The 68,604-nt window shown below is 47.8% G+C and overlaps 4 protein-coding genes, 1 long non-coding RNA gene and 1 pseudogene across 18 annotated transcripts in view; 2 read left to right on the top strand and 4 right to left on the bottom strand.

The window, feature by feature from the left end:
- Window positions 1–12,844: 12,844 nt before the first annotated feature.
- LOC101715113 (protein S100-A10 pseudogene) lies at window positions 12,845–17,604 on the bottom strand (annotated as a pseudogene). The gene has a single exon (XR_015448927.1). The product of XR_015448927.1 is annotated as a protein S100-A10 pseudogene (transcript).
- A 336-nt stretch (window positions 17,605–17,940) lies between these two features.
- On the top strand, window positions 17,941–24,601 carry Kat5 (lysine acetyltransferase 5). Of its 12 annotated transcripts, none has more exons than XM_004852378.4 (14): window positions 17,941–18,212; window positions 18,312–18,378; window positions 18,699–18,767; window positions 18,861–18,997; window positions 19,305–19,460; window positions 19,550–19,624; window positions 19,730–19,804; window positions 20,145–20,393; window positions 20,471–20,560; window positions 21,689–21,829; window positions 21,906–21,999; window positions 23,677–23,836; window positions 23,946–24,027; window positions 24,116–24,601. In XM_004852378.4, exons 1-14 carry the CDS (start codon window positions 18,201–18,203, stop codon window positions 24,248–24,250), a joined length of 1,542 nt encoding a protein of 513 aa, XP_004852435.1. In that variant the 5' UTR covers window positions 17,941–18,200; the 3' UTR covers window positions 24,251–24,601. The 12 variants fall into 12 exon arrangements, with proteins under 12 accessions (XP_004852435.1, XP_004852437.1, XP_012930416.1 ...); XM_013074962.3 differs by having other exon boundaries at window positions 17,979–18,212; window positions 19,278–19,460; XM_087205344.1 differs by having other exon boundaries at window positions 17,979–18,212; window positions 20,310–20,393.
- A 255-nt stretch (window positions 24,602–24,856) lies between these two features.
- Window positions 24,857–25,950, bottom strand: Rnaseh2c (ribonuclease H2 subunit C). Of its 2 annotated transcripts, none has more exons than XM_021264579.2 (4): window positions 25,719–25,950; window positions 25,445–25,620; window positions 25,249–25,368; window positions 24,857–25,037 (listed from the first exon to the last, which is right to left on the bottom strand). In XM_021264579.2, the coding sequence occupies exons 1-4, from the start codon at window positions 25,888–25,890 to the stop codon at window positions 24,942–24,944; spliced, it is 564 nt and encodes a 187-aa protein (XP_021120238.1). In that variant the 5' UTR covers window positions 25,891–25,950; the 3' UTR covers window positions 24,857–24,941. The 2 variants fall into 2 exon arrangements, with proteins under 2 accessions (XP_021120238.1, XP_004852439.1); XM_004852382.3 differs by having other exon boundaries at window positions 24,857–24,990; window positions 25,719–25,944.
- Window positions 25,951–45,906: 19,956 nt separating this feature from the next.
- Window positions 45,907–49,140, bottom strand: Ap5b1 (adaptor related protein complex 5 subunit beta 1). The gene is made up of 2 exons (XM_004852376.3): window positions 48,610–49,140; window positions 45,907–48,508 (listed from the first exon to the last, which is right to left on the bottom strand). Exons 1-2 carry the CDS (start codon window positions 48,757–48,759, stop codon window positions 46,031–46,033), a joined length of 2,628 nt encoding a protein of 875 aa, XP_004852433.1. The 5' UTR covers window positions 48,760–49,140; the 3' UTR covers window positions 45,907–46,030.
- An 8,175-nt stretch (window positions 49,141–57,315) lies between these two features.
- Window positions 57,316–68,604, top strand: part of Ovol1 (ovo like transcriptional repressor 1) — an 11,783-nt gene continuing 494 nt past the window's right edge. The window contains exons 1-4 of the mRNA XM_004852375.3: window positions 57,316–57,728; window positions 64,384–64,601; window positions 66,238–66,427; window positions 66,732–68,604. The exon at window positions 66,732–68,604 is cut by the window's right edge and continues 494 nt beyond it. Coding sequence (XP_004852432.1) covers window positions 57,629–57,728; window positions 64,384–64,601; window positions 66,238–66,427; window positions 66,732–67,027 — 804 coding nt within the window. The 5' untranslated portion in view covers window positions 57,316–57,628 and the 3' untranslated portion in view covers window positions 67,028–68,604. The remainder of the gene's footprint in view (window positions 57,729–64,383; window positions 64,602–66,237; window positions 66,428–66,731) is intronic.
- Window positions 59,052–64,386, bottom strand: LOC110350666 (uncharacterized). The gene is made up of 4 exons (XR_002397389.2): window positions 63,613–64,386; window positions 62,931–62,975; window positions 62,381–62,506; window positions 59,052–59,525 (listed from the first exon to the last, which is right to left on the bottom strand). It is a non-coding gene; the product is annotated as an uncharacterized LOC110350666 (long non-coding RNA).

Genomic DNA, 68,604 nt, shown 5'->3' on the forward strand with positions numbered 1-68,604 from the left:
AATAAAACCTTTTGATTTCCCACAGAAAACTTAACGTTTTGATTATAACCAAGGTAAACATATCACAATAATATGTGTAGCAGTGTTTTGGGGGGTGTATTTCTCATAAGGCTATGGAAATTATTAGGGTTCCCTTTGTGAGCAAAGGCTCAAAGAAATATTTCCAGGCAGCTGCTCCTTTATTTACCAAGAGGAGTCCTGTCCAGTAGTTTTTTAAACTCAAGGGTCTCTAATTAATTATCTTAAAATTTCAGATGACCTATGAGAACTAGATCATAACAACACGTTACTTGTGACCAATGAAAGATTCCTGAGTTATTATATAGACAACAATATGTATTGCATTTGTAAAACCAGTCTTGATATCATTTTGATCAGCTAGCCACCTGGGTGGAAGCATGTCTTTAACTCTAATGACATTTATTTAAATGCCAACTTTCACTTTTTTTTGGTAATGGGGATCGAACTCGGGACCTTATGCTTTTGAGGCAGGTGGTGGAACCACTGAGCTAAATCCCTGGCCCTTAAATGCCAACTTAAATTATAGGCAAAGATCTTTTAAAAATCTGAAAGAGCAAAGAGAAGAAAAATTATCGAGCTCAAACAAAATAGCTGTACATATTGTAACAAATTGAACAGACAGACAAACACACATAAAATGACTTGTTTATAAACCAGAGTACACTCAGATGTATTTGGCCAAGTCAAATTATAATAAATCTTTTATAATTTTTAAGTTTGTAACTATAAATAAGTCTAGTCAGAACTTTTTTTTTGGTACTGGGGACTGAACTCTGGTTCTTGGGCTTTTGAGGTGGGCAGTGGAACCACTGAGCTAAATCCCCGGCCCCTAGTCAGAACTTTTGTAGGTCAATTAACAGAGATCTCTTATAATAAGAATCAGAAAGAAAAAAACCTTTTATACCTGTGAAAGTAAAGGCAGGCATTTTTTTAAAAAAAGATGGGCCCTAGGCTGATGGTTTATCTGATTGGAGTATCTAGTTACATGGGCTTTTTGTTTTGTTTTTGGTACCAGGGATTGAACTCAGGTCCTTGTGCTTGCAAGGCAAGCGACGGAACCACTGAGCTAAATCCCTGGCCCACATAGGCTTTTTATTGTTGCTTTGATAGCCATAGTTGTTGAATAGTCACAGCTGATAGCCGGAACTGCTGGGAACTGCTGGAACTGCTGTTTTGGTAGCCACATGTAACTGTTCTCTCTAAAGGGACAGACTGTTAAAAGATAATTTTGATTACTTCTAGGGGGTGTGTTCAGGTTGAATTTGGGTATAGCCTTTTTTAGAGCCTTAGCATATCTCTGAGAATAGTGGTTGCCCTGGCAAGATGTCCTAGAGAGAAATCATGACAAGAGAACCAGACTTCTGGGGACTGGAGGTGCGTCTATTTTTTAACACTCATTTTTGTTTAAAATTGTTAGTTTTTTTTTGTTTTTGGGGTTTGGGTTTTTTTTTTGGTACCAGGGATTGAACTCAGGACCTTGCACTTTCGAAGCAGGCGCTGGAACCACTGAGCTAAATCCCCGGCCCTAAAATTGTTATTAAACTCATAAGTTTCCTTAGGAATGTTTTGTTTTATCAGTGAATTTATCTGTGTTATAAGAACCAGTCAGGGCCAGGGATGTGGCTCAGTGGCACCACACCTGCCTGGTAAGCCCAAGGTTCTGAGTTCAATTCCTGGTACTGGAAAAATAAATAAATTTAAAAAAAAAAAAAGAACCAGTCAGTATTATCCTTTTGGGGGGGGGGTACAAGGGATTGAACTCGGGACCTTGCACTTGTGAGGCAGGCAGTGGAACCACTGAGCTAAATCCCCAGCCCAGTCAGTATTATTCTTGAGGGAAGTAAGAGGAGTTAACCTCCAATTTTGCCTATGGACTGAAAGTCAGATATATTTGGGCTAAAACTTTTATATTTATTTTTTGAAAGTTTTAAGATTAAACCTAGACCAGTTTTTAAATATGGTCCAGAGATCAATAAAGGTCATGAAGGTCAGCTTTACTCTGGAAGTGTTCCAGGATAGGGAAACTCACCGTTCTGGAAGTTTTGTCTTGAAATTCAGCAGCCACAGAGGAGGGAAGTGCCTTCAACCAAACACTGTTGAAAACTATATTATTTCTCAGGGGCAGGGCAGTGGAGAAGGGACAGAAGAGTGACTCTGAGTATGGCATAAGACCTAAATCTCTTTTTTTGGTACCAGGGATTGAACTCGGGTCCTTGCGCTTTGAAGCAGGCAGCGAAACCACTGAGCTAAATCCCCAGCCCAAACTATTTCTTTTCTTTTCTTTTTTTTTTTTTTTTTTTGATACTAGGGATCGAACTTGGGACCTTTCACTTTTGAGGCAGGCGGCGAAACCACTGAGCTAAATCCCCAGCCCTAAGAACTATCTTATCTTAACCATCTCAGGTGTAGACAGTATCAAGAGCTTTCCCAGGGTGGGTCCTTAGTTTGATCCCCAGTACCAAAAAAAAAAGAACCTGAATGATTGCTTCTTTGCCTCTTGAAAGAGAGTGAGAGAGAATGAAAATGTTTTAACCATATTGTTTCGGGCTTACTTTTTAATAAATTACTCTGAATCTGTAATATCTAATTTATGACTTAAATACCCTACAGGCTGTTGAGCAGCTCCTCAATCTTGTACAAACACCCACAAAGCCATGTCTCACCTTTTATTAACTTACAAACTGAAATGGTGTCCTGTAGGCAGGCTCAGTGGTAGAGCATTTAGAAGCCCTTATTTGAGCTTCTGGAATGTGGTCTGGGAATCAGGTTCCCAGGTTAAAATATGGGTATCTGTCTTTTGGGCTTCTTTATAAGCTACATAGAGAGATTGTAATCTTACTATATCCTGCTATCTATAACTTTTGGGAGGGGGTACCAGGGATCGAACTTGGGGCCTTGTGCTTTCGAGGCAGGCACCAGAACCACTGAGCTAAATCCCTAGCCCCTTATCCCGCTATCTAAAGGTGACAAAAGCCTGTGATTTCTAGGAATCTTGCTGTTTTAGAGTCATGGGAAGGAAAGAATTGGTTTAATTCTTTTTTCCCCTCCAGTCTTTGGGTTTCTTTAGGTAAAATAAGGCCTAAATATTTTACCTCAAGCCTGTAAAGTTGTGCCTTAGATCTAGAAATCTTATAATCCCTGTCTGCTAGAAAATTTAGCAGAGCACAGGTGCCTTGGCTATAGAGTGCCTGATAGTACACCATCTACATATTGCAAGACTGTGACTTGGGAGAGACTATAGTATTTCCTTTTATCAAATCAAGAGCTAGGGATGTCCTCATCTTTTTCCTGATAAATAGTTGACAATTTAAAATAATTGAAGGGCTTAGTTCTCATTTTTTTAGACTTTTAAGGACATATGTCTGAAAGTGTCTTCTATTTTAATCTCCTGTCTGGTTTTTCTGAGGCTTACATTTACATTTCAAACACAAGGAAAGATTACTTCTTTTTTGTTTTTTTTTTTGGTACCAGGGATCGAACATGGGTCCTTAGCTTGTGAGGCAGGCAGTGAAACCACTGAGCTAAATCCCCGGCCGAAGGATTACTTCTTAATGCAAAGGAAGTCTGAACATTAGGCAATTTCAACCACTTTCTCTCTTTCTAACAGTATGATTCTAGTTATGAAATAGCATCATAATTAATACTTCTCTCTGTATTTTATTTTGGCTCTAGGAGGTAGGCACACCATTGCAGATGCAGAAAAATACTAAATTGCTCTTTCTCAGTATGTGAGGGGGAAACATTTCCCAATGTTTAAGAATACATTCCAAAGGAGTAAGAAGTTAAACAATAGAGAAACAAAACAGCATCCTGTAAGTCTCTGCTCAATTCCTCTCCCTCCAGGGAATCCCCCAAGGTTCTTCCTGTACAGGGCAGGTAGCTATGTCTGGAGAGAGACCCAGAAAATAAAACTGGACTGGACTATCTAGCCTTTTACCAGCATGTGATCTTATCTTCCCAGAAAACTCATATCCTTCCATCCATAGGTACTCCTAAAGCACAAATTACAATTGATTTTAGCCATAACCATCATGTTTAGAGAAGGAAATATTTCTTTAAAAAATCTATCTGAGGGCTGGGGATTTGGCTCAGTGGTTTCGCCACCTGCTGCGCAAGCGCAAGAACCCGACTTCGATCTCCGGTGCCAAAAATAAAAAATAAAAATCTATCTGAACCATTACTTTCTAAATTTTTGAAAGAAAGTGAGGAAAATAGGTCAATGGTCAAATTAGAGTACTTTTTGCCTGCAAAAGAGATCACTTCTAGAGACCAGTAGGTCAGAGATTCTGCCCTGGGCCCTAGGGTGGAGAAATCTCTGAGACACTCCTGTTGTATATCTGGTCACTGAGGAGGCAACAGTTATTAGCAAGGTTACTCCTTTAAGGTCCATTTTAAATTCACCAAGCATTTGAAACTCACAGGTCCACCTACCAGCCACAATTTACATGTTAGTAAAGGTACCTTTATCAGTTTCTTACATGCACATGAAGGAAGAAAAAGGCTGGCCAAAATCCTCTTTTTTATTTTAGTTAGCTGATTTTTTTTTCCTCTTGTAAGAAAAAACAGTTGCTGCAAGTTGTCTTAGTCTGACTTCCTGGAAGGAGGGGTGGTTTGACTACAAGAGATTTTAAAGTCAACTCCTGGGCTGGGGATTTAGCTCAGTAGTTCCACTGTGTGCAAAAGGTCCCAAGTTTGATTCCTGGTACAGAAAGAAATAAAGAAAGAAAGAGAGGGAGGGAGGGAGGGAGGGAGGAAGGAAGGAAGGAAGGAAGGAAGGAAGGAAGTCAACTCCAATAAGTTGGAGAAAAGTTTAAGGGGAGTTTCTAATTCAGTAGCAGAGAGAAAAAGCCCAAATAAAGTTTAAACTGTTTAAACATCCAAAAATCACCACATAGCACTCTACAAGTCCACAAAGTTCCAAAGTTCACAACCTATCACAAAGGTATTTTTCCTTTACATATATAAATGATGAAAAACAGACCTAGGAGGAGACAGAGAGAGAGAAGATTGGGGTTCTTTCTTAAACTTATTAGAGATCTTTCCTTTTCCTAATTTAACATTCCTCTATAAGGAAAGTGTCTGGGCTAGGGATTTAGCTCAGTGGTTCTGCCGCCTGCCTCGAAAGCACAAGGACCCGAGTTTGATCCCCGGTACCAAAAAACAAAAACAAACAAACAAAAAAAACCCCCCAGGGTATAAGGAAAGTGTAAAGTGGCAGAGAAAGATCAGAAATAAGGCCAGGAAAAGGAAGTCTTTTCTTTTCATGCTCAAGGTGATTTATTGAGACAACTTGATTATGAGTCAATCTCAGCCTGCAAGGGCAAGAAAGGGGAATCTCAAGAGCTAAGATGGCCTCCTCACCAGCAGAAGATCAGACCAGAAAGGAAACTGAGGCAGAACAGGCCCAGCATTTTCTCTAGAGTATGGAAAAGGAACGTCTCAGTGAAACCTGTCCCCCAGGTCTTAAGAATGGCCATTGACCTTTGTCTTTTAACTGATGAATGGTCCCCCATTATTTATTTATTTAATTTATTTATTTTTTGGGTAGTGGGGATCGAATTTAGGACCTTGCATTTGTGAGGCAGGTAGTGGCACTACTGAGCTAAATCCCTGGTTCTCCCCCATTATTTATTTATTTATTTACTTACTTATTTTGGTACCAGGGATCAAACTCGGGTCCTTGGACTTGTGCAGCAGGCGGTGAAACCACTGAGTTAAATCCTGGGACTCCCCATTATTTATTGATAGGCATGTATATTTCTTAAATATAAACCAGGTTTCATAAAAGACCCATTTCACAGCATTTTCTAAATTTATTTGTAGTCACCATTAAAGTCCACTAGGAGGCGGTCTAACACTACCTTTTTCCCTGGCTCTGTTTAACAAAATAATGTAACTTTAGTGGGCTGGGGATTTAGTTCAGTGGTGCTACCACCTGCTTCCCAAGCGCAAGGTCCTGAGTTTGATCCCTGCTACCAGAAAAAAAAAAAAAGACCGTAACTTTAGCAATTAAGTCCAAATGCAACATATACAAAATGAAAATAAAATGTAATTTTAACAAAGGACAATGCATCATAAGAGAAACAAGGGATTTGTAAAAATTTAAGACATACAAACTAAAATTTAAGATAATTCTGAAACAAAAGCCAGAAATCTATGAAATAAAGGCCAGAATTTAAGAAACAAAAGGCCAGAGTCTATGAAACAAAAAGAATCTATAAAACAGGAACCAGAATTTATGAAACAAAAGGTTAGAATTTATGAAACAAAAAGACCATAAAGTTAGAACCTATGGAACAAAAGCAAACTCTTACCTCTCTCCAGTGATCTCGGTGGGACCTCCAAAATGATACAGTGTACCAAGTAATCCAAATAAGCAAAAATAATCCAAACAAGGGAAATAGCGTAACTCCCAACCTGCTAGGTATCTGAAACTTAAATTTGTGTTCTCTAAAATTGAAGAATGAATTCTCAGAACAACGGAGGTTAAGAGTAGGAAAATTTTATTGAAGAAAAGATAGCTTCTGTTTAAGAGAGACAGAAAGGTGACCAGAAAGTGGGTTACCTGCCCACCCTGCTTTTCAAAGGGGTTTTATAAGGCAAAGCTACGAGGTAAGGCGGGTACAAAGTGGGACAAAACTATAAGATCCAGTGGAAAATCACAAGATGGGCATGAGATGGGACAAATCCTTGATCAACTGTTAAGATAACAAGTACAGTGATCCAGATAATATTGATTAAATGGGGATCAAATGGGAAAATAAGTCATGTGGCAAGTGTACAAGGAATTTCAGGAAAGGAAATGAGCTGGGGTGATTGATGCCTAGTTAGAATATCAATCACTGCTATTTACCCCAGGGAAAGCAAGGGGGTGCAGTACTTTTTCTCTTTTTTTGGTACCGGGGATCAAACTCTGGTCCTTGTGCTTGTGCAGCAAGTGGCGAAACCACTGAGCTAAATCCCCAGTCCCTTTTCCTCTTTTTATAATGCTAAGCAGTGAATGTATCTTGATTGTCTTTCATTTTAACTGCTAAGGCTGGCCTTGCCTAACTGCCTAGAAGATATCTAATTAACTTACCTATCTACAATACTCATACTGGCAAAACTCCTGCCTGAACCTTCTAGAAAGAACAAAATATTTGTATTTCCTTTTTTTCTAATGAAATGTACTATCAAAGAAATCTTTGCCCACCATGAGGTAACAAAACTTCCTGCTGTATTTTCATCTAGAAGTACCATAGTTTTAGTTACTCTATTGTTTCTACTTTTGCATGTAGGTCTATGATTCATGTTGGATTAATTTTTGCAAAGGGCATGAAGGGCTAAAGCTCTTTTCCCCCCAAATCTAACTGTTGTAGCTTCATGTATTAAAAAGCCCTTCCTTTCATCATCAAACTCTGGTCAAGAATGTATGTGCTGGGCCGGGGATTTAGCTCAGTGGTTCCGCCACCTGCCTTGCAAGCGCAAGGTCCTGAGTTCGATCTCCGGTACCAAAAAAAAAAAGAATGTATGAGCTGGGTATGGTGGAGCATACCTGTAATCCCAGCACTTGGGAGACTGAGGCAGGAGGATCACTGTGTGTTCCAGACCGGGCTAAACTGCCCCTCAAAAATAATATATGAGCAGGTGAATAATTGGACCTACTCTGTTTCACAGATTAACATTTTTAGTTTTATATTCATATTACACTGCCTTGTCAGTCCTCCAATTTCATTCTTCTTTTTCAAAATACCATTGTTTAATCAAGGTCCTTAGAATTTATATGCACCATTTAGAATCAACTTATCAATTTCTACAAGTGTAAACCCTGCTGAGACCTTAATTGGTATTCTCTTTTGAATATATAAATTAAATCTTGTTTTCAGAATGAGAAAGACTGCTTAGAAACACTACCCATTCATGTGTGTGGTGTTGCAGATGTAACCCAGGGCCTAACGCATGCTAGGCAAGCGTTCTACCACTGAGCTACACCCCCAGCCATAGAAACAGTAAACACTTTAATCAAATGTCTGGAATATGTAAAATTTTTCTTTGTTTTTTTGAGTCAGGGTCTTACTATGTAGTTTGGTTTGGCTTTGTACTCCCTACGTAGCCCAGGCTGGCCTGAAACTCGGGTTGATCCTCCTGCCTCAGCCTCCCAAGTGCTGGGATCTTAGGTGCACGCTACCATGCCTGGAAAATCTCTTTCTTTTCCTTGCTGTGTACCCACATACAAAAGAATGAAGTTGGACCCTACCTTACCTATACAGCATAAAATTTTAACTCAAAACATAAATAAAAATAAATCTAAATTAATCAAGAAAAGCATAGACTAATATGAAGAAAACTTCAATACCATATTGAAAGGCAATTTTAAAAATGGAACAAAAGGAAAACTATCTCAGGGGGGGTTTTTTGGCGTTTTTGGGGGGGGGTTGATACCTGAGATCAAACTCGGGACCTTGCGCTTGCAAGGCAGGTGCCAGAACCACTGAGCTAAATCCCCAGCCCTGTCAGGTTTTGAGAATACTAATAAAGATTCTCTTTTAAATGATTCTTTTTGGGGGGGGCAACAGTAGGCCTCAAACTCAGGGATACTCTACTACTGAGGAACATCCTCATTCCATATAAAAAAATTTTTCCCTTATATTAAGACAGTCTCAAAAAAAAAAAGACAAAGTTTCACTAAATTGCCTGGGCTGGCCTTGAATTTTCACTCTTCCTCTCTCAGCCTTTCAAGTCACAGGGATTACAGGCACATACCTCCATGCTCAGCTTAATGATCCTAATTTTTATCGTAAAGAATATAATCCTGGGCCAGGGATTTAGCTCAGTGGTTCCACCGCCTGCCTTGCAAGCACAAGGTCCCGAGTTCAATCCCTGGTACCAAAAAAAGAGAATATAATCTTGGTAATATCTAAAGTATATGTAAAATAATAGCGAAGAGGCCTTGCTTGACTAAAAAGAAACCATTACAAGGGTGCTATAGTTGGTTTTTTTTGGGGGGTACAGGGGATCGAACTTGGGTCCTTGTGCTTGCGCAGCAGGCAGTGAGACCACTGAGCTAAATCCCTAGCCCAAGGATGCTATAGTTGAATCAATGTGGTACTGGCAAAGGAATAGACAAACAGATGGACAGAGCCATGGGAGGAGACAGAACTGCAGCTCAGCTTATTTAAGGTCTCACACATGACACATGTGGGGTTTCAGCTCAGCAGGAAAGGGCTGGATTATACAGTGAGAGATGGCAGCGCCACCCCATTATCCTGGGAGAAAATATAACTGTGCTCCTCTCCTACTAGCTCCCAAAATAACTGCAGAAGGCTCCAACTCTTAAGTGCAAAAAATAATATAAGAATCTAGTGAGAGAATGTAAGAGATTGGTGACTTTCTTAACCAATACTGAAAACTGAAGTTTCAGAGGGAAAGGAGGGTATATTTGACTATTTATTTATTTATTTATTTATTTATTTATTTATTTATGTAGAGACAGGGTCTTGCTATGTTGCTCAGGCTGGCCTTAAACTTGTGGTGATTCTCCTGCCTCGGCCTCCTGAGTGCTGGCCTTACAGGAGTGCACCACCACACCCAACTCAATAAACCTCTTTTCTTTATAAAGCCATCCTCGCTCAGGATTTCATTATAGCAATGCAAAACAAAGACAATGGGCATGAGATATATTCGTATAAAAAGCAGCTATTGTCTAGTAAAAATGAAGATTCTGACATCTTTCAGCCCAACAGTCCCACTCCTGGGATTCATCCCTTAGGCCAGTGATGGCGAACCTTTTAGAGACCGAGTGTTCAAATTGCAACCCCAAACCCATTTATTTATCACAAAGTGCCAACACTGCAATTAAACCTGAACATTGAGGTTTTAGTTTAGATAAAACAACTGTTATCTGATGCTCTGCTGCTGGGGCAACTTGGCTTTTGAGGTGACAGAGAGGGCTCTGCATGCCCGTGGTGACTCAGGTCCCTTAGATTTGCCACCACTGCTCAGGCCTAAGAGGGATTTATTCTAGCAGTGTTCACGCTGCCGAAGAATGGGGACACAGCAAAGGCCCCAGCCAGTGCTTTCCTGCCCTGTGGATGTCACAGCCACTGAAGAGTCAATTAGGGCCGTGACAGCTGACACAAAGGGCACCCCATGAGGCATCACTGAACAAGGAGACTGCACTTGGTAAACCAGTACCGACTAAGATGAAATGATAACCACGCCTTGTGTATACATTGACATATATATGGGATTATTCTTTTTTTGTTGTTATTTTAAAAGTTTTTTTGTTTGTTTGTTTTTTTACTGAGTCAAGCTCACCTTGAATTCACTATGTATCCAAGGCTGGCCTTGAACTCATGGTGATCCTCCTGCCTCAGTTCCCTTAGTGTTGGGATTACAGGCATGCACCAACTGTAGGCTTATTCTTTATTATAAGAGTAGAGATAAAATATAGGAAGATACATAATAAGATGTTACACTGGATTACCTGGGGGTGGGAAATTTGGGTGGAAGGGGGAAGAAGTCAAGCAAGGAAGAAAAAAAAAATAACCTGCATTAAGATAACGTGTTTTATGACCATATATTCAACCGAGTTCACAGAAACAGACTAATAGAAGATATCTATCTATCTACCTATCTAATATTTATAGGAAGAAGTGGGAAGTTGCCCCATGCAGTTATGGAGCTGGCCCATAATCTGTTGTCTGCAAGGTAGAAACAACTCAGGAAAGTTGGTAGAAGCTGGGTATGGTGGGGCAGGCCTTGAATCCCAACATTCTGGGAGGCCAAGTCATGAGGATCAGCTTAAGCCTGGCATAGGAAATTGAGCAAGACCCTGTCCCAAAATTTATGATATTAATAATAATAACAACAACAATACCAATACTAATACCAATTGTTATAAAGAATACACTTGTCAAAAAACAGGCTCTTAGGGTTGGTGATTTTAGCTCAGTGGCACTGCACTTGCCTCGAAAGTGCAAGGTCCTGAATTCGATCCCTGGTGGGGGGGGGGAGACAGGCTCTTTGTTGCGAGAAAAAGAAAGTTTACTCCAGTAAACAGAGACTAAAATCAGGAGATTCTAACAGCTAGCTGGGAGAGGCCAAGTTTATTACATCTGTGTGTGAATGGGCTGACATTGGGAGAGAGGTAGTAGCAGCTAGCTGGGAGAAATTTCATCCGTGAGTGGATGGGCTAACACCATGGAAGAGAACTATTAGCAACTAACTGCAAAAGAAATTAGGCTTATACAGGTATTAAAGGAGCTAAGGAATCTGGGGTAAAAAATTTATGACTTGGATGCCCAAGAACTGTCTGCTCAGGTGTGTACAGAATTACTGGACTTCTCAGAGCCAGGGGGGTTATATACTTCCTTTTGAGTTATTTTGCCTTATTTACTAAAAAACTGCTGTTGTTTGCTAAAAGCAGCCTGTTTGCTTTGTTCCGTTTGTTTACAAAAGACTCACTGAATCAGACCTGACACCAATAACAGCAATAAAAAGAGCTAAGAGGGCTGGGGATTTAGCTCAGCGGTTTTGCCGCCTGCTGCGCAAGCGCAAGGACCCGAGTCCGATCCTCAGTACCAAAAAAAAAAAGAGAGAGCTAAGAATGTAGCTCAGTGCAAAGGCCTCAGCATCAATCTCCATCACTCCCCCCCCCCCCCCCCCCCGCTTTGGTACTGAGAATTGAACTCAGCACCTTGCACTTGCCTGGCAGGCACGACACCACTGAGCTAAATCCCCGGCCCCCCCATCACTTTTATTTATTTATTTATTTTCCCCGTCACTTTTAAACAAAAGCAAAAACAAAACAAGGAACGCTGGCATTGTAAGTCCCAGGCTGAGAGAAGGGAAAAGTTTACGCCCTAGCTCAGTCACCAGTATAGACTGACTTTCTCCTCCTGCACTTTTTGGGACTAGCAATCATCCTTTTGCTTTCTTTTCTTTTGTTTGGTACTGGGGACTGAACTCGGGTCCTTGTGCTTCCGCAGCTGGCGGTGAAACCACTGAGCTAAATCTCCAGCCCCTTTTGCTTTAATTTCAATTTCTGGGTAATGCGGCCGGAGCATACACTGGACTTTCTCTATGGTTCAGGAAATTATCTGACATGGGAAAGTGTTAATTAAGACAAATGGAGCAAGGACTGATAGCAACAACAACAAACTTCTGCTCTTATAAATTAGAATAAGGTTTTTTTCAATGCTGGGAATTGAGCACTGAGCTACATCCTCAGCCTTTTTATTTTATTTTTACTTTTTGTTTTATTTGAGACAGAGTCTTGCTATGTAGCTCAGGCTGGCCTCGAACAAGCAGCCATCTTCCTGCCTCAGCCTCCCAAGTGCTGGGATTACAGGTGTGCACCATCATGCCCAGCTAGCCTTTTTATTTTTGTTTTTTACATTTTGAGACAAGTTCTTGTTAAGTTGTCCAGGATGACCTCGAACTTGGAATCCTCTTGCCTCAGCCTCCTGAGTAGTTGTGACCACAATTGTGCACCACCACACCTGGCTCAAAGGCATTTGTAAAGCTGAAGCCAGGGCTGGGGATTTAGCTCAGTGGTTCTGTTGCCTGCTTCTCAGGGCACAAAGTCCCGAGTTCAATCCCCGGTACCAAAAGAAAAAGCTGAAGCCAATACTTAGATGGAAGCTCTGGCTTGGCAGTTACTGCTGTGGGTGTGCAGAGCAGTCCCCCAAGCGGGGTCTGTGCCCAGGTCAGTCAGTGCTTCTGGGACTCTGCTGGTGCCAGGGCACCCTCAGCAGCCCTGCCGTGGCTGAGTAGGGGACCAGAGGGTGGGCTCTGTGTGTGAAATGTGCCTCTGCTAATACAGAGAGCCTCTGACTTCCACTTTTTCAATTTTTTTAGCAAAATATTTATTGGTACATTTTAGATATACATAATGATAACATTCATCATAGGGAATTTGTACCTGTACCTGATATATCTTGCTGCTTCTTTTTTTATCCACCCCCCTTACATACACAAACTTCGTTTCTATTTTTTCCTTCTATTTTTACTTTTTTTTCTTGTTCCTTCTTTCCTTCTCTCCTCCTCTGTCCCTTGTTCCACTTCTCATTTGAACATTTTCTTCCCATTTCCCAATGTCTTTTTTGCATTTTAATCCTTATTTCCACTTTCAGTTTCTCCCACCAGAAAAACAATGCAGCATTTATTTCACTTAAGCATTTGGTCTCAAGGTGCATCCATTTAGTCATAAATATCTCAAGCTCATTCTTCTTTTTTTTTTTTCTGGAACTAAAAAAAAGACTTTATTTATTGAGGGCAAGAGAATGCAAACAATGTAAAAATCAAAAGCTTATCTAGCATTTAACTAACTTTCCTTTCTCTGCTTGTCCAATGAGAGCTGGATGTTATTTGTACATTTTCTAAGGGTCCTGATCTGCTCATGAAATCTTTATACACAGGGAAACTGAGGGCCAGATTCCGTAAGTGGCCCTTTGGGAGAACTCTCATCTGGGCAGGAGTAAGTGTTCAATTCTGCCTTCTGCTTCATGTGCACTACAAAATAATCATTGCACGCAATGGTGAGGCCTGTGATTAGTGAAAAGAAGCTCTGGAAGCCCACTTTGCCATCTCGGCACTGGTCCAGGTCCTTCATGATTTTGTCCACAGCCAGAGGATCTTTTTGATTTTCCAAAAACCCAGGGAACTCCTTTTCCATGAGTACTTGCAGGTCCTCCTTCGTTAAGTAGCCTTTGTCCCCGGCAAATTTGTGAAATGTAAACATCATGGTTTCCATGGCGTGTTCCACTTGGGATGGCATTTTGGTGAAGTCTGTTGAAACCAGGGCTCTCGGGCTGTGGGCGGCGGGCAGGCGGCAGCCAAGCTCATTCTTCTTTACAGCACAGTAATACTCCATTGTATATATATAAAAACACCCCACATCTTCTTTATCCATTCATTGGTTGACAGGCATTTGGGCTGTTTCCAAGATTTAGCTATTGCAAACTTCACTGCTATAAACATAAGTGTGCTACATCACTATGGTATGATGCTTTTAATTCTTTGGGGAAGATACCAAGAAGGGTAATAGCTGGGTCAAATGGAAACTCCAGTTTTAGTTCTTTGAGGTATTGGCATACTGATTTTCACAGTGGTTGCATCAGTCTGCACTCCCCCAACAGTGGAGAAGGATTTCTTTTTCCCCACAGCCCCTCCAGTATTTGTTATTGGTGGTTTTTTGATAACAGCCATTCTTTCTGGAGTGAGATGGAATCTCAGCATTGTTTTAATTTGCATCTCTTGAATGACCAGTGATGTTAAGCATTTTTTCATATATTTATTTACTGTTTCTACTTCTTCATCTGAGAATTGTGTATTCATTTCAGATGCCCATTTTTGGATTGTGTCTTTAAATTTGGAGGGTTTGATTTGTATGAGTTCTCTATATTTTCTAGATATTAGTCCTTTGTCTGAGGAACAGCTGGCAAAATCTTTTCCCCACATGTTGCATTGTCTCTTCACCCTGTTGGTGGTTTCTCTTGCTGTGGAAAAGCTTTTTAATGAGATCCCAACTGTTGATTCTTTGCGATACTTCCTGTGCCACTGAGGTTTTGTTCACAAAGTCTTTGCTTACACCAATGTCTTTGAGAGTTCTACCTATTCTTTCTTCCATCAGATTGTTTCTTTTTTAATATATTTATTTTGTTTTGGTTTTGGTTTTTTTGTTTGTTTTTTTTGGTACCGGGCATTGAACTAGGGTCCTTGCGCTTGCACAGCAGGCGGTGAAACCACTGAGCTAAATCCCTGGCCCTTCTTTTTTAATATTTTATTTATTTATTTATTTATTTATTTAGGTACTGGGGATGGAACTTGGGTCCTTGTGCTTGAGCAGCAGGCGGAAGAACCACTGAGCTAAATCCCTGGCCCCCAAACAACTAAATATTACAACAGGAACACTTAACTTGCTAGAAAATAAAATAGGTAAAAATCTTGAAGACATAGGCATGGCAAGGACTTTCAGCACAGAACCCCAGTTGCACAGGAAATAGTACCAAGAATCCACAAATGGGATCATATCAAATGTAAAAGCTTCTGCACAGCAAAAGAAACAGTGTGAAACCAACAGAGTGAAAAGAAAACCTACAGAATAGGAAAAAAATTTTGCCAGCTATTCCTCAGACAGAGGACTAATATATAGAATGTATAAAGAACTAAAAAAATTAGACCCCCCTCAAAATAAAAGACCCAATCCAAAAAATGGGCAAATGAAATGAATAGATATTTCACAGAAGTACAAATGGCCATTAAACACATGAAGAAATGTTCAACATCATTGGCCATTAGAGAATTGAAAATTAAAACAACACTGAGGGCCTGACATGGTGACACGTGCCTGTAATTCCAACACTTGGGAGGCTGAGGCAGGAGGATCATTGCAAGTTCAAGGCCAGCTTGGGCTACACAGAGAGTTCAAGGCCAGTATAAACTTCATAGTGAGATCCTGTCTCAAACAAAACAAAACACTGAGATTCCACCTTACCCCAGAAATAATAGTGATCATCAAGAAATCAAATAATAATAAAAAATTCTAGCAAAGTTGTGGGGAAAAGGAACACTTCTCCATTGTTGGTGGGAGTGTAAACTAGTACAGCCACTATGGAAATCAGTATGAAGATTCCTCAAAAAACTAAAGCTACAAATTCCATTTGACCTAGCTATTCCCCTTCTAGATATTTTCCTGAATGAGTCAAAGACATATTACAGTGATACATGCATAGTCATCCTTATAGCAGCATGATTCATAATAGCTAAGTCTTAGAAGCAGCCTATATATACATCAACAGATGAATGGATAAAGAAAATGAAGTATTTTACACAGTGGAGTACTACTCTGCCATAAATAAGGATAAACGAGCCATTTGTAAGAAAATGGATGTATCTTTAAACCATGTTAAGTGAAATAAATTAGACACACAAGCTTAAATGTCACATGGTTTCTGTTATATGAGAAACCCAAATTATGAAGAAAGAGCAAAATAAGAGATAGTTAATAGGAAGTAGATCTTTTCTTTTTTTTTTTTTTTGGTACCGGGGGTTGAACTCAGGTCCTTGCGCTTGTGAGGCAGGCGGGGGAACCACTGAGCTAAATCCCCGGCCCTAGTAGATCTTTTCTTAAATGGGAAGGAGATTAAAAGATGGATGGAGGGGAGGGCCAGGATTTAGCTCAGTGGCATGCACCCGCCTGGCAAATGCGAGGTCCTGAGTTTGATCCCTGGTATGCCCCCCCCCCAAAAGATGTATGGAGGGTAGAGGAAAGGGTGGATAAGGGGACAAAAAAAGGAATTAAGGTGTATTATGTATATGTACCAACTCCACACAAGGAATCTAAGCATTGTGTGTTGCAAACAAGTACTAATAAAAAAATGTAAAAACCATTCTTAAGACTATTGGCTGTGAGAAAATCGGGGGCTGGCTTTGGTTCACAGGCCATTGTTTGCCTGGTTCAACATTCAGTCAAATGTTCATTGTGGGCTGGGGATTTAGCTCAGTGGCTCCGTACCAGTCTCACAAGCACAAGGTCCTGAGTTCGATCCTCAGTCCCCCCTCAAAAAACTTCAATGTGAATACTTCCAACATTTCCCCATGATGCTGTGAAAGTGTTCGTCCCTCTCTCTCTCTCTTTTTTTTTTTACTACTCAGGATCAAACCTAGGGTCTTTACACTGAGCTAAATCCTCAGCTCTCTTAATTTATTTGAGATGGCGTCTCCCTAAGTCATTAAATTGTCCATGCTGGGCTTGAATTTTGGATTCTTCTGCTTCAGCCTCAGTACTGTACTCAGTACTGTACTTCAGCCTCCCTGAGTACTCAGTACAGGCATGTGCCACCACACTTGGCTTCCCCTTATTTCTTTCCTGTTCTCCTGTAATGTTTTCCTCCAGGTATGACTCATCCCTCTGCCTCTTTAAAACTTTACTCAGCAACATATCTTTATTCAAGCCTACCTTTGAGCATTTTTTTGAGACAGGGTCTCACTACGCAGTTCAGGCTGGCCTCGAACTCTCGGCGATCCTCCTGCCTCAGCCTCCCCAGTGCTGGGATTACAGGCTTGCGCCATCACACCTGGCTGAGCATTCTTTTTTATTTTTTTAAGCAAAACGTTTATTGGTACATTTTAGATATACATAATAACACTCATCAAAGGGAATTTGTACCTGTACATGATATATCTTGCTGCTGCTTTTTTGAGCATCCTATTTTAAATTGCAATTCGTTTGCCTAGCTCCTTTACCTTGTTCAATTTTTGGTTTCTCTTAGCTCCTTTTGGGGGGCCGGTGGTACTGGGGATGGAACCCAGGGCTTTGCTACATGCTAGGTAAGCACTTTACCACCAACCTACATCCCCAACCCTTTTTAAGATTTTGAGTCTACCCAAGTTGCCCAGGCTGGCCTCTTAACTTGCAATCTTCCTTGCTTTAGCTTCCCAAGTAGCTAGGATTACAAACATGTGCCACCACACCCAGAAACCACTCTTTAATAAATAATTTGTCTTTCAATGTATTTATTAGCTATATCCATCTCTTCTCACCCAATATCCCTAAAACAAGCTCCATGAAGACAGAGGCTTTTATTTTGCTAATGAATTGCAAGCATTTAGGTAAATATCTGCTAAATATATGAATGAACAGCATAAGTATTATTTTTGAAAACAGAAACCAAATAGGCAAAGCAACAAATTTAGAAATCTTCCTTGAGTATCCAAACCTTTGGACCGAGGTTAACAAAAGGGGAGATTTCCGGTCTCTTTAGCTCCACCCACTTCTCCAGCTTCCAAACCCGCTGCTTCCTGCTTGCCAAGCTCATCCCCAGCCGAGCGCGCGCAGCTCTCTCCCGGCGTCGCCTCTCGCCGCCACTAGAGGTTGCCCGAGCGCGACCGCCTGTCAAAGCCCAAACACTAGATCCACGTGACCCGCGTCGCAGCCGGTGGGCGTCACGTGACAGATTCAGTTTCCCTCCAATGGCTATCCACGTTGGGAAGATTCCGTCCAGAACGTGGCCAGAGGCTTCGAACAGCCTGTTCTTTGGTTACTCAAACGGGCTGCCTCCCCTACTCCAGTTCGGTGGCGGTGTCTCTCAAGGGTCCTCTTCAAAACGGCTTCGGGAGGCATAGGCCTGCGGCGCTCTCAGTCCCGGAAGTGACATCTGCCAGAGGGGCCGGAAGTGGCAGTGGAGGGAGGGAAGATGGCGGAGGTGGTGAGTCCGGTGCCTGGGGCGGGGCGGAGGGAGCCAGGGGAGGTGGGTAGAGCCCGAGGCCCCCCAGTAGCCGACCCTGGCGCCGCGCTGTCTCCCCAGGGGGAGATAATCGAGGGCTGCCGCCTACCCGTGCTGCGGCGGAACCAGGACAACGAAGATGAGTGGCGTGAGTGACGTCAGGGGGCGGGGCCACAAAACCTGGGGACGAGGGGCGGGAGTCAACTGAACCCCCGCAGGGGGCGGGGCCTCGGGAATCCTGGGGCAGGCGTGGCAGTAGATACTCCCGGGGGGGCGTGGCTTTAAACCGTTCGGGGACGAACAGGGCGGGGCTTGGAGAAGGGTGGCACTTAAGTGACTGAAGAGGGCTTGAGCGTGAACCACTAAGTGCTTGGGGCATAGGGCTCCAGTGTGGGGGTGGGGTTCCGGTCGGAGAAGAATGGAGTCCCAGGGCCTGCCCACCTAAGACCCCTGCTTGTGTTCCCATAGCCCTGGCAGAGATCCTAAGTGTGAAGGACATCAATGGCCGGAAGCTTTTCTATGTCCATTACATTGACTGTGAGTTCTGAGCTGGGGTGAAATGGGGCTACAGGGTAGTGTTGGGGGGGAATGCCTCTGGCATTCCTTCCTGAGCTCTTTTTATTCCTGCAGTCAATAAACGTCTGGATGAATGGGTGACCCACGAGAGGCTGGACCTAAAGAAGATCCAGTTCCCCAAGAAAGAGGCCAAGACCCCCACCAAGAACGGACTTCCGGGTTCCCGGCCTGGCTCTCCAGAGAGAGAGGTGGTGAGTAGGTGCCCCCCCCGCCGCCCCCCCCGCCCCCCGCTTCACCTCTTCTCTCCTGCCTCCTCCTTCTCTCATCTTGTCCTTAGGGGATCCTTGGATTTGCAGGAGGCAGCACGCTCCCACCCTGACTCAGCTTGCAAACAATGGGGCCAAATTATAGATGTAGCTTCCAGAATTCAGTGGCCATTTCTAAGTTCTTGAAAAGGCAGTGGGTGGGGTTTGATCAGTCCGAGCTGAGGGGCCCCTCCCATTCGCCATTCTACCACCATACCCACCCCAGAGGAAGACCCTGGACCTATCTCTACAGCCGGCCTCCGCCCAGGCCAGCGGGAAGACCTTGCCAATCCCGGTCCAGATCACACTCCGCTTCAACCTGCCCAAGGAGCGGGAGGCCATTCCCGGTGGCGAGCCCGACCAGCCGCTCTCCTCCAGCTCCTGCCTGCAACCCAACCACCGCTCAACGGTACCCTCAGCAATTCCAGGGACCTTGCTTTCTTCTCAGGTCCCACCTTCTCTACCTTCTGACCCACCTTTCTTGGTTTCTCTCTACAGAAACGGAAGGTGGAGGTGGTTTCACCAGCAACTCCAGTGCTCAGCGAGACAGCCCCAGCTTCTGTTTTTCCTCAGGTGAGTCCCCCAGTTTCTCCTTCCTTTCTTCTCTTCTGTTCTCTGGCTGACTTCTGCAAACTCATCTCATAGCCATTCCTTCTATTCCTACCATCTCATCTGCAGAATGGATCAGCCCGTAGGGCAGTGGCAGCTCAGCCCGGACGGAAACGAAAATCAAATTGCCTGGGCACTGATGAGGTGGGTGTGCACAGCTGTGAAGATGGCCACTGGGTGGAAAGGAGGGGAAGCAGGTGGGGTGGAGGGTTTGGTGAGCACCTAGTTTAAAGTAAACAGGGAGTGGTGGAGTTGGTGAAGTAGGAGCCAAGTGGAACGTGGTTCAGATTAGTCACTGGATGATCTTTTCCAAGGTAACAGTTTCTCCAGTGTTTTGGTTTCTTTATTTTTGAAAGTGGGGATTATGGTACTTTTCCCACAGTTTCCATTATGCTTGAAAGAGGAAAACTGGCAGGGCTGTGAGCTTCAGTGTCCTGCTGAGCTGTCCCCCTGTAATCTGGTGTCTTCCACTGATCCTGAGCAGGATTCCCAGGACAGCTCAGATGGAATACCATCAGCACCGCGCATGACTGGCAGCTTAGTATCTGACAGGAGTCACGACGACATTGTCACCCGGATGAAGAACATTGAATGCATCGAGCTGGGCAGGCATCGCCTCAAGCCGTGGTACTTCTCCCCATACCCACAGGAGCTCACCACGCTGCCCGTCCTCTACCTATGCGAGTTCTGCCTCAAGTATGGCCGTAGCCTGAAGTGTCTGCAGCGTCACTTGGTATGAGTGGTACTGGGAGGCTGCTCTCCCAGCACCCCAAAACCTGCCCTCACCTTTGATCCTCCTTTCTTTCTCAGACCAAGTGTGACCTGCGGCACCCACCAGGCAATGAGATTTACCGTAAGGGCACCATCTCATTCTTTGAGATCGATGGACGAAAGAACAAGGTTAGTGGCCGAGGGGCAGTGGGGCCTGGGGTAAGTCAAGCTTCTTCCTGCTCTGGAAAACTGACCAGTCTGAAAAGCAGATCTGTGTAGGCTGTTTTTATTGAATTCCTGCTGCAGGGCAGGTGCTGGGGGATATACACAGGACCAGGAACTAGGATATGTTCTGAGAGCTTGTGGTCCATGGCAGGGAGGCACATGCCAGCAGCTACTCAGATCTGAGTGTGATAAGTTTCATGAAACAAAGGTGGGTTGGCAAGGTCCAAAAAGGAAGTAGTCATCAAATCTTCACAGAGGTGACCTCTGAGCCTTGACAAAGACCTATAGAGTTAGTGTGAAAGGTAAAAGTCACTGGTCAAAAGGCCAAGGAGAAAGGATAAGGAAGGTTGTTACAAGGAACAGAATTCAGGTAACCAGAATAAGGTTAGTGAGGAGGGGAAGACATAGGTTTGGATTTGTGCCAGTGGGGAGAAAGGAGAAACCTAGAGACCTTTGAGTGAGACTCCTCTGTTCTGGGGCCAAGAGGGCATTGAGGGAGAAGGAAGCCCTTTGACGGGAAGCTGTGGCCTGGGCCTAGGGAGATGGGGAGAAAGGAGCTAGTCTGTTGGTGTGTGGGTCTGGGTATCCAAGTGGTTGTGCTCGGCATGTGGTTAAAGAGCTGTTTGAAATTCTATGGAAATTTTATATGGAGGTGAAGTAGTAAGATTCATAAGTTTGTTGAGGGCTGGGGCTCAGGATGTTATTTTAAATTCCAGAATTTCTTACATCTACCATAGTATAGTACTTCAGTTCCTAAGAGGTGTGGCTTCAGACTAGAGTTGTTAGGGTTTGACAGCCAGACTCCCAAGACTGCCACATAGGCAAAGCTTCTGATGAGCCCTTGCTGGAGTCTGACTTCATGGGGACATGTTATTGTTGACTGACATTAAATCTAGGCAGAGGGTGGTAGAAGCCTGTGGGCCAGGCTTAGGCAGCTCTGTGGGGGTGCGGAGGAAAGCTGTCCAGATTACTAAGACGACAGGTAGTATTTGGTTTGGAGCCAAAGTACCATGATGCCAGGGACCAATGCTAATCACTTACCCACCTGGAACACAAAGCTCCCCAGAATACTAACAGCCTTTTCCTTTGCAGAGTTACTCCCAGAATCTGTGTCTTTTGGCCAAGTGTTTCCTCGACCACAAGACCTTGTACTATGATACAGACCCCTTCCTCTTCTATGTCATGACGGAATATGACTGCAAGGGCTTCCACATTGTGGGCTACTTCTCGAAGGTCAGTGCTCACCCGACTGTCCTTTGGCCCACCCTAAGCCAGGCCCCTCTCTCACACTCATCTGCCCCTCTTCCAGGAAAAGGAGTCCACAGAAGACTACAACGTGGCCTGCATCCTGACGCTGCCTCCCTACCAGCGCCGAGGCTATGGCAAGCTGCTCATTGAGTTCAGTGAGTATGTGCTGCCCGGCCAGGTGCTGGCAGACTGGCAGACCCAGGTCACCCATCAGCACCCCACACATAGGTCACTAGGGGAGCCAGCTGGTAATAAAGGTGGGACTTTTATCAAGGTCCTCTCCCTTCTCAGGATGACCACCCTGCTTTCCGGAGTAGGTTCTCACGCCCTATTATCCCTTGGTCAGGGTTCTAAGTATTATCCAACTTTGCCCAAGTCTGACTTACCTGCTCCTGCCTGGAGCCCTGGGCACCTTAAGAGAATTCCTATTCATCATTCTGGGGGAGTGCTGGGGATTTAGCTCAGTGGTTCCACTGCCTGCCTCCCAAGCACAAGGACCCTAGTTTGATTCCAGCTACCAAAGGAAAAAAAGTCAGTCTGGGCCTATGCCTTGATACAAGTTCTTGCATAAGGGCCAGTGATAATAATGTCCCCAAGTGTCTCCTGAGCCTTGCAGGCAGTAGATGATCAAAAATGTTAGGTTACCACATAGACTGCTCCTTTATTCCCACTCCCTTCTTTTTTTTTTTTGGTGGTACTTGGGACTGAACCCAGGGCCTTTTTACTGTATCCCCAGCCTTTTAAAATCTTTTAAATTTTGGGATGGCCTCACAAGTTGTCCAGGCTGGGCTTGTGTTAATGATTCTCCCATCTCAGCCTACCAAAGTAGGATTAGAAGAATGCACCATCATTCCCAGGTTTCCTACTCCTTTATTTTGTCAGATCAGTCCCTTAAAAGTCCAGAAGCCCCTCTGTCGCTTCTTATTGCATGGGCTCTCCGAAGGCCCCAAACCTAAGACTACTTTCTGCTTCCTCACTTTTCTCCCATCCCCATTCCCTTCACTGCTCTCTGAATCCTTGGCATAGCCAAGCTGTACCTGGGGGAAAAGGAAGAGGCTTTGCCTGTTTGCTTGCTAAAGACACAGATGCTTGATCTGACCAAGGTCACAATCCATCTGAGAAATTTTATTGGTTGAACGGTCTCAAGATGGAGTCACATCTTTAGGGAACAGCCTGATAGAGTAGGTGGATACTTAAGCAAACTCAGTCAAGAGACTTCTGGAAGATCGGGTGTGGGTGGGGCTCCCAGGAACACCATCCTAGGCAGCTCACAGTGTAGGCAGGTGTTCACTGAGGATGGGGCTAGAGTTCTTGTAGCTGTGGAGGCAATTATGGCCTTGAGGGGTCCATCAGAACTATGTAGTATGACCTAACAGTTGAGTAGGATCCCACATGTGTCCCCCTTCTTGCTTCCTGTCTCCAGACATTCTCTCTGTCCCTCTTTCCAAGAGGTGCTTGGTTGAAATCACAGGAGACTGGGCAAAAGGGTAAGGTAGGGCCAGAGATTTAGCTCAGTAGTGCCACTGCCTGCCTCAAAAGCACAAGGTCCTTTTCTCTTCATTGTGGCAGCCCTTGAGCCTTCTCAGACCCTCTCCTGTAGCTGCTTCTCTCAGTGCCCTCAGCACTTTACCATACTTGGCACACAGATGAATTGACCTTTAGGAGGAAACTAAGATGCAGAACAGAGAAGCCACATATCCAAGGTCACCGAATTATTAATGGGGAGGGCCAGGTTGGGAACTAGGCAGCCAAGCTCTGCAGTCCATGTTCATAAATGTCGCTTATGTGCACCTGTGGCTGCTTATGCACCCTCTCCTACTTCATTGCTTTAGGCTATGAACTCTCCAAGGTGGAAGGGAAGACAGGGACCCCTGAGAAGCCCCTCTCGGATCTTGGACTCCTATCCTATAGAAGTTACTGGTCCCAGACCATCCTGGAGATTCTGATGGGGCTGAAGTCAGAGAGTGGAGAGAGGCCACAGATCACTATCAAGTGAGCCTGGCTCCACCTACCTGGGGGTGCATGGCATGGCCTGTGTGTTCCTGGGGGTTCTGGGGACAAGTGAAGGCCCTCAAGGGACCTGACCTTTCCCCTCCCACAGCGAGATCAGTGAAATTACCAGTATCAAGAAAGAGGATGTCATCTCCACCCTGCAGTACCTCAACCTCATCAACTACTACAAGGTAGGGATGCATGCTGAGGAGACAGGTGAGTGGGTGCTAAGTGCAGTCCTGTGTGTTCTGACAATCGGCTGGCCTGTCTCCTTCTCAGGGCCAGTACATCCTCACTCTGTCAGAGGACATCGTGGATGGGCATGAGCGGGCTATGCTCAAGCGACTCCTTCGAATTGACTCCAAGTGTCTGCACTTCACTCCCAAGGACTGGAGCAAGAGAGGAAAGTGGTGACCAGGCACTGCCCATTGCAGCGGCATGAGCCAGCAGAACCGGCATGAGCCAGCAGAACCGGGGCTGTCAGCCTGCTCCACCTCCACCCTGGGGCTCCCAGGAGACACACCAAGGGAGACAGGGCTGAGGACAGCTCCCAGAGGAGGGGACTGGCCAGGGAAGGCTCAGGGCTCAGGCCAGCTCCATGGTCAGCTGCCTACAAGCCCAGGCTCACTCTGAACCAGGGACTGAGTGAGCCAGGCAGCTGTGTACAGTGAGATGGGGGATGGGGTGCTCTGTACAGAAGGCTGGTGACTGTAAAAATTTCTTTTATAAAGTAAAAGCTGGGGGTAGGGTAGGTATTGGCTGCAATTTTTTTCCCTTCGTTTGTTTTTGAGTTAGGGTCTCACTATATAGTCCAGGCTGGCCTCAAACTCCCAGCAATCCTTTCTCAGCCTCCCCAAGTGTTGGGATTACAGGTGTGTGCCACTACGCCCAGCATGGCTGCAAAGTTCTGACCTCTCTAGCCCCCATTACTCCCAGCAATAAATCATGGCCACCAAGGATTCTTGTGGGAGAGGGAGCCATACCAGCTTCAGGGCACCAAGGTGCCCACAGACTCACGGATGCTGTGATAAGCTCATTTATTAGGCTGATGGAATCAGTGGCTCCAAAGTGCAGAGCTGGTTACTGGTGTTGAATGATCGAGTTTTCAACTCGAAGCTCTCTGGTTCTCAGTCCTCGGGCACCTGTGCGTGAATCTGCAACAGGAGTCACCTCTGCTGTGGACAGCTGGTGGCCCACATACCTGGGGAGGGACCTAGCTGCTCAAGACCCTTTCAGGAAGGCTAGAGGAGAGTGGTGGGCAAGCCATGCTTCCCGTGATACCAGCCTGATCCTCCAAAGCCAGGCCCCATCAGCCCCTTTGTGCTCCCCAGCCTTAACGCCCCAAATCCACTAAGGGAAAGATGGAGGGAGAAAGGACAAGTCCTGGAAGGTGCGCCCATTTGTCTACTCACCGCTGCAGCAAGGGTGGGCCAAGTTAGAGCCCCCCACACTTTAGCCTCCGGGCCAGGGACAGTTTCTAGGCCCCACACAGTGAAGCAGCTGAAGCTGCCGGTGGCTCCAATAAACTGGTCCTGGGGAAGGGGCCTGGCTCAGCGTCGGGACCGCCGCACCCACCCGCCCTCTAGCCAACCCTATCCTTCTGCTCACGAAACCCCGCTCCAGCGGCTCCTGCGCTTCTTCGCCATTGTTCTCAGAGCCTCTGAAGTCCTGCTTCCCTATCAGTCCCTCTCTCTTCTCGGTCACCATCACGTATCCTGTGAGGCCGGGCGGCACAGACACCTCCTCGCCCCGCAGACTGCGCCCCCGAAACGATACGTGGAGGCCTGCAAGAAAGGCACCGGGCATTGGGGCGACCAGGGCCCCAGAACGTTCCCAGGGGGCGCAGGGGCTGCCGAGAGCGCGGTCAGACCGCGAGGCTCACCGTCTGCGCCTTGGCGGATGGCAGGCGTGAAGAAACGCCCTACGGGGGCGAACCGGTTCGCCAGGACCTCACAGGGAAGAAGATGCAGCGTGGCCGGGGAGGAGTCGTGCAGCGTGGCGGGGCGCACGTGGACTCGCTGTTTTTCCATGGCGGACTCGTCGCCACTCTCCATCCGCCTGAGCTCTTGAGCTGAGGCTGAAGCTGGCGCGGAAGCGCGCGGGGCCTGTCGGGAGGCGGGGCGCGCCGGCGCAGAGCTTCCTGGAAAGCGTAGTCCTTCCTGGAACCGCTCCCGTAGAAGCCGTGTCCAGCTCTTTCGTTCTTTCTTCTTCTTTTTTTTTTTTTGGTACCGGGGATTGAACTCCGGTCGTTGCGCTTTCGAGGCAGGCGGCGGAACCACTGAACTAAATCCCTGGCCCCAACCACCTCCCCACCTCCCAGCTCCTTCATTAGCGTTTTAAAAAAAACGGTACCTGCTTGTAAAAATCTAAAACGATTCGGGAAAGTACTCTTTTTATGTCGGTGGACAGGTTATCTTTTTTTTTTTTTTTTTTTTTTTTTTTTTCGCGGTACTGGGGTTCGAACTAAGGACTTTTCTTTTGGGAGGCAGGCGGCCGCACTGAGCTAAATCCCCGGGCCTTTTTTTTAAAAAGATAGGATCTCTCTATGTAGTTCAGGCTGGACTGGAACTCACTAGGTAGCCAAAGCTGGCCTAGTACTCCAGCCAATCCTCCTGCCTCATCTTCCTGAGCGCTGAAATTGCACTGTCACACCCTGCTATTATTTTTAATTTATTAGAGACACCAATCCTTTTCTCAAATGTATTGAAAGTATTTTATCTGTGTTTGTGTTTTGTCTTACAGACCAGTCTATGAGTGATTCTTTTTTTTTTTTTTTGGTACATTTTAGGTATAAAATATAATGACATTTATCGTTGGAAATTTGCACCTTTACATAATCTCTCTTGGTTCTTATTTTTCCCCCTTCCCCTGCCCTCCCTTCAACCCCTCCATCCCTCCTTATTTACAAAGACTTTGTTTACGTTTTTTCATTTTCTCATATTAATTCCATTCACTTCTTTCCTTTCCCCTACCCCTCCCACTTCCCCTTCCCCTTTGCCCCTTTTCTTCCTATTTCACATTATCTGTTACACCTTTTAGTCCTCATTTACACTTTCAGTTTCTCACACTAGAGTATTCGGCATTTACACATGTGTGTCCTGTTTCTTTCGCTTAAGAGTATGGCCTCAATGTGCATCCATTTAGCTATAAATGTCTCTAATTTCTCATTTTTTATGGCTCAGTAGTACCCCATTTTATTTTTAAAAACCCCACATTTTCTTTATCCAGTCTCCAGTTGATGGGCATTAGAGCTGTTTCCAAGTTTTAGCTATTACAAATTGTGCTGCTATGAACATGGTTGCACATATATCACTGTGGTATGATTCTTTTAATTCTTTGGGGAAGATCCCCAGCAGGGGAATAGCTGGGTTAAAGTTCTGAAAGTCCTAGTTCTTTGAGGTATCTCCATACTGAGTTCCACAGTGGTTGCACCAGTCTACACTCCCACCAGCAGTGGAGCAGGGTTCCTCTTTCCCCACAGCCCTGCCAGCATTTGTTATGGGTTGATTTCATGATAGCAGCCATTCTTTCTGGAGTGAGGTGGAATCTCAGTGTTGTTTTCATTTGCATCTCTCAAATGACCAGTGATGTTGAGCATTTTTTCATATGTTTATTTGCTATTTCTACTTCTTTGAGAAATGGCTGTTCATTTCAGATGCCCATTTTCGGATTGGGTCTTTAAATTTCGGAGGTCTGATTTTTTTAAGTTCTTCATAGATTCGAGATAGTAGACCTTTGTCTAAGGAACAACAGGGGAAGATTTTTTTTCCACATTGTGGGTTGTCTCTTCACACTGTTGGTGGTTTCTCTTGCTGTCCAGAAGCTTTTTTTTTTTTTTAGTACCGGGGATCGAACTTGGGTCCTTGTGCTTGCACAGCAGGTGGCGAAACCACTGAGCTAAATCCCTGGCCCTAGAAGCTTTTTAATAAGAAGAGCTTCCACTTGTTGATTGTTTGTGCTAGTTCACGGGCAACTGAGGTTTTGTTCATAAAATCTTTTCCTACACCAATGTCTTCAAGAGTTCTACCTAACCTCTGTTTCATCCAATTCAGCGTTTCTCTTTTAATATTTAGATCTTTAATCCATTTCGATTTTATTTTAGTGCATGGTGAGAGACATAGGTCTAGTTTTAATCTTTGGCAAGTTGAAATCCAACTTTTCCAGCACCATTTATTAAAGAGGCTATCTTTCCTCCAGTGAGGGTGTTTGGCTCCTTTATCAAAGATGACATGGCTGAGTGTGTCTGGAGTTGTTTCTGCATCTTCTAATCTGTTCCACTGGTCCTCAGGTCTGTTCTTTTGCCAGTACCATGCTGTTTTTGTCACAGTAGGTTTATAGTATAGCTTCAAGTTGGGGATTGTGATACTCCCTGCCATGTCTCTGTTACCTAGAATTGCTTTTGCTATTCTGGGTCTCTTCTTGTTCCAAATGAATTTTTGGATTGTTTTCTCAAGGTCTGTGAAGTATGCTGCTGGGATTTCAATTGGGATTGCATTGAATCTATATAGCAGTTTTGGAAGTATGGCCATTTTCACTATATTGATCCTTCCTACACAGGAGCAGGGGATGTCTTTCCATTTTCTGATATAATTTTCAATCTCTCTTTTCAGAGTGCTATAGTTTTCAGAGAAGAGGTCTTTGATTTCTTTTGTTAGGTTGATTCCTAGGTATTTCAGTTTTTTTGGATGCTAATTGTGAAAGGATTATTTGCTCTATTTCTGTCTCGGTGAGTCTGTTGTTCATGTAGAGGAAAGCTATTGATTTTTGTATGTTGACCTTGTATCCAGCTACTCTACTGAATTTGGTTATTAAGTCTAGAAGACTTTTGGTGGAGTTCTTGGGGTCTTCTATATAGAGTATCATGTCATCTGCAAATAATGACAATTTGACTTCGTAATTTCCTATCTTTATTCCTTTTATTTCTTTCTCTTGTCTAATTGCCCTGGCTAATGTTTCCAAAACTATACGAATAGGAGTGGTGATAGTGGACATCCTTGTCTTGTTCCTGATTTTAGTGTGAAGGATTTCAGTTTTTGACCATTTAGTATGATATTGGCTGTTGGTTTTTCATAGATGGGTTTTATCAGATTGAGGTAGAGACCATCTATTCTTGTGAGTGATTCTTGTTATACAGCATGTTTTATTGTAATATTTACAAGCATTTTCTCATTATGTCTTAGGTTTTGCAATACTTTTTTTTGGTTTAATTGTTCTCTAATGTTTATTAGTTCAGATAACCGAGTTATATTTTGTCTAGTTCTCCCACACAACAAACATACAAAACTGGAAATTTGTATTAAAATTACATCGATTTATTTTTTTAATCTTTTTTTTTTTTGGTACCATGATCAAACTCGGGTCCTTGCACTTTCGAGGCAGGCGGCGGAACCACTGAGCTAAATCCCCAGCCCCTACATCGATTTATAGATTTTAAAAAGAAACAGTTAACAGACATTCAGGGGTTCTTTACAGATGCTGATTTTTATATTTTATTTGTTGAACCAGATACCAAATGAATATTTTCTTGTTTCTAATAGTTTCTATTTTGTTTTATTGGATTCCCCAGAACTAGTCATCTTTTTCAAATAGTGATAATTTTTGGCTTTGTATCTTGTAATTTGTTTTATTTTCTAATAGCCCTGGTATTCTTTTGAACATATTCAATATCACAGAACCTCAACATCAGACAAGGTCACTCTGACTGTAAAAAGCAAGACATCAAACTGCTCCATAATCACCTCTCAGCACTGGCAAAACGTGGGCACTGTCCCAATGATGAAAAGATGAAATGTCCCTTTTCCTTGGATAATGCAGTGAGGTCACTTCTTTACTAATTACAGCATCAGCCTCCATCTAGTCTGCTCTCCTTGAGGCCCATCACAGAAATACCCCCACTTCTGACCTCATTCAATTCAGAGCAAAGCCCTGATTCCCAAGTCTTTCTCTAGGTCAGTGAACACAGACACAAATGTCACAAGCCCTAGTCTCTAGCACCCTCCTTACTGAGATGTGCCACTGTGCAAGAGTACTAAACCTAATTTGTTCAACTGTGGACATGTTCTTGGTGGGCTTTGGCTGGAGAATATTGATAGATTTAGAGAAAGTCTCACTTTAGTTTTGCATTGAGAATAAAATAGGCAGTTCCATTTATTTGCATCTCCTATCTGTACAGCTGTGATGTTTACTTCATATGTAGTAGCTACTATAATAAAGTGTATTTCTAGCTGTGTATGGTGGCACACACCTGTAATCCCAACCCTCATGGGGCTGAGGCAGGTGGATCACTTCAAATTCAAGGCTAGCTAGGACTACATAATAAGTTCAAGGCCAGCTGGGAATACATAGCAAGACTCTTGTCTCTAAGAACTGAAATTTAGGCCAGGTGTGGTAGTGCACACCTGCAGTCCCAGCATTCTGGAGGCAAAGTAGGAGGATTCCCTCAAGTTGAAGGCCAGCCTGGGCTACACAGTGAGTTCAAGGCTAGCCTGAACTACATAGTGAGACCCTGTCTCCAAAACAAAACAAAACAAAATTTTAAAAAACTAAAAAAAAAAGGTTATGGGGCTGGGGATTTAGCTCAGTGGCTCTGCTGCCTGCCTCGAAAGCGCAAGGTCCTGAGTTTGATCCCTGGTACCAAAAACCAAAACCCACAAACAAACAAACAAACAAAGGTTATTTCTGTATCATTTATACTTGTCTCTATCAAAATTGGATCTTTTTTCCATTTTAATTTCTAATTTAGGCCCAGAGATTTAGCTCAGTGGTTTCACCACCTGCTGCGCAAGCACAAGAACCCGAGTTCGATCCCTGGTACCAAAAAAAAAAAAAAAAAGAAATACACATAATTTCTAATTTATTCTTATCTGTGGCAGGGGTTCACAAACTTCCTGTAAAGGGCCAAAGAATAAATATTTTAGTTTATTTTTTTATTTTTATTTTTTAAAGCTACTTATGTTTATTTTATTTTTTCTTGTTTTTTGGTACCGGGGATAGAACTCAGGTCCCTGGGTTTGCGCAGCAGGCAGTGAAACCGATAAATCCCCGGCCCCTTTAGTTTTTTTTATTTTTATGAGTACATGTTTCCAGTACATAATGATTACATTCATCATGGGGAGTTGGTACATGTACATAACACATCTTAATTTTTTAAAATCCCCCCTCCCCCATTTCTTGGGCTACTTCACATTTATATTTTTCGGTTTTTCTTTTAGGTTTTGTGAACTATATAGTCTGTCACCAATACTCAGCTTTGCTGTTACAGCATGAAAACAGCCATAGACAGTACATAAATTAACGAACATGGTTGTGCTCTAGTAAGACCTTATTTGCAGCCAAGCCTGGTGTTTCATGCCTATAATCCCAGGACTCTGGAAGCTGAGGTGGGAGGATCGTGAGTTCAAGGCCAGCGTGGGCTACATAGCAAATTCAAGGTGGCCTGGACTACATAGCAAGACCTTCTCTCAAATAAACAAACAACAACAAAAACAAACACACTTTATTTGCAGTGAGCTGGATCTGGCCCCCCTGGATCAGGTTCCTTGTCTATAGCAAAACTGTTGAATTCTATATAGTAATTTTTAAACCAGATCCCTGATAGATTTCCCTCCGATTTAGGGTGGCTGCTATATATAATAGCTGCCTTCTTCTTCCCTTAATGCCCTGCTCTCCACCTAAAGCCACCCCAAGATGGCTTCTCCCACTAAAGGACAACCTTTCCAACATGCCCCTATTCCCACCAAAAGAGTAACCTAATGCTTGCTCTTCTAACAGCTAATAACGTCACAGACTCCTCCAGTCCCTAGCCACTACCTCACTGAACCTCACCCCAGCTTCTACAAGCCCCTCCCCAGCTCTTATAAGAAGCACTCCCCGTTCTGGCCATACTGCCTTTGTCGCTCTTTTGTTCACAGACAGTCCGGCAGATCTTCCCTGCAATAAAGGCTTGCTGTGGCCTGGTCTGGTCTTGGTTTTCGGTTTTTTTTTTTACCTGATAATCCCTACTGAATTCTTTTGTTGTTCTGATAGTTTTCGCTTTGTTTTCTTAGGTTCCCCCAAATTAGTCATCTCAGTTTCAAATAATGGTAACTGCCTCTCCATTACATCATACAGTTTGTTTTATTTTCTAATCATCTTGACTAGCACTTTCAGAACAATCTCAAATGGAATTGGTAGCAATGGACAAACTTTTCTTTGTTCTGAAACTTAGGGGAATACTGCTATTTCAAGAATCATGAGGCTGCCTTTTGGTGTCTTGTTAATATGTCTTGTTAAGTGCAGCCTGGAATCCCAATGGGAGACACTCTGTGCACAGCACGGCCAGTCCTGTCTGTGTGTCTTAGATGGTGATTGAGACTCCTGGGCAACACCTTAGGTGTCTCAGTGACGGAAAGACTGTCCTGGCACCGACACGCACCAGCAGGTTATGGGGTGTGACTTCGAGAACCTTACAGACAGGAACACAGTTCCAGAAGATCATCTGCTTATGTCTTTACTACTTCAAAAAATGGCCAATTAGGGGCGGGGATTTAGCTGAGTGGTTCTACCGCCTGCCTCACAAGTGCAAGGTCTGGAGTTCGATCCCTGGTACCAAATAAATAAATAAATTTAAAAACCGGGCCAATTAGCTTTGTGAAATGTAGAAACTCAGGGGGTTCATTTGTGAGACTTGTAATACAGAGTTTTAGTAAGAAAGAATCAAAGTGTTACACAAGGCTTTTACAGGATTCCTTCATGTTTTGGAGGCCACATTGAAGACTTCATCGCTAGTGGCAGTGAAGATAACAATGCTTAGATCTGGCACAAACGTAATGAACTGGAGCTTCCAGGCACACACACACGGGAAACTATGCAAGCTGAAACCTGTATCTGTGATGGTCAGCGGCTTGGATGATGGCATTGTTAGGATGTGGGACCGGCCCCTTTTCTAGATCACCCAAATATCGAGGAGGAATGCAGTAGCATGGATAGTCCATGGCAAATTTAGAGCCTATGGCTTCTTGGGTTTTAGTTTTGTTTTTGTTTTTTGAGACAGGGTCTCACTATGTAGTTCAGGCTGCCTTGAACTCACTATGCAGCCCAGGCTGACCCTCCTGCCTCAGCCTCCCTCATGCTGGGACTACAGGTGTGCGCCACCATGTCCAACTGGGAGGAGCCTATAACTTCTGTTCAATTTAAAATTAGTCATATTTTAATCTTGTCATTTGATGCAAACAAATATCTGAACAGACATGTTCATCATGAAAAAAGAACCATTTCTGAAGCTGGATTGAGACCAAACATTTCTACTTTGCTTCATAGTAACTAGTTGGATACCATGTTGAATACCTGCCCCCTCTATGGGTTGTGCAGAACTGTACTACATTCAAGCTTACTCTGTATATACATTTAATTTTTCCCTTCTTGCCTTTTGTCAGGATGCCATTCTTGTTGCTCTTCTGTGTAATGAATCTTTGTTTGGAAAACTTTATGTAACAGTTTAGAAAGCTTGCTAGAAATAGTGCATTAGTCTGGAGAGTAGACATTGCATAGGGAAGAATTTCCTCCTTTTGCTTCTCCACATCTCTCTGCTTACTTAGCTTGAGATCTTGCAGCTTGGTTCATGTATTCTAGCCTTGGCTATTGCACAGTGTACACTGATACAGATAACAAAGCAATGAACTATGTAAAAACCACTGTCAGTATTGCATTTGACAAAGAGTTTTGTATTTGCCAGGCATGATGGCACATGCCTGTAATCCCAGCACTTGGGAGGCTGAGGCAGGAGGATTGCCATGAGTTCAAGGCCAGCCTGGGCTATGTAGTAAGTTCAAGACCAACCTGAACTACATAGAGACCCTGTCTCAAGGAACCAAAATAAAATAAAATATGTTTGGTACTTTTCACGTAGCTTGTTGCTCTGTAAAAGAGTTAACATCACATTTTTTAAAAATAAATTAAGAGGGCCGGGGATTTAGCTCAGTGGTTTCACCGCCTGCTGCGTAAGCGCAAGGACCCGAGTTCGATCCCTGGTACCAATAAGTAAATAAATAAATAAATAAATAAATAAATAAAGAGGGCTGGGAACTTAGCTCAGTGGCATCGTGCCTGCCTCAAAAGTACAAGGACCAAGTTCAATCCCCAGTACCAAAAATAAATAAATAAATTAATTAATTAAGAAGTATAAGAAAAAGAGCTGTGCTATTTAGCATGTGCAAGGCTCTGGGTCAGTTCCTAATACCCCCACCACCACCACCACACACACACCTGTGCTACTACAGGTCTTTTTTTTTTGAATCAAGAGGTTTTGAAGTGTATTTTTATTGTATTTTCATGTTTTTAAGTTTGAATTTTAGTGCTTGTGCTTCTGTTTTGTCAAGTTCACCTGGCCTTGAATATATTGTAAATAGTAATTATACCTAGAACCTTCATGAGATTATTTTCGGGGAGCCAAGAGGCAAGACACTGGTGGTGTGTTTTTCTATTAAAAGGGAACTACTGCCTTCCTTTTGCCTCTTTCTCTAGGTTAGCACCCATACATGGTCATTCCTTGGGTTAAAAAATTGATTCTTGGGCCAAGGATTTAGCTCAGTGGTGCTGCCACCTGCCTCACAAGCTCCAGGTCCTGAGCTCGATCACCGGTACCCCCCCCCCAAAATTGATTCTTGTTTGTTTGTTTTGTTTTTTAAGACAGGGTCTCACTATGTAGTCCTGGTTGGCCTCAAACTCACTGTGTAGCATAGGCTGGCCTTGAACTTGAAGTGATCCTCCTGGCTCACCCTCCCAAGTGCTGGGATTACAGGCAAAAACTGATATTCTAAGACTACCATTTCTTCATTTATTAGCTGAAATAGTTCTAAATTAGGAGATTAAGGCCTGGTAAAGCCAGCTGGGGAAGTAGGTGTGACCTGTTAATTACAAGATTCTGGAACACACGTGCAGAACAGTTCTTAAAGCCCTGCATGTGGACTTCTTGAGAGAATTTGAGCAGGTTTTCAATAGGATGGCCTAGACTTGACATCATCCTGAGGTGTGGGATCCCAGTGCTGCCTCTCAGGACCCATATGTAGAAGTTTTCGTGAGTTTCCTCAAGATTTGGACAGTATAAAGGACACAGATGCCAAATAGTTGCTATCATGGCTTTCCTCATGATAGCCTGCTCTGCTTCCTCTAGGGTGTACTTTTATCTTGCTTTATCCTCTTTTACTTGGCCCAAGCTCGCTCTGCAGAGCCAGTTTCTCCCTCTTCGCTTTTACTTTTTTCAAATAAACCTTGACACTGCTTTTTGCTCATTTTGTTCAATTCTTTGTTCAAGTTGCGAAGAACTTGGAATCTGACTCCAGAAGGAGAGGGGAACAACCCAAAATCTCATAACATTTATTTGGCAAGCCAATTTTAGAAGGAAGTACCCAATAACAGTTCTACATTAAAAAACAAAACAAAAAAACTATCCCGTCAACCATTTGGCTACATGCCTGTAAAGTAATCCCAGCTACTAGGGAGACTGAGGCAAGAGAATCACAATTTCTAGGCCTCACGGGTCAATTTATTTATTATTATTATTATTATTTTTGGTACTGGGGATCGAACTCAGGTCCTTGTGCTTGCAAGGCAGGCGCCGGAACCACTGAGCTAAATCCCTGGCCCCACTCTGGTCAATTTAATGAGACCCTGTCTCAAAATAAAAGATAAAAAGGGATTGGGATGTAGTTTAGGAATAAAGTGCACCCTGTGTTCCATCCCCAGTACCCCCCATCATAGGCAAAGTAATTGCTTCTTTTATTTCCCAGTTCTTTCCCTCTCTCTCTCTCTCTCTCTCTCTCTCTCTCTTTCTTTCCTCCACACTGAGCTACATTGCCAGCCTTTTTTCTTTTTTATTTTAAAACAGGGCTGCACAGGCTGGGCTCAAAGTTGTAATCTTCTTGCCTCAGCATTCTAGAGTGCTGGGATTATAGATGTGCTTGACCACACCTGATTTATTTCCCAGCTTTTTTTTTTTTTTCTTTGTTTTTTGAGATAGGGTCTGCTCTGTAATTCACGCTGGCCTTGAACTCACTTTGTAGCCCAGGCTGGCCTTGAACTCACAGTGATCCTCCTGCCTCAACTTCCAGAGTGCTGGGATTACAGGCATGTGCCACCATGCCCAGCTCACCATAGGAAGTTGATACCTGCATGTAACATTTTAATTCCTTATTTCCCTTTCATTCCCTCCCCCTTCCTTCTATCTTTTGGTCCCCTCTCCTTTCTTTCTCTCTTTTTTTTTTTTTTTGGTACCAGGGATCGAACTCTGGACCTTGCGCTTGCGAGACAGGTGGCAGCACCACTGAGCTAAATCCCCAGCCCTCCCCTCTCTTTTTTAACAGTGGGAAAGTTTATTCAAGAAAGTAAAAGTGAAGAGCAGGGGAGAAACTGGCTCTGCAGAGTGAGCTTGCGCCGAGTAAAAAAAGAAAAGGGAAGATAAAAGAACACTCTGGAGAAAGCAGGGTGGGCTATCTGAGGAAAAGCCATGATAGCTGGTCCCCTTCCCTTTTACAAATTATCTAGCTCCCTATTTCTTATTCTTTTATTTTGCCCTTTATAATTTGGGTTTCGCATATAAGAGAAACCATGTGATATTTAAGCTCGTGTGTCTGACTTATTTCATTTAACATTATGGTCTCAAGGTGAATTCATTTTCCTTTAAATGACTCAAGTTTATCCTTTTTATGGCACAGTAGTACTCTGCTGTGTGTAAAGATCACATTTTCTTTTTCCATTCATCTGTTGATGGACATTAGGAAGTTTCCAAGATTTAGCTCTTGTGAATTGTGGTGATATAAGCATGGTTATGCATGCATCACTGTAATATGATGTCTTTAACTCTTTCAGGAAGATATCTAGAAGGGGAATAGCTATGTTGAATGGAATTTCTAGTTGTAGTTTTTTGAGGAATCTCCACACTGATTTCCATAATGGTTGTACTAGTTTACATTCCAACCAGTAATACAGAAGGATTCTTTTTCCCCACAGCTTCTCCACCATTGTTATTTTTTGATTTCTTGAGGATGGCCATTCTTTCAGGGGTAAGATGGTATCTCAGTTGTTTTTATTTGCATTTCTCTAAAGGCCACTGATGTTGCACATTTCTTCATGTGTTTATTGTCCATTTGTACTTCTTCTGTGAAGTGCCTATTCATTTCTGTTGCCTATTTTTTGATTGGGTCTTTTATTTTGGGAGGTCTGGATTTTTTTTAGTTCTTTAAATATTCTAGATATTAGTTCTCTGTCTGAGGAATAGCTGGCAAATTTCTTTTTCTTTTTTTTTCAGACAGGGTCTCACTATGTAGTGTAACCCAGGCTGGCTTTGAACTCACAGTGATCCTCCTGCCTCAGCATCCAGAGTGTTGGGATTACAGGTGTGCACCACTCTCAGCCTCTGGTGGTTTTCTTTTCACTCTGTTGGTTGTTTCTTTTGCTGAGCAGAAGCTTTTTTTTTTTTGGTACGGGGATTGAACTCGGGACCTTGTGCTTGCAAGGCAGGTGTCGGAACCACTGAGCTAAATCCCTTGCCCCTGTGCAGAAGCTTTTAAATTTGATATGACCTCATTTGTTTTTTTTGTTTTGTTTTGTTTTTGCTATGTAGTTCAGGCTGGTCTTGAACTCCCCGTGATCCTGCCTCAGCCTCTCCAGTGCTTGGGATCACAGGCCTGTGCCACCACACCTGCCTCCACATGTCTGTTTTTGTGCCCATACCATGCTGTTTTTAATCACTGTAGCTTTAGAACATAACTTAATACAACACTGTAATGCCTCCTGCTTTGCTCCTGTTACCTAGAATTGCTTTTGCAATTTGAGTCTCTTCTGGCTCCATATGAGTTTTAGGATTGTTTTCTCCAGTTCTTGTAAAGCATGTTACTGGTATTTTGATTGGAATTATGTTAAATCTGCATATCAGTTTTGTACATATGGCCATTTATTTATTTTTTTTTTTTGTACTGGGGATCAAGCTCAAGTCCTTTCACTTGGGCAGCAGGCGGTGAAACCATTGAGCTAAATCCCCAGCCCCATATGGCCATTTTGACAATATTTGTTCTTCCTTTCCAGAAACAGGGGACATCTTTCCATTTTCTGATGTCCTCTTTGATCTCCTTTTTCAGAGTACTGTAGTTTTTGCTGTAGAAATCTTTCACTTCCTTGGTTAGGTTAATTCCAAAGTAATTTTTCTTGATGTCATTGTGAATAGTATTTTTTTCTAATTTCTTTCTCAGGGAGTTCATCATTGGTGTATCCCAGCCCTTTTATTTCATTTTAATTTTTATTTTGAAACAGGATCTTGCTAAACTGTTTAGGGTCTTGCTAAGTTGCTAAGTTGTTGCCACTTTTTGGACATTATGAAAAATAACTGTATCAGGGCATAGTGGTGCACACTTGTAATCCCATTAATTACTCAGGAAAGTAAGGCAGGAAGATCACTGTGAATTTAAGGCCAGCCTGGGCTACCTAGTGAGATCAAGACTAACCTGTACAAGAGTGAAACCCTGTCTCAAAAAGAAATATACAGGCTGGGGATTTAGCTCAGTGGTTTCACTGCCTGCTGGGCAAGCGCAAGGACCCAAGTTCAATCCCCGGTACCAAAAAACAAAAAAATACTATCATAAAATTCCCATATAACATTTTGTGTGAACATATGTTTTCACTTCTCTTGGGTATGTACTTGGTGCGTGTATTAGTTAGCTAGGACTGCCACACCAAAATACTACAGACTAGTGGCTTAAAAAATAGACACTTCTGTCTCACATTCTGGAACCTAAAAAACCAAACTCAAGGTGCCAGTAGCCATTAGTGTTAGTCCCTGACGAGGCCTCTCTTTCTTTCTTCTTCTTTTTCTTTTTTTGAGACAAGATCTTGATACCTAGTTCAGGCTGGCCTTGAACTTACTATGTAGTGCAGCCTGGCCTTGAACTCCTGGTGATCCTTCTGCCTCAGCTTCCCAAGTGCTGGGATTACAGGTGTGCACCACCACACTCGGCAAAGCCTCTCTTTCTGCCTTATCGGTTTTGGGCTTCTCACTACAACTGAACAGTTTTTCTCTGTGTGGTGTGGAGAGAAAGAGAGCCTCTTCTCAGAAGGACACCAGTCTTGTGGGATCAGGGCCCCCCACTTGATGATATCTTCTGGCCTTAGTTACCTCCATGAAGGCCTGACTACCAAATATAGTCACATGAGGGGTTAGGGCTTTGGCATATGAATTTTGAGGTGGGACACAAGTTCATAACAAAATGCAATCCCCAGGTCACATGGTAAAGCCTTTGAAGACCCACCAAAATATTTTCAAAAGCAGCTGCCTTGTTTTACATTGCCACCAGCAGTATGTGGAGTCTCTAATTTGTACACATCTTCATTCCTGTTTGCAGATTTAACATAATTCAAATCAAAATACCAGTAACATTCTTCACAAGAACTGGAGAAAACAATCCTAAATCCTGTCTTTTCTGTTATAGCCATTCCAGTGGTTGTAAGGTGGGCAGATCAGGGTGGTTTTATTTTGCATTTGTGTTTTTTCATGTGGTTATTGGGCATTTGTACCTCTACTCTGCAGGAATGTCTATTTAAATAATTTCCTTGTTTTGTTTTTTAGGTATTGGGGATTGAATCCAGGGTCTTTGCACAGACCTACATCCCCAGCTCTTTTATTTTTATTTCTTTATTTTTATTTTGAGACAGGGTTTGGCAAAGTCACTAAGTTACCCAGGCTAGACTTGAACTTTCTATCTCTCTCTTTTTTTTTTTTTCTCTTTTGAGACAGCGTCTCGCTTTGTAGCTCAGGCTGGCCTTGAACTCCAGTGATCCTCCTGCCTCAGCCTCCTGAGTGCTAGGATCACAGGCATGTGCTACCACACTTGGCTTGAATTTGAATTTTCAATCCTCCTACCTCAGTCTCCCAGAGTGCTGGGGTACAGGTATTTGCCACCCCACTAGGTAGTATTTTTGTCTTTTTGTTGAATTTGAAGAATTCTTTATGCTTTCTGGATACCAGATGTAATTGTTTCTATTGTATGATTACCAATTTTTTTTCCAGTACCAAGAATTGAACTCAGGACCTTGCACTTGCCAGGCAGGCGCAGCACCACTGAGCAAAATCCCTGGCCCACCAAATATTTTCTCTCATTCTTTTTTTTTTGGCAGAGGGGAGACAGGGTCTCACTACATAGTTCAGGTTGGCCTTAAACTCACTTTGTAGCTCAGGCAGGCCTTGAACTCAGCGATCCTCCTGCCTCAGCCTCCTGAGTGCTGGGATCACAGGCGAGTGCCACCATGCCCGGTTCTCTCATTTTGTTTGTTGCCTTTTTTTCCTTTTTGAGAGTGTCTTTTGATGCACAAATTTTTAAAACTTGATGAGGTCTAGCCAGGTGTGGTGGCACACACTGTAATCCCAGCACTTGGGAGGCTGAGGCAGGAAGACTGCCGCAAGTTTGAGGCCAGCCTGGGCTATATAGTGAGCAACAGGCCAGTCTGAACTACATATCAAGACCGGTCTCAAAAAAATAAAATAAAATTTGATGAAATCTAACTCACCTATATTTTTCCTTTGTGGTTCATATTTTTGGCATCATATCTTTAAAAAAATTGTCAAATCCAAGGTCAAAAACTTTACCCCTATCTTTTCTTCTAAGCATTTTATAATTTTAGTCTTACAACTTTGATCTTTGATCCATTTTGAGTTAATCTTTGTGATGGTATCAAAGTGGGGTTTTGCTTCATTCATCGTTGACAAGACTGTTCTTTCACCATTGAATGGTCTTGGCACCCTTGTGAAAAATCAATTGACCTCGCCTGTCTCGCAAGCGCAAGGTCCTGAGTTTGATCCCCTGTACAAAAAAAAAAAAAATCAATTGACCGTAATTAAGTGATTCTTTCTGAGCTCTCAATTTTATTGTATTGGGCTATAAGTCAATTTCATGATAGCAACACTATTTTGATTACTGTAGCTTTGTAGTAAGTTTTGAAATCAGGAAGTGTGATTTCTTTCTCTCTTTTTTTTTGGTACTATGGATCAAACTCAGGACCTTGTGCTTTCCAGGCAGGCAGCAGAACCACTGAGCTAAATCTCCAGCCCCGAGTTCTTTCTTAAACACATTTTTTTTAAGAGCAGTTCTAGATTCACAGCATATTGAACAGATGATACAGATTTCTGTAGGTCTGCTGCCTCCTCCATTGTCAACACGCCATTCAACCCAAGGCTGAAGATGCTCCCCAAAATGGAGGCCGGGGCGTTCCCACAGGAAGTGCCCCCCACTGTTCTGAGAGGAGGCTGGTGGCATTGTGAAGAGAGAAGCACTAAACTCCAGTGATTTGTCTGGAGAATTTCTTGGGGAACTTAACAGTGCGCTGCTCCTGTCCTTGCTATGCACACCAAGAAGTGAGGTCTGCCTCTAGCAAGGTCTACACTGAAGGCGTTGGGGGTGGAGTGCAGATGAGGGTTTGAGGAACTAGCTCAAGGCTGGAGCTGGTTTCTTTCAGTGTTTTGAGCAGTAATCTGGACACTTTTATCAGTGCCTGAGGAAGTTCACAGCCCCAGTTTAGCTCAAGCCTGCTGGAAACAGCCTGCCGCTGGCCAGGTCACAGTGCAGTCAAGGCGCTCTGTTTCTCAATCAGGAAAGGGAACACATAAGGGAAACCAAGGGACCCTATAGGGACATTTGTTACAATGAGTGAACTTATATATACCACCGAAGTCCTGACACCTGAGTTTGCACTTGGTGGTGTACATCCTGAGTTCTGACAAATGTGTGATGCGTGTGAAATAGCTTTCTATCACTGCAACCAATCCCTGAAATAACCAACTTATTAACAGACAAGATTTATTTTGGCTCACGTTTTTGGAGATTTCAGTGCAGAGCTTGTTGGCTCTGTTCTTTTGGGCTGCAGTGCACATCATCGTGGATGCAAAACTGCTCACATCCACTTTGTAGGAGAGATAAGAAGACGGGCTCTTTTCTGAGTGTGTACTTATTCCTTCTTTTTTTTTGTACTTTTGTACTGAGAATCAAACTCAGGGCTTCACACTTGCCAGCCAGGTGCTGTACTGCTGAGCTACATCCCCAGTCCTTTTTTCCTTCTAAATAAATAATAATAATAATAAAAAAGAAGGCCGGGATTTAGCTCCATGGTGCCACCAATTGCCTCACAAGAGCAAGGTCCTGAGTTCGATCCCCAGTACAAGAAGAAGAAGAAAGAAGAAGAAGAAGGAGAAGGAGAAGGAGAAGGAGAAGGAGAAGGGGAAGGGGAAGAGGAGGAGGAAGAGAGAGAGGAAGGAAGGAAAGAAGGGAGGGCGGGAAGGAAGGGCTGGGGTCCCATTGTCCCTTTGAGGGCACAGCTCCTAAGTCCTACCAACCTCCCACTTGACACCACCTTTCAAAGGTTCTACCACCTCCCAACAGTGCCACCCTGGGCACCAAGGATTTACCACATGGACCTTGGGGGGGGAAATATTTCTTTTTCAGTACTGAGGATTGAACCCAAGGCCTCATGCTGGCCCTTGAGCTACATACCTAGCCCTGTGTTTAAAAATTTTACAAAAACATTAATTTTTTTCTTTTTTGGTACCAGGGATCGAACTCAGGAACTTGTGCTTGCGAGGCAGGGAGCAGCACTAGTGAGCTAAATCCCTGTTCCCCTTAAATTAAATTTTGAGATAAGGTCTTGCTAATTTGCTCAGGCTGGGTTCAAATTTGTGATGCTTCTCCCTCCGCCTCCTGAGTAGCTGGATTGTACACATGCACCCCTAAGCACAACAGGGGACAACTTTTTTGAAGGGTGGGTGTTCAGAACTGAACCCAAGGCCTTGCACATAAGTATGTGCTCTGCTACTGAGCTGCACCCTCCAGTACAAGAGTCACGTAACATCCAACTATAGCAAAACATATGCACGGCTATAGTCTCTTACAGTGCAGTTTCACAGCCCTACAATTCCTTTGCTCCACAATATACCCACCCAATCTAACTATCACTTATGGTGTGTGTGTGTGTGTGTGTGTGTTGTTCAGATTGAACCCATGGCCTTGCACATGCTAGGCAAGCACTCTATCCCTGAGCTACATCACCAGTCCTTTCTTATATAGAGACATGATCTCACTAAGTTGCTACGTAGCCTGGGCTGGCTGTGAAGGTGTAATGTCTGTCTTTGTTGATGTCTTTCAGAACCTGGGACACAATTTTTGAATTTTTTTGTTTCTAGTTAGTGGCAAAAAATAATCATCTCATCATGCAACAGCAATCTGAAAATTAGTACCTAATTACATAGTGATTACAGAAAATTTTTCTATATCCATTTTTTAAATTTTGTTTTTGAGACAGGGTCACACTGTGTAGTCCAGGCTGGCCTCAAACTTGTGGTGATCCTTGTGCCTCCGAAGTGCTGAAATTACAGATATGTGTCACCACACCTGGCTTCTGTATCCATATTATGTGAGGTTCTATTCATTGCTTAATTCTCCCCAAATAGAGAAAAGCAGTTAAAGTTTTGTGAATTTCTTTTTGAATGGGCAAGTTACATCAGACAATATGCATGTTATTTACAGCCAGCTCGCTACTCTGCACCTCACTCTTAAGTGTGATCTTGACTGTTAGCACAACCATAAATGTGTAACATTTAAAGATCTGTATACTCATTTTTGTATTCTTGAAGTACAAAGGTAAATGTTAAAAATCATCCCCCCTCCCGTGGCAATACTGTTGTGGGGTGCGAGAGTATTTTGTCCTAATGATATAATTCCTGGTTGGGTGCAGGATGGAGGCTGTCACCAAAATAAACTAAATAACAAACAGAAAGACATAGCATAGACAGAACCCTGGAACTTACAATCACCATCCTCCAGGAAGAGAGGAAGGGCTGGAAACTGAATTAATGAGGATCTATGTCTACTTGATGAAGCCTTGAACTTTAGGGTTTGGAGAACTTCCAGAGCTGCCCATGTGGAGGTTCCTGCAGGGTGACACATCACAGAGAGGATGGGAACCCCTCACCACTCCCACACTTTGCGCAATGCCACTTCCATCTGAATGTTCATCTGTATCTTTGGTTGTAATATCCTTGCTAATAAACAGATAAATGTAAGGAGAGGGTTTGCCCAGGTTCTGTGAATTACCCCAGAAATTATCAAACCTCAGGAGGGGGTTGTGGGAACCCTGATTTACAGCCCATTGGTCAGACTCACAGGTCACAACCTGAGACTTGCAGGCAGGGTCTGAAGTATGTGTGGGGTGGGGGTTGGAGGACATCTGGTATCCACACTGGAGGAGTGGATGGATAAAATGAGATGGCTGGATGCATGGGCACATGGACAGACAGACAAAAAGATGGATGGTCAGTCTTTACATGGGCCATTTATCTTAATCTTAGGCTAATAATACCACTTTCTGCATCTGTGTAAAAATAACTACATTTCCAAATTTCCCTGCCATTAGTGTTCTGCATGAGAAACGATAACAATCAGCTGTCCTCTGAGTGACTCAGATGGAGGAGGCCAGGTCAAGGCTGTTAACCTCAATCACTTCCACCCCGATGTGGAGAGGCTCAGGCTCTGCTGCAGCATCAGGTCTCTGGCTTTGTGCTGTGCAAGGCAGTGGCAGCAGTCATACCCCAGCCCGGGCCCTAGCTGGCTTCCTGGTGCTGAGGGGCTGGACTGTAGGCAGGTAGTATGTCCAGGAAAGCAACAGCTCCAGAGGTGGCTTCCTGGAAGACTTCTCTTACTCTCCCCAAGGCTTTGTAGGTAACTTGAGATTTTTGTCTCACCTCCTATCTCTGCTGAAAATAGCTGAAGTTTATTTTCTAGAACTGACCCTTTCCTGATTTGACAACAGCTTGCAAGGTGACAAAGAAAACCTCTCAATTTGACCTCTGCCACCTCCCATTGGCTCAGGCCCTCCTTTCTGCCCAAGTTAGGTGGGCTGGGAGCTCCCAGGCAGAGACAGCAAAGACCCAGCCTCAGAACAGCTCAAGTCCAAGCCCATTCTCCCACCTAGTGCTACTGACAGCTGCTTCCACAGCACTCTGGGGTTTGCCCAGGGCACAGGGTTGGAGACTGTGTGGCCCCTGCAGCGCTAAGTCCTGACAGTGTGCTAATGCAAACTTGCTATGGGGCGACAAAATAGTATTTCCAACCAGCTGGGTGACCTTAGGAAAATCACTCAACCCCTTTGGCCTACAGGTTTCCTCACCCATGAGGCTCTGCAGAGCAGCATCGAGGATGACACGAGGTGGTATGTGTGGGAAATACTGGCTCCATGCTATACAGCAGAGTTGGCTCAGTACATCTGAATCCTAATTGTCTTCCATGTCTGGAAAAATAACTAAAGGAATAAGTTCTTCTTACCTGAAAAGATTCTTTTCTTTTTTTTGGTACCAGAGATCGAACTCAGGACCATATGGTTTCAAGGCAGGAGGCGGAACCACTGAGCTAAATCCCCGGCCCCTGAGAAGATTCTTAAGGACAGGTGGTGTCATAGGGGCTGGGGTTAGGGCAAGCCAGCCTAATTTTTGCCCAACTCATATGGCCCTCTTTCTCTGCCCTGGCAGTTCCTGGCAGGCTCTCCCTAGAGCTGGTTCCAATCCACACAGCCTGGGGAAGTGGGGAAGGGGCCATGTGGCCCCCTCAGTCTCCTCTTGCTGTTTCCAGCTGCCAGCCCACCATCCTGTCCAGCCTGAGTTCTCTGGGACAGGGACCTGGTAAATCTTGGGAGTTGAAAAGACCCTGCCTCCAGGATGGGAGGCCCTAGTTCTAGCTCCAGCCTCTATAAATTTTTTTTTTGGTACTGGGGATCGAACTTGGGACCCTGTGTTTGCAAGGCAGGTGCCAGAACCACTGAGCTAAATCCTTGGCCCATATACACTAAATTTTTGAGTGACCTCAGGCAAGGGTAGACCCTCTCCAGGAAAAAGAGAGGATGCTTTTTTCCTCCTGCCTCCTGGGCAGATTCTGAAGATTCTTAACCTATCTAAGCAGGAAGAAAATATGGAACTTTACAATCTTAGGGTTTAGTCTAGGGTCTATGACCCCACTTCAGTCACCCTGCTCCTAACCAGGGTCCAAAAGAAAACAAGCCAGTGAGGGTGATCAGTGGATACGGATTTTTATGGGAAAGGAGCTACTGTACAAAAGTATGTCCCTGCCCTTAGCAGCTCCTCTTAGGGCAACACCACAAGGGCCATAGTCTTGTTCCCACCTGGCTTGCCAGGGCTCACTCAGTTCCTGCCAGCCCTCGGAGATAGTCCCCTGCCAGAGGCAGTATGGCCCAGTCATCGGTCCGCAGGGCCACAGGCACCCCATCTACCTGGGCGGCCTCCAGCCGTAGCAGGAGCATGGAGGCCGGGGGCAGGCGAATGGCTATGTGGTAGTTGTTGGGGGCCTGAGCCACTATCACAAAGGGCTCCAGGTGGCGGGACACTAAGGTCTCCAGCCCTTGTGACTTGAGTGGACACCACACACGGCTCTCAGCACCCTTTGGCAGGCAGGAGTCCCAGAGCCCCTCAAAGAAGCCCTGTTCCACTCCATCAGGGGGCTGGGGGAAAGGCAAAAAGAGGTCTTCGAAGTTCACAGACAGGGGTGGCAGGGGAGCATGGCATGTGAGGCCAGCAGGTGTGCTGTAAAGGGCCTGGACCTCCAGCTGTGTGGGAGCTGGATGTCGGGGCTGCAGGGGCAGGAACAGAGAGTGGGCAGGGTGGCCAGGACACAGGTAGGGGACATGGATGGCCCCCAAGGGTGCATAGAGTTGTCCTTCCACACGGAAGCGTAGCTCCAGAGAGTAGATGGGCTCCAGGGCCTCTATGTGAAGCTGCAGGACTGGTAATGGGCCTTTGGGCATCCGGGGCCCCACACTCAGGCGAATGGGAGCCGGGGTCTCCTGCACTATCAGTGTCACAGCAAAGCCCTGGTTCTCAGCCACCAGGGAAGAAGCCAGTGTAGGCGCTGCAAGTGAGGGGTCCAGGGCTACCCCTAACTTGGGCCCTGCCAGATGAGCCAGGAGGATGTAGTAGAGGCGGGCATGGTCCCGCCCATCAGGGTCCTCCAGTTGCCTGGCCAGCACCTGCAGCAGATGGGTCAGGCCATTTCCTCCACCTGCCTGCAACAGAGCCCGGCAGACCCGAAGCAGAGCCTGCTGCAGGCGCCAGTCTGTGCAGTGGGCAGCAGCAGCCTGCAGAAAGCTGAGGATGGCACTCTGAGCATCTCCCTCTGCCACTTTTGCCAGCATTTGCAGATGCCAGCGAAGAGCTTCAGGCCTCCCAGGCCTGGACACCACCTCCTGTTGCAGCACCCTCTTGAGGGGCTCCCCCAGCTCAGGGCTCACCTGATCCAAGAAGTCCACAAGGTGGGGGGCCAGCATAGGCCGAGCTCGGTACAGCTGGGCCAACCCGTGAATCAAGGGTGTTAGCACTTTTGTTTGCCCCACCAGGCAGATGGCAACCAGATATGAAGCCTGGAAGCAGAGAGTAGCCAAGGCCCGTGGACTGCCATCCAGAGCTGCCCTCTGTCGCAAGCCAGCCAGCAACTCCTCCAGGTACTGCCGTGGGCTCTGAAGTTGGCCTTTGTCCTCTTCCTCCTCTTCAGCACACAACAGGCACAGCAAATGCAGGCGGGCCAGCAGGGCCATGGGGTCATGAAGGAGACTGGGCATGAGGCTGCGGCATAGCTGGGGCCCCAGAAGTAATGGGGCAGCCTCCTCTCCTTCGGGGCCCAGTGGCCAATTCTCAGGGAAGCTCAGGAGGCAGTGCAGGTAAAAGAGGTGGGTAGGCAGGGGCAGGGACGGATGCTGAGCAGCCAAAGTGAGCCGGCGGAGCAACAGGGCCTCGTCCTGAGCCGTGAATAGTGCCTCCCCAAAGGCCGCTTTGAGAGCAAGAACAGCATGCAGCAGTGTCAGCTGTGCTGTGCCCAGAAGACGTACCAGCTGGGGCTTGAAAAGCGCCGGTGGCTGTCCCCGCAGACCTCGAAGGGCCCACCCCAGCAGCCACAGAAGCTGGGCTTGGGCCACGGGAGTGAGCAGATAGGAGGTGTCCAGAAGTTGGGCCACAGCAGCCCTCAGCTCCCGGGCCTCCTCAGGACTGGGTTCCAGCACTGCAAGGCCACACTCCCCCTCATTAGGGGTGGGCCAGCTGGGTGCCTGGGGCAGAAGGTGGGCAGCACCCTCTTCAGCTAGGGTCCAGTCCCAGGAACCACCCTCAGAGGAGACCCCAGACACAAGCAGGCCCTGCAGGCCAACCCCAGATCTGGACTGTATCACCAAGGTGTCCCTCAGAGAAAGTGCCAGCAACAGGCTGAGGGGCTGGATGGGGCCCTCCTGCCCCAGCAGACTCCGAAGCAGCCCCAGCAAGCCCCCCAGCAGCCCCGGCTTGCAGCTCTCCAGCTCTCGCAGGCACTCGCACGCTGTGGCCTGCAGGGGCCGCTGTTCTGAGATGGGGCCAAAGCCTCGACCCACATCTCGACCGGAGGCGAGGCCTAGCAGCAGGGGAAGGAGCCGGCAGGAGGCTCCTGAGGTGGGGCTCAGCACACCTCCTGTCACCAGTACGGTGGTGGCCGCCAGCAGCAGCGGCTTCCGGAGAGCTGAGGGCCGTGGGGGTAGGAGGACCAAGGCATCCAACAAGGAGGTGGCGGCCGCTTCGGCTGCAGGAGGATCAGGCCACAGCTCGGCTGGGTATTCCAAGCTCAGGGACAGCAAAGAAACCTAGGATGGAGATTTAAGGGGGAATTGTGAAGATGAGGTTCGGTGCGCAGGAGGCTGGGGTGACCCCGTGTCCCTGTAAAGGGGTCACGTGCCCGGCATACCTTAGTTTGCTCGGTCAGCTTCTCACTCCTTAGGTCATTCAGCAGGTTGCGACCCAAATCCTCACCGTCGGCACCTGCCATGAAGGCGGAAGGGCTGGTCCGGAAGGCCACCAGGCGCTGGGCCCAAGCCTCGCGGCTCAGGGGCCCCATGGTCGGTCGCGCAGATCCCCGCGGAGCGCAGAGTTAGCCGTGGGCCGGGCTCGGGGGCGAGGACGCGTGGGGTCTCGTGGCCGCTAGAGGGCGCTCGGGCCCCGCACCACCACGGCCAAGGTGGGTGCCGCAGTCACCCCAGGACCGTCTCGCAGGTCGCAGCGGTGACCCCGCGTCCGAGTGTCCCCAGTCGAACCCGCGAGGTTTTAGGGCCGACGCTGCGCGGCCGCTGGGCCCACCGCTCGGCGCAGGGCGGGGTGCTGGGAGGGTGCGTGCCGAGAGCTCATTAGGCTGCCCGCGGCCCGCATCGAAACCGCGGCGCCGCCCGGGCCCCCGGCACCCACAGTAACGGGCCGGCCTCTCACCGCCTGACTCAGCTGCCGAGGGCCCTCGGCGGCCAGGTCCTTCCCTTTCCGGGCGCGCAGCGCGGGGCGGGGCGAGGCGCGTGGGCGGCTGAGACTGGCGGGCCCGCGGGGCGGGGCGTAACGGGGCCCGCCGCCTGCCAGGCAGGTGCCGACTCGCCGGTTTCGCTGAGGCTGAGTAACTGTCCCGCCGCGCGCCCCCCTTCCCTGAAACCGCCGCAGGCCGCGGCAGGGGCGGCGGAGCCGGGTGGGCCGGATGCCCACTGCCAGCTCCCCTGCGCCGGGGCCACGATCCCAGGCCCTCTCGCCCGGGCCGTGCTTACCGCATTCCCCGGGGCGCGCGGGTGCGGGTCCGCGGGCGGCCACCGGGAGGTGCGCGAGGCGCAGACCTGGAGCGCCGCGGGAACAGCGCGCGCGGCCCCCGGGGAACCGGTCAGACTGGCGCCGCAGGGCTTGGCTTCTCGTACCGACCCGACCCGACCCGCTCGGCTTGGGGGCGAGGAGCCGGCGCCGGGATCCTGGCACTGCGGAAGTTGCTGACCTTTGCCTGAGGCTGAGTTTATGACTTATAAGGGTCCGGGCTGCCCTCGGGGTAAAGCGGGTGGAGCAAGACCATAAGCCGAGTGAAGCCAGAAAACAACGGGATGCGGACTGGAGACGTGCGGGTTGGCAGGACCTGGCTCGCTGCACGCCTAACACAGCTGGGAAACCAAGGCCCAGGCGAGAGAGGCCTGGCCATCCAACCCCTAGGGTGAAGCAATCCTGACATCTAGGGAGCTGGCTTCCGGCTGTTTGGGGGCGTCCCAGGTGCTTGGACTGGGGTTGATTTAGCAGATTCTTCTAGGTCGGAGGCCCAGGCTGCGGGAGTCCCACTGACCGCAGGTTTCCAGAACACAGAATCTCGGGTGTCCAAATCCTGCCATCCACTAGGCTGACCAACCTCTCTCACACTAACAAACCACTTTGCAGATGAAACTCTGAGCCCCTATGCCAGCCGATCCCAATTGGTCTCTCCCCTACCACCAGGCTGCTCAGTCCCCTCCCTTCCCCATCCTGTCTCTGTTCCAGATGGGAGGGGTGGGGTAGAGAGCTGGAAAGAAGGCTTTCTGGGTGCCCAGGGACGGGTGTGTGTGTGTGAGGGAATAGAGACAGACACCCAGAGGGACAGGTCTAGCCAGGTGGCTTGGTCTTGGCCCCTATGGGCTCTGGCTCCACAGCTGACTCACAGGCGACAGTCCCAAACCACTTCCCTCTAGGTGCCTCAGTCTCCCCATCTATAAAATAAGAGTGATGACTCCTGCCCAAGGGGCTGTGGGAAGCCTGGCTAATTAAACCTCAGATGAAAGGCCAGGATGGGAGCAGCCCTGGGGAGGGAAGGCAGCTTGGAGAAGGAGCCTGTCTGGTTTCCCTGTGTGGGGCCCAGAGGGTGCTGATAACTGCAAGTCCCAGGCCCTCATCACTGTGCAGGAGGCTAGACGATTATTAAACCCTTGTTGAAGTTGAGACAGGGTGCCAAGGGCCAGGGAATCCAACAATGGATCTGGCTCCAGACTCTGACAGTCCAGCCTTTGCCAACCTGTAGCCTCCCTTAGCCTGGCTCCTTGGGGCAGGAGTCTGGATGGTGGGGGCCCCAGGTGTGGTCTCCAATACTGTGATGGACAGTGGACTCATGGAGGCTCATGGCATCCCTGAGGTACCAAGAGAAGGTACCTTTAGGGGGCCCAGAGAGGTGCCATAGTTTGTACAAATCCCAGAGCTGCTCAAAGGTAGACCCAGACTTTGGTACCTAACCCCTGGAACCCTCAGTCCTCCTGAGTGTCCAGGTCCCTAGATGGACTTGGCTCTCACCTGGCTGCCCAAGTGTCTGCTCCCTGGGTGGACAGTAGTGCTGGCTCTGCCCCTGGCACAGGGCAGGCACAGAATTGAGTTCAGCCCATCATCAGGCCTGCCAGGGAGGGTGACTTCACTGCACAGGCCCAAACATGGTCCATGCCCAGATGGCTATGCAAGAGCCCTCCACTGGATGCCCTCACCTCATCCCTTCTCTTTCTTCAGAATTTCCATCATCCCCATGCAGCCCACTTCTGGGGAGAACCTAGACACATACCTAGAAAAAGTCAGTTTTCTGAGGATTCTTTTTTTTCCCCTGAGGGTTCTTGAACTTTTGTTTTCTCATCTGTAAAGCAGAGGATGCAACCCATTCATCCCCACAACCCTGGGGACTGGGATACAGGGATGCTTTAAAAATTAATCCATCAGCAACTCCAGAGATAAAGCAGAGTAATGAATGCCAGGGGCCAGGCAGTTGGGGGAATGAATGGAATGTGACTGTTAATGAGCGCCAGATTTGGGGTGGGGGGAGTGTGACAAAAATGTTCTGGACTAAATGGTAATGGTTGTACAACCCTGTGGAGACTAACACCCCTGAACTGTACACCTCATAAGAGTGAATTTTCTGGTATGTAAATTATTTATTTATTGAGATGAGGGTCTTGCTCTGTTGTCTAGGACCTTGAATTCCTGGCCTCAAGTGGTCCCTGCCTCAGTGTCTAGAAGGCTAGGACTACAGGTGTGAACTACTACACCAGGACTAGGACTCCAGGTGTATGCTAGGACTACAGGTGTGAACTACTGCACCCAACTTTTTTTTTTTTTTTGGTACCGGGGATTGAACTCAGGACTTTGTGCTTGCAAGGCAGGCGGCGGAACCACTGAACTAAATCCCTGGCCCAACCCAACATATTTTTAAGTAAAGCTATTAAAAATGGGGTTAGGGGCTGGGGTGCTGCCACCTGCCTCTCAAGCGCAAGGTCCCGAGTTCAATCCCAGGTACCAAAAAAAGGGGGGGGGAGTGTTAAATACAGGGTCCCTTACATATAGAACTAGCATTAGTGGAAACAGACAACAAACAAACCAAAATGTCACAGTGAAAACCACTGCAAAGAAAACAATCAGGGAATGGGACAGAGGTGACCGTGGGGGCAGGGATTTAGCCGCCAGGGTCACCAAAGGCTCTTGAGAGAGGAGACGTTTGGCTTAAATCTGAATGAGGAAAGGTTGCCAGTAACTAGGTGGGGAGAAGGATCACAGGTAGGAGGAGCACAGGATAGGCTGAGTTGGGGACAGGCTGCAGCCTGGTCTGGGGACCTAGGAGGGCACACAGGGAAGTGGCAGGGAGGGAGGCAGAGCCCAGCGGGCCAGTGCACATCAGACTTTGGGATGCTGTTCTGGTTGAGGGGAGAGGTGGTCGGCTTGGGTTTTCACAGCATCAGCAGTTTATGGGGCGGATGGGGAGGGTGAGGGGGTTTGGGTTCAGACCTGCCAGTGGCCGGGTGTGGGGTCAATGAAGAAGGAGGCAAGAACTTGGGCTGATGGTCCCAGCATTCAAACAGGAAGGCTGTAGCAACTGTGAGCTTGTAATGAAGCCTGGCAGGCAGGACTGTGGCCACCATGGTGGACCTCAACTGAACTCCATCCTCTTGCAGGAACCTGCTCCACACCAGGGGATCTGCAGGGCCCCAAAGCTGCCTCCTCTGCTTATAATCCCCAGCCTTTGGCCACAGGGCAATGTCCCCACCAGCAGGTCCTCAGGGCCCAGGGCCCAGGGCCTGGACCGCCCCCTCAGTGGGCTGGGAGGCCTAAGGGAGGGACTCATCAGGAAACAGTGTCACTCGAAGCACCTCAAGGTTTGTCAGGCCTCTGGTGGCCTCCACAGGTAAAATGGCCAAACAAGGCTGGAAAGTCTGGGGGCTGCCGGGGTGAGGGAGGGGCCCCCATCAGCTTGCTGGAAGGCTGAGTCCATTTGTCGTGGCTGCTGGGCTTCTGGGCAAAAACAAATCCAAGAGCATCTCTTGAGGGTAGATGGGGAAACAGGCCCTGAGAATCAGGGTCTGAAGCTGGATTCTTCTTTGGGTGTCCTTTCAGCCCATCTCATCTCCCATAAACCCTTCTGCCTTAGACCTCAGGAAGCCCCAGCCCCTCCCCACTGCCACCCTTCCTGGCTCCCTCAGAGACCTTCCCTCAGAGCAGGAAGCAGTGGTTTCAAACCCTGTCTTCCCCCCTCCCAAGCTGTCCCTCCAAGCTGCCCTCCCAAGGGCTCCTTGGGATGGAATCTGAGCCCTAAATCCAGATGGTACTCTTTGGGGAACATGGTTCTCACCTTCTAGGGACCCTCTTTCCTTTTTCTTATGGCTCAGTTTGCACCCTAGCCCAGGCAATCATTATCATCTGCTCGAATCACTGCAGTAGATCCTGTGCAGATCTCCCTCCTTCCACCTTCTCCACTGACACACACTGTTCTGCCTATAGCAGACCCCATGGCATCAGGAGCATATGGTTTTCCACTTACTGAACCTCACATGCTGTAGTTCACCTGCCTCCCCAGCCTTGGTTCCCATTCCCTCCCTTCCCCTTGCCATCCGGCCTCTGCAAACACTGGGTACCACACACATTCTTTCTTGCTCAGGGACCTTGATACCAGCTGTTCCTTCTGGCCACCATCTTCCCAGCTCTGCACAGCTGGGCTCCCATTCAGATCTCAGCACCCTCGCCAGCCTCCATCACCTCACCCTTGTTAAACATCTGCATCACACTGGTTCCTTATTTGTTTGCCTTGTATCACAGTATCCTTGGTGCCTAGCACATGGTGGGCACTCAAGAAACATCTGTTGACTCAATGAAGAGCTGGATGATTGATACTGAGCTGCCGGTGAGCTAAGTGCTGGGTGAGCAGCAGTGGCTGTCTTCATGGTGCTCACATAGCTCGGTTTACCCAGGCTCACATATCCTGTCTGGTTCTTGCACTGGCTATGAACCACAGTCCACATACTGGCAGCTGGTGCCAGATCTAACCCTAGGAGGTATTTTGTTTGAACCAATCTATCCTTTTAAGAAAAATTGGGAGCTGAATTAAAAATCAAAACAGGATAGTGCACTCCTATAATCTCAGCACTTGGGAGGCTGAGGCAGGAGAATCACCTCAAGTTCAAGGACAGCCTGGGCTACATAGTGAAAAGTATAAAGCAAGACCTTTTCTCAAAAACAAACAAAAAACAATAAACCTGGATTTGTGACTGCCATTAGGTAGACATGTTTTCTATAATCCCCACCACTGTCTGGTCTCCCTGAAAGTCTGCATCTGGTATGTATTATGTATGTATTTATTTTGGTTGTAGCAGTGGGGATTGAACTCAGGGCTTTCATAGCTCCTTTCTCCATTTTATATATTTATTTATTTATTTAGAGACAGGGTCTCACTTTGTAATTCAGGCTGGTCTTGAACTCACTCTGTAGTCCAGGTTGACCATGAACTCATGGTGTTCCTCCTGCCTCAGCTTCCCTAGTGCTGGGACCACTTCCCTAGTGTGTGGCACCACATCCAGCTACTTTCCCTATTTTTAAACCGGTAGATTGCCCGGGATGAACAAGGCATGGTGACACACACCTATAATCCCAGCAGTAAGGAAGCTGAGGCAGGAGGATCACCATGAGTTCAAGGTCAACCTGGACTACATGGTTCAAAACCAGCCTGAACCATGTACCAAGACTCTGCCTTAATAAATAAACAAATAGGGCCGGGGATTTACCTCAGTGGTTTCAAAGCCGGGTTCAAAAGCGCAAGGACCCGAGTTCAATCCTGGTACTAAAAAATAAATAAACAAACAAATAGCCCGGGCTATTTGGGAGCTTTAGCCTCCCAGAATGCTGGGATTATAGGTATGTACCACACCCAGCCACATCAATTGCCTTTTGTCATTGAACTTTACTATTGTTTTCTTTATACTAAAGAATTTTGTTCTGTATCTATCCCTATCAAAAGTTGAAAATGAAAGGATCACACAAGGAAACAGGATATTCATTCACCCCACAAATATTTATTTATTTGTTTGTTTGTTTGTTTATTTTGGGTACCAGGGATTGAGCTCAGGACCTTGCACTTTCGAGGCAGGCGGCAGAACCACTGAGCTAAATCCCCATCCCCCACAAATATTTATTGATAACCAGTTTTGTGCCAGGTATGGCTATGGACACAGAAACTGTAGCAGAGGACAGCTTGGGCAAAGCACCTTCCCTCCTGGAGCCTTGTTCAGTTAGGTGTGCCTTTCTTTGTACAGTGGAGATATTAGGCTGGCTAGCTTCACCCATTGTACCTCCCCACCTGGCCTCTGGAATCTCCCCTGATGAGAAAGTCTGCCTGTGTGTCCTGGGTCATCCATGAAGACTTCACCCTAGAATCCACCAGGGAACAAAAACCCACTGGGGCTGGCACAAAAACAAAAGTGCTCAAGAAACATCTGTAGAATGAGTGCGCTAAATTCAACTCTCCCCTAGTCAATGCTGTTGCTGCAGGATTTACTGCTAAGACAAGCACATTACAGATGCTCATTGATGTCAGTTGAAGGTAAGGGTCCAGGATCAGAGCAGAGGGTGGACAAGGGAAGTGTGGGCTTTGTGAAGGCAGAGCCCTAGGGAAGAAGAAGTCGAAGACATTAATGCCTCTTGGCAAAAGCATGCGTCACTCTCCAGTGACCGTGACCGTAGGAGATGGGTGATAGGATTCTTAAGGGACAGACAAGGAAGGACCCTTGGCCAAACTCAGGATACAGGAGCTAGGGAGGAGGAAGCCCATCTATCCCCAAAGTCCATGCTCTCCTCACCCACAAAGGGGGCTCCACAAAAGTCCTGGGGAGGGAATGTAAAGTGTCTCTAGAAGCACGTCACCTTCAACTAGATTTCTGAGAGTCCACATCAACTGCTTTTCTTTTGACTCTCTTTTTAACTGTGTGGATTCATTTACTGACTCATTTCTTCATAATCTGTTCTACCAAAGATTGCATACTATATGAAAGCTAGGTTCAGTGATGCATGCCTATAATCCCAGCTACTTGGGAGGCTTAGGTAGAAGCATCCAAGTTCAAGCCCAGCCTGGGCAGTTTAACAAGGCCCTGTCTCAAAAAAGGGGGCAGGGGATGTAGCTCAGTGTGAAGATCCTAGGTTCCATCCCCAGTACCAAGGAGGGGGCATTAGTAAAGCTGCTGTATCACAAAACAAACAAAAAGCCAGTATGTGAGAAAGATACGTGCAATGGACTCTAAAATGAGTGGGTCCTCTCCCTGCCCTTAGTAGGTTGTCGAGTAAAAGAAGCTCAGCCATGACGGAAGAATCACAGTAAAATGGCTCATGGTGGCCACCAAGCATTCTGGGTAGGGCAGTGGGTCTAGGACATCCCTCGAATAGGGTCTGGCCAAGAGCAGAGCAGGATGGATTGGGGGTTGGGGGGAGGCAGGCTGAGCCCCTACTCAGGGTTGGCCTGACCCCATCTGGGATCCTGGATCCTCAGCTCTCCTCTGCCCTTCTGCCCTTGCTGCACCTGAAATCAGGCCGGCGATTTGGGACAAGGAGAGTTGGAAGAGTGTGTAAGCCCAAAGGCCAAGGGACTGTTTTGCTGGAAGTTCTTGGAGTCGGTACAATTTAAAAGCCCTTTACTGGGGGGCAGAAAGCGGCCCTCGGCTTCAGGGCACCAGGTGGGCTCTCTGCTTTGTATTTGCTCAGTGGGGTGCAGGTTTCCCGCCTGCCAACTCGCACGATCCTGCCGCCCCGCGTGCGTGCCCGCATGAAGCCAGTGTACAGCAAATACCTCTGGGCTGAACCACGAATTGCTCAGCCGGACTTTTGGCATCCCGGGCCGCCTGGGCTCAGTCCCGGTTCAACAAGTGAGCGCAGAGCCGCCCGTTCCCGCCTGGCGGCTTCGCGCCTTGTCGGGCGCCCGGGGCGCGCCAAGCTAGCCTGGCCCCGTTGGGCGAGTTTCATTTCATCACCCGCGGAGCGTGCGAGCGCCGGTGCACATAACGTTGCCCTACCCTCCTCACCTCCCGTGCTCCCACCAAAACCCTCCTTTTGCAAATGTTAGCACAGCCCGCCGGAGAGGACCCCGGCAGTCTGGGCAGTCGGTGTCTCTGGGGGGCTGGGTGCCGAGTGCTGGCATCCGCCCCCCGCCCCCGTCCGGTAGCCCCGCCCGGCTCGCGAGGCCACCTCAGCGGCAGCGGAATGGAAACCGGTTCGACAGGTAACAAATAGGTGGGTTGTCACCGTTATTTCCCAACGCATGCGCCATCGCTCATCGGGCCACTCCAAGCTAATTAGATCAGATCACCACCACCCCCCCTCCCGCCCCAGCCACCAGCACATACCGCCGCGAGCCAATAAAGCGTGAACCCGTCCGTCCGGCTCGCACTTTAAGACTTCGCGAGCGGCCGCGGGGACGCCAGTCGAGCCGGGGGACGCTTACCTGCCGCTTCCCAGCCGCCCGGTGCACCTGGTTGCAAGGGCGGAGTTGGAACGCGAGCGCGCCGTCCCGGCACCGTCTTTCCGCGGAACGTGGGGGGCGCCTCGGTGACTCCTTCCTCGATCTGTCCCTTCTCTCGCGCCTCCAGCCCAGCCCGAGAAAGGGGCGACAAACTCGGCTGTAGTTACGGAGGAGGACCGCGCCGGGCCCAGAGAGTTCGAAAATGCCCCGCGCGTTCCTGGTGAAGAAGCCGTGCGTCTCCACGTGCAAGAGGAACTGGAGCGAGCTCCCGGATGAGGAGCGTGGCGAGATCTACGTGCCAGGTGAGGCTCCGGGCGCCCGCGGCGGCGAGGGTGGGGCGCAGGTACGCTTGGCTTGGCGCCCGCCGCTGGGGCGCCGGGACGCAGTTTTCGCCGGCCTCGGCCCCGTTACCCGCGGAGGGCCGACCCGGGGAGCCGAGGGGAGGGCAGCGCGGACGGAAGGAGCGCCGGGTGGGGGCGGGGACCGCTCCTCGGCCGGGGGCGCTGGGGAGCAGCGGGGTGTGTCACCGGCGACCGTCGGCCCTCGCGTCGTAAATCCAGAAAGCCGGGGCTTTCTTGAGGGTAGAGGAGGGCACTGGAGCGGTGCCACTTGGGGGGCGGGGATCGAGCTGGAGTTTCGGCTGTGGTTTGCGCCACAAGTGAGGGAAGACGCCGAGCTTAGGCCGCTTCAGGTCTGCCCCCTCCCCCACAGCATGGTGGCCGGTCTGGGCGAGGGGCGCGGCGCTGGGCCCCCCGAGTTTCCCTGGGGCTCCAGCCTGGCGGGCCGCACACACAGGGCGCAGTGCACCCCGCTTGTCCTTGAGACAAAGGTGCGATCCCGTCTCACTTCTGCTAGAAACGCAACCCTTCCACCGTCAGTGGTGAATGGTTTCCTGGAGCCCACCTTGGAGCTGGAGACAGGTCCCTGAGAGCCGGTGCACCCAGTTTATTTTGGGAAGACGCCTTGACAGCGTCTGCATCAACAACTTTGAATGAGTAACCGAGTCTTCTCTTCCTGCAGCGGCACCTTTCCCAAGAGGCCTAAGGACACTTCTTCTGTCCTCCCTCTACCCCCAACAAAACGTTCATTTAGGAAAAGGCCCTGCAACTCCCCCTCCCCAGCCTTGGGGGTGGGGCAGGGGCGCACCGAAGGGGGGAGAGGTAGTAATTAACCAACCGACTTTGACCCTTGATCTGCAGGCTCCATGGCACCGCCCAGCCCAGACCTTTAGGAAACTTGAGAAGGAGAGGGCTATGGGTGAGGGGCCCTGTGAGGTCTGCCTCAGTTTCCCTCCTGAATAAGCCTTTGGAGATGGGAGTACAGTGGCGAAGTCTTTGTGGTTTCACCTGCCAGGATCCAATGACCTGAGATGCTGGTGGGATATTTCACAGCTTAACCTTACCGTTAGGGGCTGGGCCACTCTTCTGTAGTCTCCTTAAACAAGGGATTGGGCCCAAAGGCCCTGATGACTCCAATGGGGAAACTGAGGCAAAGGTGAGTGTGCCACCTGGCCTAAGGTGGGTTGGGTTATGGGCTCAGGATTCTAGTTTCTTGCTGGCCTAGTGCCCTGGCCAGCTGGCCAGTGCTCCACCTCCGGAAGGCCCTGTGAGGGACTGGCCCCTTCCTTACTCCTGCCTCCTCCCCAACCTGTGTTTGACTTGCTGGTTAGCTGCTCCTTGGGATCTGATAAACTGAACTTGGACTGTGTTAAAGGTGAGCCTAGCCTTGAGCTGGATTCAGTGCACTGTTATTTTTAGGTTTATTTCACATAGTAGTCAGTAACAGATCAAGTGTTGACTTTTACAAAGGAAGAAGAAATTCTGTTTATTCAAATCATTGACTTTTGGATCCTAGTGATCCCCACTACCACCACTATGGTTCTGGTGACCACAGTGGGAGTGGTGGTGGCAGAGAAATGTGCCCCAGGGGCAGTAGGTCCCATCAGGTGCAGGGGCCGCAGGAGTCCACTGCTGCTGCTGTCCAGGTGAAGGAGCACGCAGGCCCTCGCTCTCCTGGACAGTCCCGGATTGGGGGCATATGCCCCAGAGACCTGCAAGAGTTGCCCCTCACACCTCCCACAGCTCTGGCCGGGGAAAGCCCTGTGGGTCAAGACAAAGGTAGAAGTTACAGAACTTAATTTTACCTCAAAAAGCCATGTTGCCAACTGTAGAGTTTCCCACAGTTTTGGGAAATGAGAAAGGGAATGTTCTCCATCCTTGCTCTGGTGTCTCAGATGGCTGGAGAGCAGGGGGTGTGTTTTGTGGTGGCTGTCCCCTGGCTAGGCCATTCTATCACCAGCCAACCATGACCCCAGGAGCTGGCTGGGCACGTTTCAGTCATCCCACCTCACAGACTCCGGCACATTGCTACCAGCTAAGCACTGACCCGGTTCCCACTGGAAGGGCCAAAGATCAGGGAATTGAATTCTGACCTTCCCGCCAGGGATTTCTGGGACCTTTAAAGCCTCACAGAGACTATCTGGAGGGAGGAGGTTTCACCCGTGACTTAAAATCACACCAGCCTTTCTCCCGCAGGCAGGAAGGTTCCCTTCCCAGGGCAGAATCTGTCCCTCAACCTCTTCCTCCTCCCAAAGCTGAGGGGAAAGCCCAGAGGGGCAGGCCAGGGAGGAAGCCCCTCCCACCCTACCCTTCCCCTACCCTTCCCCCATCCCATCCCATCCCCTCTCCTGGAGTGGGCTTCTCTCCTTGGTTGTGTCAATATTGACTGTGGAGTGACAGGGAAGCATGCTGGTTTCTTAAGGATGAGCCAGGCACCCATACCTGAGGTAAATTCCACTTCTGAACTGGGGGAAGGGCTCCAGCAACAGGGATGAGGTGGAGTCTCCAAGCCCAGCCCCTGCTGAGTGGAGTCTCTATGCCAGGAAGACACCTGGGGGTCAGACCCTGCCTGGAAGCTGGAACTCCAGGGGCATCCCAGGAACCTCCTCCAGGCCCCAAGCCCCCACTTCCGACCTCCCCTCTGGCTGCTGGTCTGGTCCCCTGTTTACTGGCGGAGCAGCACGTGCACAAGCCTCAGGACAAGCCCAGGAACAAGCCCAGGAGGCCAGCAGGGCTGAGCTGTCTAAGCCTGGGGTTTCCTTTAGCTTAGTAATGTGGCCCAGCCTGGCTCTGTGGGAACTTAGTCGCTTGTTCCAGGCTGAGCTAGAAAGACCAAGAAAGTCAGCTTTGGGCCCAGAACACAAGTGTTTGAGGGCCAAGAGCCAGGAGGTGAGGCCTCCGTGAGCTAGTAATCCTGGGAATGGTGGGCAGTGAAAGAGAGGTTTGCTGTGGCCTCTTGGTAGTGAGACTGAGAGGACAGTCAGCCAGTACACGGGGAAAGAAGAGCATCTTGGGCCCCAGTGATGGGCTAGATGGGACTCCTACTTCTCTTGTGGGACACTATCATGTAAGCTGTTTGTCTCAAGCTTGGGAGTCCCAAGGCAGAGTGCCTTGTTTTGTTTTGTTTTGTTTTGTATTTGAGAAAGTGTCTCACTATGTAGCCCGGGCTGGCTATCCTCCTGCCTCAGCCTCTTGAGTGTCGGGATTATAGGCATGCAGAGTTTCTTTCTTCTTCTTCTTTTCAGGGTGCCTTTTTATCATTGTTCATTTCAGCATGCATTGTGTGGCATCCTAAGGGGGTGCCTGGGCTGGTGTTGGGCAGGAGGGTGACTGATGTCACAGGAAGCACAGTACCATCTGTCCCAGATTGTGCACCCTCTGGTATGAGGTCCTAAAACACAGTTCTAACTTCAGCCTGGACACTGAATGAAAAGCAGTTGGAAAAGGGGACAGATAGTGCCAGAGTTCTATGGCAACAAAAGGCCGAAGATGGGCCCTCTGTGTTCACAGGGCTGTTACCTCTGCCAGTTGGCTGTTGCCATTCCTTTCAAGCAACTGTTAGCTAACTTGTAGGACTGGGGGAGCTGGGCAAAGAAGACCCCAGCCCTTCCTGGTAAGGCTGCAAGACTGCTTTAAAGCCAACCAGGCTATGCAGACACATGTTCAGAATAGAGTTAGCTGAAGGACCATACATCTGCCTGGACATCCTCACATCTGCCTCACTTGCTCTCCCCAGAGAGCCAGGACCAGGCCTCATGTCCAACCCTGTCCCCCTTGGAGGGGTAGGACCTGGCATTCTGTGCAGTATTGGGACCAGTAGCTTTCAGTCTAAGAGCGGGGAGCTCTCAGAGGGTTAGCAGGATTCAGTTCTTAGGTGGGCAGCTGCCTAGACACAGCCTCTTTATGTCCTGTCCACTGCTGTGATCCCTGGTCACAACATTGTCCAGGTAGAGGCACTCTGGGCCAACAGGAGGGGACACACCAGCCCCTCAGGATGCAGGTACAGGGCCTGCTGGTTTGGCCTTGTCACACTCCACAGCTGTGGGCGGGCAATGAGTGGCCACAGAGGGCCACCGCCTTGCCGGAAACATCTAATTAGGGGACAGGGAGCAGCACCAACAGGGCCCAACCAGTTCTGCTTCCTGCCTCCTGCCACTCAGTGGCACTTGGGATGGGCGGTTGGCAAGCTGATGTGCACTCCCTGTGTGTGCAGCCCTGAAAGGGACACATGGGGGTGGCACGGAGACAGGTTTGGCGGGGTGGGTATGATGAGGCATACATCCCCACCCTGGCAGCCTCACCTGCCTCTTGCTCAGGGTAGAGGTGGGAAAGAGCAGCCCAGCAGCCTCCACCCCATCCCCAACTCAGCACCAGCCTTCCAGGTTTGTGTGGATGTGCAGAGGCAGGCAAAGGACATGAGCTTGGGTCCCCAGAACCCCAGCCATGAGCCAAGGGGAGCCAGGGAGCTAAGTGTAACAACTCCTAGTTTAAACCAGCCCACCTAGGGCTGGGGATTTAGCTCAGTGGTTCTGGTGCCTGCCTCATAAGCACAAGTTCCCGAGTTCAATCCCCAGTACCAAAAAAAAAAAAAAACAAAAAAAAACAGCCCACCTCACCTGCTGTCCCTCCTCTGCTGCTCCCAGGGCAGGCAGTGTGGCTTAGTTCTAGCTTTCAACTTGGGGGATCCTCATGCCATCCTCAGATGAGACTGAAGAGGGTAAAGGTCCCCCGTTTGTCTCTACCTGGGGTAAGAAAGAAAAATGGCCATTCAGTGTTGAGCTCTCAGTCAAGGTCTTCAGTGACAGGTAAGCAGCAGTAGAAGCTTCCAAAATCTGTCACTGCTTCCAAAGCCCTGGTCTTGTGTGTGCCAGCAGCTCGCACCCAGGACAGACTGACCTTTGACAGTGTACCCCCAGAGCTCAGCTTGACACCAGCCTGCATGGCCCCAAGAGAAGTGGGACACCAGTTAGGGGCCAGGCCAGGGCTGGTGAATCAACTCCTGGAATGAGGTGGCTCATTAAAGTCCCCCGGACAGACGGACGCCAGTTGCCCGCAGAACGGGTTCTGGGCGCGGGCAGGCACATTCTTCTCCTGTCAGACCTTTGTTGTGTTTTGAGGGGGCGAGAGCTGGGGCCTCTTCCGAAACTCCAGTACTCTCATACTTACCCTTCCTCCCTTATTAGGTTCCTCTATCTTCTCCTACATCCCTTTCTGGAGAGAGAGAGAGAGAGAGGGAGAGAGAGAGAAAGAGAGAGAGCGAGCAATGGCCCTGCCTGGGTCCTTGGCTGTCTCTCTCACCAGCTTCAGTCAGGGAGTGGAGAGCCCAGCTCATGGGTCTGAAACCTCAAATCTATGGCCTAAGTCCCTTTCTGACTCACATCCTTTTCTATCCCAAGCCCCATCAATTGATTGATTGATTGATTGATTGTACTGGGGATTGAATCTAGGACCTTCACACTAAGGTATACCCCTAATTTTTTTTAGTTTTCATTTTTAGACAGGGTCTCATTAAGTCACTACATTGCCCAGGCTGGGCTCAAACTTGTGATCCTCCTGCTTGAGCTTCCCAGGGTGCTAGAATTATAGGCATGGGTTGCCATACTGGCCATCCCAGGGCCCTCTTGATTTGTCCTTCCAAAACTTGGGAAATGTTCCTAGTTTAAAGATTTTAAGTATCACGCTTTGGCTATACTAACTGAAATTTTAATTGAAAAACTAGACTGTTTTTCCCCAGCTCTGTTGGCTTTGAGATTTGTCCTTCTGGGTCAGATTTGGCCAGTCCTCATCAGGACTAGGGCCCAAAGTCGGCAACCAAGCCTCCCTGGCCCGTTCAGTCTAAGGTGCCTACCTTAGGGAGCAGCTGTGTCAAAAGCTGCCAGGTATCGGTGCTGCCAGTGCCAGAGGGAGCCCAGCCTGACAGCCACAGCAAGCGAGCGGTCCACTGTGGGGGAGGGTTGCATAAGCGCTGGGCAGGCCGCCCAGAGACTGTTACGAGCATCCACCTGCTGCTCCCTGACCTCCTCCCTCTCCACCCACCTGGCCTGTTTGCCTGTGGTGCAGGGCCCAGCCCAAGTCAGGAGCTTGGAGGCCAATGGGCTGCAAGAGCAGGGACCAGCTAGGCCAGGCAAGAAAGAGGCTAAGACCACCTGAACCCCAAGGCCAGCAGCTAAATCTGCTTGGAGGAGAGACGTGGAAGGGCCCAGACTACTAGTGATCCTTCCAGGGCCAGGATGAGCCTCAAGGAGCTGTTGCTGACCAGGCTCTCAAGTGGTGCCCTTTGTCCCTACAAGACTGAGGACAGGCATGGAATCCAGAGGGACTGGCCCAGGTGGGGCAGGCAGACAGCTCTGCAGGCATAATTGGCAGGGCAGTTCGGTCCTCCCAGTTCCGCTAAGACACAAATTACTCAGCGGGCAGTGGCCCTTGGCTGGCGTCACCTGTAATTACCTTATTGGGGCGGGGAATGGTGGGTTGGGAGCAGCCCCATTCTGCTCCATGCCCTCGAGGGGAGGGACAGAAGCTCCAGGTTCCAACCATGTCCTTGCTGGGGAACTTTCTGAGACCTGACTGGATCCTCTTTTCTCCACATGCCCTCACCTGGCTCCTCTTCTCCACCCAGTCAGCCTGGGCTTCTGCCCACCACAGCCCTACCGAGAGCCAGAGCCATCAGTGGCTGAACCTCCTTCCTGCTCCCTGGCTTTGGACATGAGCCTTCGGAACTCCAGCTATGGTGTGGCCCCCGGGCCCTGTGTGGTGGCCCAGCTGCCCTCTGAAGACTTGGGCTGCCTGACAGATGCCCAAAGCAGAGACCAGGGCTTCTTGCGCACCAAGATGAAGGTAATGACTCTAAGACCATCTTGAGGACCAGGTCCACGTGTCCAGCTCACAAGACATGGTGCAAATGAGACACAGGTGGAAACTAACCTTGATCCTCAGCCAGGGCTTCTGTGGAGCACTTAGGTGGAGCATAGACAGGTCTAAAGTGGGAACATTTAGCCCTTTCCAGTCAGTGTCCCTGAGATATCCAGTATAGCAAGGAGAGCCATAGGAAGAGCCACCCAAGTTTCAGACAGACCCATGAGGTGGGAGCCTGGCATGGGTGCATCTCCTGGGCTCTCCTATCTGGGCTGTAACCTGTGTGAGGCCTGGAGTTGGTGCTATAGTTAGCTGTTTCCTGAAGCAGGTGGCAGTGACTACCTTTCCTAGGATTGTGTCTCCAGCCCATCAGCATCCAAAGCTGTACTCTAGGGCAGGGTGCCATGTACAAGGCAGCAGATGCCCCTGCTTCCAAGGACAACACCAAAAAGAGGCTGGCCCTGGCTGGTCTGCACTCCTGTGAGCTCCAGGACTGGGAAGCGTCCACCAGCAGTGTTGGAAGGGTACCCCTCTACTGTGCCAAAGGGCTGCAGACAGTTGGCAGTGGAGCCATCCTTCCCCTAATGCCTTTGGAGGCCAAGTGTGTGAAGTTCCTGGAAGGCAATGAGCCAATGTGTTTAGTCATTGGTCCTAGCCAGCTGGGCCCCTCCTGACATTCACAGTGCCCCTTACCCACCTAGGGCCCTTGCCCCACCCCTTGGACCCCTGGGGGTAGAGAGAGCAAAACAGAGGGGACGGAATGGCAGAGGAGCCAATGGAGTGGAGTGAATCCTGGCCCAAAGGTCCTGACCAGCTGGCAACAAGGGGTGCCACAAGCAGAACCAGATAAGAGTGCTGAATGGGAGGTATGGTGTGATTGGGGGAGTACCCAATGACAGGACCACCCACAGAGAACAAGTAACCTCTAGCTGCTAACAGGTGAAGGTGGAGAGTTCCTGCTGCCACTTCGAGCACCACTTTCAAAGGTGTCTGGTGACTCCCAGGACTCTCAGATGATCCCAGAGAGGGAGAGGGAAGATGGTAGAGATGGAGCAAGACTGGCCCAAGTGACAGGCACAAGCTCGTGATACCAGTCTTTCCACTTTTGTTCAAATTTAAAATTTTCTATCATGAAAAAAATAATAAAAATTCACAGGCAAGAAGATGGGAAAAGGATATGAACTGTGTCAGGCTTGGCTCCAGTTAAACTAGAGAACTGGGCTGGCCTAGCCAGGGACTCCAGACTCACAGAGGTGCCATGGCCTGGGATACATCTTCCTGTGCTGAGGCAGAATGAGAATGAATGGCAAAAACTATAGAAAGGCCAACATGCCTCAATTAAGGGTAAATTTGCTTACTGATGCAGCAACCATGTCTGAGGGTTGTTTCCCCTCTTGGTATGGTTAAGAAGAGCCTGTGTGGCAGCTTCAAAAGGGAGCTCAAGACCCAAACAGGAGGCAGCACCAGTGAGCCAGAAGTTCCTTTAGCCCCACACTGCCCATCTCTGAGCTTTGGTCTCTGGAGGTGACACTGGAAGGTGCTGGGACCTAGTGTTTATGTTTCCCAGACTGCAATCCCAACTTCTGGAATCTGTCACAAATAGAGTCTTTGCCCACAGGTGACCACAGGGGATAGTCCCAGTGGAGACCTCTTCACCTGCCACATCTGTCAGAAGGCCTTCACCTACCAGCGCATGCTGAATCGCCACATGAAGTGTCACAACGACGTCAAGAGGCACCTCTGCGCATACTGCGGGAAGGGTTTCAATGACACGTTTGACCTCAAAAGACACGTCCGGACCCACACCGGTAAGCAGGAGCCAGTGGCCAGGAGGGAGCACCTCAGTGCTGCCTGTCTGAGGCCCCATGTGGAGACTCCAGGAGCCTCCTTGACGATGGGAGCCCAGGAAGGGCATCTTGGAGGTCAAGGTGGAATCCCCCTGAGTTGATCAATGAGGACTTTAGGGTTGAGAATCACTTGGGAAATTGGTGCTGGACAGGCCTTATTCATCTCTCTGCCCTAGTCACCTGTCCTGGCTTTTCTGGGTCTGAATGCTGGTGACAGGTGCTGAGGTCCCTGTTAGGTCCTTATGCCAGGCCCTGTCTTCCACAGGTGTGAGGCCCTACAAATGCAGCCTGTGTGACAAGGCCTTCACCCAGCGCTGCTCCCTGGAGTCTCACCTCAAGAAGATCCACGGTGTGCAGCAGAAATATGCATACAAGGAGCGCCGGGCTAAGCTGTACGTGTGTGAGGAGTGCGGCTGCACATCCGAGAGCCAGGAAGGCCATGTCCTGCACCTGAAAGAACATCATCCCGACAGCCCATTGCTGCGCAAGACCTCCAAGAGGGTGGCCGTGGCCCTGCAGAACACTGTCACTTCCCTATTGCAGGGCAGCCCCCACCTCTGAGTAGCACAGCTCAGGGGTGCTTTTGAGGGCCCTGAGAGGGTCCAGGTTTGGCACACTGCTGCCCAACCAGTCTACCCTCCTGCAGCCTCTTGCCAGAATACCTGTGATCAGGACTGGAGCCCCCCCAACACACACCGTGCCTTAGTCTCCCCCATAGACAGGTGCACTCCTGAGGGCTTGGCACTGACCTCTATTCCTTTCTGTACATTTATCTTAGGAGCAGAGGCCACTTGGGGCATGGGAAGATGTGTGGGTCTGGGCAGGGGCAAGACCAAGTGATTTGAAGCAGCTACCTGCATAGACAGGTTCCCCTGGCAGTAGTACTTCTGGGGGATGCAGCAAGAGGAGATCCTGTTGCCCTTGCTTCTGAGCACAGGGTAAGGGCTTCCGGGTCCCCGGGGACAACAGAATCAAGAACACTGACAAAGAGCACCCCTGCAAACAACCACAGTGGAGAGCTGGTGGCGGTCCCCACCTGCAGGGCTGTAGCAGGGGACTCTGCCCTCTGACAGAGGCACCCATGTGCACAGCTGTGTATGTATAGTTGCACATGCATGGATGTGTAGCCCTGCTCAGTGTATGCTAGCACATGTGTGTACCAGGTATGTGTGTGGATGCACACCGGAGGCCTTTCCACATATCACCTCATTTTTGGAATCTTTTTTTTTTGGTACCAGTGATCAAACTCAGGACCTTGCGCTTGCGAGGGGGGCGGCAGAACCATTGAGCTAATTCCCCAGCCCACATATCACCTCGTTTTTAAGAAATCAATCATATAAAAACAAAAAAGAAATCAATCATAAGGTGCCAAGGAAGTTTCATTTCCTTTTTTTAAAGATGACAAATGTACAGATATTAATATATACTTTGGTGCCCATGGCTACTGTTTTTAAGAGAGGGATGGAGCTGGCTTTTCTCCACCCCTGTGTGGTTCTATTTATCCCGGACATTTCAAACCTTTTCTGTGCCTTGGTCTAGGGGTGACTGCCTGACCCACCCCCATTCTTGGAGATATTTAACCAAATGAAGATCTTCCATGAGGCCCACTCTGAGGGTTTCTTGTCCTCTGTCTCTCCCCTTCTGCTGGACAGTGCCTCATTGCTGCTGCCCTTCTGTCCCATCCTTTCTTTTTTTTGGTACTGGGGATTGAACTCAGGTCCTTGCGCTTGCGCAGCAGGTGGCAAAACCACTGAGCTAAATCCCCAGCCCATGTCCCATCCTTTCTTGACAAGCCCAGCTTTCCTGGAGAGCCTGTGTGCTTCTGGGGGGCTGTAGAGGCCAGGCAGGTGCAATGCCAGGTCTCTGATGCTGAGTCCACTGCCTGAAGTACAAAGGCAAGCACAGAGCCAGGTTGAAGGCCAGCCCTTTGCCTGGGTAAGTCAAAAACCTGAGCATAGCAGCAAACAATTGAGATAGAATCATAACACATCAGAAACTTCCAGAGAGAGGAGAGTCTTAGATGGTTAACACATTTTCTTTGTAGCCTTTTTTGTTTTCCAAATGGCCAGGCTGAGGATTTGAGTGCCTGTGGAGAAAGGTGTCATTGTTGGGCTGGTTGGATTCTCTGAGGGAATGAG

Source organism: Heterocephalus glaber, unplaced genomic scaffold (assembly GCF_053883595.1).
Source record: "Heterocephalus glaber isolate CG9 unplaced genomic scaffold, H.glaber_assembly_v1.0 deba00000594, whole genome shotgun sequence".
Taxonomy (NCBI): Eukaryota; Metazoa; Chordata; class Mammalia; order Rodentia; family Bathyergidae; genus Heterocephalus; species Heterocephalus glaber.

Coding starts and splice junctions, on each gene's coding strand:
- Kat5 (XM_021264576.2), top strand. CDS start 18,201: ATGGCGGAGGTGGTGAGTCCGGTGCCTGGGGCGGGGCGGAGGGAGCCA. Junction 21,830..21,905: donor TTGTGGGCTACTTCTCGAAG/GTCAGTGCTCAC, acceptor CCCCTCTTCCAG/GAAAAGGAGTCCACAGAAGA. Junction 23,837..23,945: donor AGGCCACAGATCACTATCAA/GTGAGCCTGGCT, acceptor CCCCTCCCACAG/CGAGATCAGTGAAATTACCA.
- Rnaseh2c (XM_021264579.2), bottom strand. CDS start 25,890: ATGGAGAGTGGCGACGAGTCCGCCATGGAAAAACAGCGAGTCCACGTG. Junction 25,621..25,718: donor CATCCGCCAAGGCGCAGACG/GTGAGCCTCGCG, acceptor CCTTTCTTGCAG/GCCTCCACGTATCGTTTCGG. Junction 25,038..25,248: donor GGCCCACCCTTGCTGCAGCG/GTGAGTAGACAA, acceptor GTCCCTCCCCAG/GTATGTGGGCCACCAGCTGT.
- Ap5b1 (XM_004852376.3), bottom strand. CDS start 48,759: ATGGGGCCCCTGAGCCGCGAGGCTTGGGCCCAGCGCCTGGTGGCCTTC. Junction 48,509..48,609: donor AGCTGACCGAGCAAACTAAG/GTATGCCGGGCA, acceptor TCTCCATCCTAG/GTTTCTTTGCTGTCCCTGAG.